Source organism: Bos javanicus, chromosome 4 (genome assembly GCF_032452875.1).
Source record: "Bos javanicus breed banteng chromosome 4, ARS-OSU_banteng_1.0, whole genome shotgun sequence".
Classification (NCBI taxonomy): Eukaryota; Metazoa; Chordata; class Mammalia; order Artiodactyla; family Bovidae; genus Bos; species Bos javanicus.
This window is the reverse complement of record NC_083871.1, coordinates 107,487,023-107,557,553: the sequence shown is the minus strand read 5'-3', so window position 1 is coordinate 107,557,553 and position 70,531 is coordinate 107,487,023. Positions and strand designations below refer to the sequence as shown.

At 49.6% G+C, this 70,531-nt stretch overlaps 2 protein-coding genes across 5 annotated transcripts; one reads left to right on the top strand and one right to left on the bottom strand.

Moving 5' to 3' along the window:
- The first annotated feature begins 21,845 nt into the window (after positions 1-21,845).
- On the top strand, positions 21,846-37,325 carry EPHA1 (EPH receptor A1). Of its 4 annotated transcripts, none has more exons than XM_061414996.1 (19): positions 21,846-22,006; positions 23,014-23,081; positions 27,738-28,019; positions 28,974-29,379; positions 29,617-29,772; positions 30,095-30,439; positions 30,567-30,694; positions 30,941-31,091; positions 31,549-31,645; positions 31,864-31,931; positions 32,118-32,213; positions 32,721-32,846; positions 33,713-33,898; positions 34,066-34,127; positions 34,252-34,458; positions 34,628-34,777; positions 35,033-35,226; positions 36,752-36,907; positions 36,991-37,325. In XM_061414996.1, exons 1-19 carry the CDS (start codon positions 21,916-21,918, stop codon positions 37,067-37,069), a joined length of 3,048 nt encoding a protein of 1,015 aa, XP_061270980.1. In that variant the 5' UTR covers positions 21,846-21,915; the 3' UTR covers positions 37,070-37,325. The 4 variants fall into 4 exon arrangements, with proteins under 4 accessions (XP_061270980.1, XP_061270979.1, XP_061270982.1 ...); XM_061414995.1 differs by having other exon boundaries at positions 30,564-30,694; XM_061414998.1 differs by lacking the exon at positions 32,118-32,213 and having other exon boundaries at positions 21,848-22,006.
- Positions 37,326-37,810: 485 nt separating this feature from the next.
- On the bottom strand, positions 37,811-46,939 carry ZYX (zyxin). Its single transcript, XM_061414999.1, has 10 exons — positions 46,709-46,939; positions 46,347-46,560; positions 45,664-45,863; positions 45,415-45,507; positions 44,803-45,297; positions 40,549-40,669; positions 40,219-40,388; positions 39,898-40,076; positions 38,930-39,050; positions 37,811-38,390 (listed from the first exon to the last, which is right to left on the bottom strand). The coding sequence occupies exons 1-10, from the start codon at positions 46,853-46,855 to the stop codon at positions 38,292-38,294; spliced, it is 1,839 nt and encodes a 612-aa protein (XP_061270983.1). The 5' UTR covers positions 46,856-46,939; the 3' UTR covers positions 37,811-38,291.
- Positions 46,940-70,531: the final 23,592 nt, after the last annotated feature.

Sequence of the window (70,531 nt, the reverse complement as noted above, 5' to 3'; positions counted from 1 at the left end):
TTAGAAATCATCATACACTAAAATTGTGCAAAAATTGATTTGTGTTTATATGTAGTGGAGTTAAGTTTTTGGCTCAGATGTTTTTCACCAACAAGGCTGTGACAGGACACCCAGAATCCTTGATGGATGGGGAAAATCATGTGTCAACTTGAACCTCAGTTGAAGTGACTTGGGGATTTATCTTTCTGGGAAAAACTGTTCTGACATGTGCACAAGACTGAAAATATAAGGATTCTCTTTACTACTTTGTTTATAATAGCAAAAATATAGAGGAAAAAATAAAAGCATAAATGTCTCCATTAAATGACTGGAGATGTTTAGGAAATTTATGCAGGCGTTGACTGTCATGATCTTTGGGGTTACTATTGGTACGGATTGGTTGGGGGCCACAACATATCTCATGCAATGAAGAATTTTCCCCATCCATCACGGATTCTGGGTGTCCTGTCACAGCCTTGTTGGTGAAAAACATCTGAGCCAAAAACTTAACTCCACTACATATAAACACAAATCAATTTTTGCACAATTTTAATAGATGATGATTTCTAAGAATGGAACCACCAAATAAACTGAGACACACTGGAACTTTGTTTAGCTTGAATCTTTACCATGAGTTGTTCATCATCTCAGAAAAATCATGAAGTCATTGGCAATGTCATCCAGGGTATTTAATTTAGCATCAAATCACACCCAAATCTGTCTGCACTCGGGACTGTAGCACTCACTTGAGTCTATAAAGAGGTACAGCATCTGTCTACTTGATGATGTCATCTGCTTCAGTGTGCCAAAGTCATTTGTATATCAAAGTAGATGTTAATTTATTATACATTGTTTTTCTTTGTATCCTTTTATTACAGTTAGAACATTATATTGCTTTTTAATCATATATTATATAACATATTACTTATGAATTTCATTTCAGGACAATATGGAGGTATTCTCCAATATTTTTATAAAAAGGGAGCATTGGTTCAGAGTATCCTTAATATGATATATTATGGAATACTCTGCAACAGTTAAGAGAATTACCACTCTAATGGCAGAGAGTGAAGAGGAGCTAAAGAGTCTTGATGACGGTAAAAGAGAGTGAAAAGGCTGGCTTGAAACTCAACATTCAAAGAACTAAGATCACGGCATCTGGTCCCACCACTTCATGGCAAATAGAAGGGGAAAAAGTGGAAGCAATGACAGATTTGCTTTTCTTGGGTTCCAAAGTCACTGCAGACGGTGATTGCAGCCATGAAATCAAAAGACGACTGCTCCTTGGAAGGAAAGCTATGACAAAATTAGACAATGTGTTATAAAGAAGAGATATCACTTTGTCGACAAAATTCTGTATAGCTGAAGCTATGGTTTTTCCAGTTGTCATGTATGGATGTGTTGTTATTGTTCAGTTGCTCAGTCGTGTCTAATTCTTTGCAACCCCATGGACTGCTGCATGCCAAGCTTCCCTGTCCTTCACCATCTCCTCCTGGACAATAAAGAAGGTTGAGCACCAAATAACTGATGCTTTCAAACTGTGGCGCTGGAGAACACTCTTGAGAGTCCCTTGGACATCAAGAAGATCAAACCAGTCAATCTTAAAGGAAATCAACCCTGAATATTCATTGGAAAGACTGATGCTGAAGCTGAAAATTCAATATTTTGGCCACTTGATGTGAAAAGCCAATTCAATCGAAAAGACCCTGATGCTGGGAAAGATTCAAGGCAAAAGGAGCAGATAGTGGCAGAGGATGAGATGGTTAGTGTCACTGACTCAGTGGACATGAATTTGAGCAAACTCTGGGAGATAGTGAAGGACAGGGAAGGCTGGCATGCTGCAGTCCATGGCTTTGCAAAGAGTTGGACATGACTCAGCGACTAAACATACATATACTGATTGGAAAAACTGCTAAGGTAGTTGAGTAAAGAAAGTGTTTCAAAGAAGTTTATACAGCATGTACAGCTGATACCAATTACACAACCACACTGTGTGGGATGATATATGTATATATAGAGAAAAAATGCAAGGAGGAAACATCTGAAAGTCTATAAAACCAACTGATAATGAGGAGATGGAATCAGGAATGGTAGTCAAGGTGGATTTCCACTTTGTGAAGCTTAAAAGTGTACAGAGAGTGTATGCAGGAGTCCATTACATAATTTAAAACAGCTAAAATTAAAATTTTGTAAAGAATTGCTGGGGAAAAAGCCATGCTTGAGTTCTCAGTGTTTTCAGCCCCATGTGGTTGGCCTGAACTTCGGGAAGGCCAACGGCAGGAGTAGCCTTGGCACAGCTGGGCCATCACCCCAGGAGCCAGCCTCTAGTGTGGAGGAACTTCACCCATGCCAGGAAATATGAAGGCTCTGTGGGTCCCTTGGCAACAGGTGGCCACATCTAGATACCTACATCTTGCACCAAAGACTGGAAGAGAAGACATTTGTCCTGGGTCCCACTCCTAGCCCAGGAGAAGCCCTCCACTGAGCCCAGCACCAGTGGGAAATGGGTGTTTCAAACCAAAGGCTTCCCCTCCAGGGAGCATCACTGCATGATCACCATCGGCCACGAAGGAGGCCCTGGCACAGGCCTCTTGGCTTTGTGGCTTTCCACACCAGAGAGTAAGGCCAACTTCATGCAGTCATCAAGAAAGGACTGAGCCAAACTGGGTTCCCTCCCTCTGTTGCAGACCAAAACTCAATGAAGCATCAGGAGATCCCAGTCGCACAACAGGAAGGGGACAAGAGCATCAGAGAAGGGTTGCAACGAACCCCTGGGCCTTCTGCCATCACCAGAGGGTCAAGGACTCAATGTCCTCTGAGAAAGAAAGTGTGTACCTGATCCCACAGTTAAGTTGCTCAGTCATGTCTGACTCTGTGACCCCATGGACTGCAGCACGCCAGGCCTCCCTGTCCATCACCAACTTCCGGAGTCTACTCAAACTCATGTCCATCGAGTCAGTGATGCCATCCAGCCATCTCATCCTCTGTCATCCCCTTCTCCTCAAACCTCCAATCTTTCCCAACATCAGGGTCTTTTCAAATGAGTCAGTTCTTCGCATCAGGTGGCCAAAGTATTGGAGTCTCAGCCTCAACATCAGTCCCTCCAATGCCACGTGACTGAGTCATAATGCTTGGTGGTTATGGTCAGCACAAAGGGCCCCCTCTCTAAAGTTCACTGGGCTCACTGCCCATCCTAAACACAACGGAAAACTTGGAACTCACATTGGAAAGGCAGCTACAGCAGTAGAAGAGTACACTTAGATAGCCCATTGGGAGGAAGATGTTCTAAACATAACAGATCCATCTGCATGCAGGGTAACAGTCATTTCCCCAAGTCCTAGCCACCTGGAGCATAGATGACACATCGCAATGGCACTAGGCTCTGTGTGCCCTGCCAGCCTGCTCTGCGGATCTCCACGCCCGGCCCCGCAGGCCTCCACGCCCCCAGACAGCTGTGCAGGGTTCTGCCCCCACAGCTGTCAGGCTCCCTGCTGCTGCCGTCCATCCGGCCGCTGCTCTGCCTGCCCATGTCCTCACCTCACCACCACACCCTGCAGTTCCCAGAGGAACGGTCCTGCCTCCAAGGAGCACGCTCTTAATTTCAACCTTCAACCTTAGACATGCTTTAAAAAGACAGCTCAGGACCAGAACACCTGAGAAAGCTTTCCTGATGGCAAGACCAGAGTGCTACGAGAGCTCACACACCTCCACCCTCTCCAAACCCCTCTGCCCTCCAAGCATCCAGTTAGGTGACATTCTTTACGGATTCTTAATTTTTTATGCATGAGTTCCCAGAACCTAGCCATCACTAACAGACTCTTCCCATAAATAAGATTCCTGGTGTCTACACAGAAAGACAAGCATTAAATGTGATTTAGAGTATGAGCGCTGGTGTCAGATCAACTGAGTTTGAAGGTCCTCTTTACCATTACTTAGCTTGAGTTAGTTAATTTCCTGGATTTCAGCTTCCTCATTTCTAAATGTGCACACCACGCAAGTTTCGTCGAAACATTAAATGGCAACATATATGGAGTGGTTAGCACAGTCCTGGTTCATATAAGACTTCTGTCCCAGGGTCACCTGGAAAAAGAGCTATGAAGCCCCCACTGCAACTATCCAACGCAGTGATGCACATTTTAGAGACCTGTATTCTGATGTATGGGCTTCTCTGATGGCTCAGTGGTAAAGAACCCACCCGGCAATGCAGGAGATGAAGGCTGGATCCCTGGGTTGGAAAGATCCCCTGGAAGAGGAAATGACAACCCTCTCCAGTATTCTTGCCTGGGAAATCCCATGGACAGAGATGCATGGTGGGCTACAGTTCGTGGGGTCGCAGAGTCAGACACGACTGAGTGACTAAACAATAATAACATTCGGATATATTATCTGATTTCTTTTAACACTGTTTTCTTATCTCATAAGGCTTCCTTGGAGAGTGGGAATTCTGAAATTCTGCTGGACTTTTACTTTGTTTTGGGGACATTTGAATAAAGAATATTCATAGAATTGTGGATTTTAGTACTCTGAAAGTGTTAGAGTGGTATTTATTCCCATAGCACCTCACAGTCTAAATGGCTCTGAGGGGCCTTCAGAGATCACGTGGTCCTGCTGCTGACATCAGGTGCATGCATGCTAAGTCGCTTCAGTTGTGTCTGACTTTTTATGACCCCATGGACTGTAGCCTGCCAGTCTCCTCTGTCCATGGGATTCTTCAGGCAAAGAGTACTGGAGTGGGTTTCCATGCCCTCTTCCAGGGGATCTTCCTGGCCCAGGGATCAAATATTGGTCTCTTAAGTCTCCTGCATCGGCAGGTGGGTTCTTTACCACTAGCGCCAAATGGGAAGCCCCTGACTTCAGATAAGATCTCATTATCCCTACTTGAAGCCAAGAGAGCTCAAGAGACAGACCTAGAGTCTCAGAGTAAAAGATGGGGGAATTAAAGACCAAAAGAAGTCAGGATCAACCCCCCAAAATTAGGACATTTGTTCACTTCCATTGTATATGAGTGTCCATGGTTCTTGGTATCAAACCCTTAAGGCTCTAAGAAAAAACTGGAAGTCGCTCAGTCATGTCCGCAACCCCGTGGACTGCAGCTCACCAGTCTCCTCTGTCCATGGAATTCTCTAGGCAATAATCTTGGATTGGGTAGCCATTCCCTTCTCCATGGGATCTTCCCAACCCAGGGATCAAATCTGGATCTCCCTCATTGCAGGCAGATTCTTTACCATCTGAGCCACTGGGGAAGCCCAAGAACGAAGGGCATTTCTGTATGAAAACTGTGCCTGTTCATTGCTGTCACCAGAGGCCAGTTAATACAATTAGATGCTTCCTCAAGGGAATGACAATTACAATAATAACAGGTTAATGCCATTTTCCTATTTTCCTATTGGCTTTCTTTCTAATTTTGAGAATCGCAAAATGACAGTGAGGTATGTATTTCAATCTGGAAAGGTGACAAAGGAAGAGGGAACAAAAACAAATCCTCACCAGGAAGCAAAAGACAAGTGAAGGACTGAGTAAACTGTGGTGCCTCTCAGGACAAATCCCTGCTTTAGGCAGAAGGCCAGACCTATAGGGAGACTACGGAGAACCCAGTCCGAGGAAGCAAGCTGGAGGACAAAGGAGCAGGAAGACTAACTTTTGTTTTCGGCCCAGCTGGATGGCTGAGGGACGTAGAGCCACAGCCTCATAGCAGAGCAGAAGCAGGAACAGGATACATTAGCGAAAATACCAAAATGTGGCTGCAATATCCACTCACTTCATTCTCCTACCAGGATCCTGGCAGCAGAGCAAACAAAAGGCAGGTCTGCTCCTGGGCACCTGCCCTTGGCACCCTCTCCTCTGAGAAAACTAAGGTCTGAAACCAAAGCCCCATAAGACAGCTTTACTTCCACAGAGCCTCTCTGGGGAGACAGAGGAGGCGGCTGCAATCCCCACCACAGCTCACTGCACAGCCTCACAAGTGCCCACTTGAAGTATCTGGGCCGTTTTTAACCAGCGTTCTGCCCCAGAAAGGTCACTGGCACAGCCCATTAACAATTCCCAGGGGAAATAAATAGACTCTGGGTAATAAGATAAAACCTAACCTTTTTTTTCCCCCTTTGTGCTTAGTCTGGTTTCACGTGCTCACAGAGGGCCAAGTGCAGAGGCCTGCAGACCAGAGTTCCTCCTGCAGAATGGCTATTGCAACACCTCAGCTAGGTGGTTTCAAAGTCCAAGATGGCAGCTGGGGCCCGTGTACAGTCTGCTCACAGCACTGCAATCCAAGATGGAGGCTGGGGGGCGTGTGCAGAGAAGCAATTCACAGCACTTCAATCCAAGATGGCGGCTGGGGGCCGTGTACAGAGTCTGCTCACGGCCCTGCAATCCAAGGTGGCGGCTGGGGCCCACGTACAGAGTCTGCTCAGGGCACTGCAATCCAAGATGGCAGCTGGGGTCCGTGCACAGAGAGGCTGCTCAGAGTTGGAGCCCTGAGCAGTACCACTACACTGGGCGGAGAACTCTGCCCGCTTCCCTCCCTTCTCTTCCCCAATGAGGAAACCCATACAAAGCAGCTCCACCCACGAGCCTGTAAGGGGAGCATGTGTACTCCAAAGCAGAACTCACATCTTTCCATTTTTGATCGGAAACTAAACTTTCCTTTGGTTCGGAACCAAACTTGGCCTCATTTTGTCAGCTCAAGAGACACCAGAGAAGAGAAACCTTGTTGGGAATGACGCAGGAGGGTAACAGAAGGTGCCTGCCACATCTCTGCTTGCTCTTTTGTTCTCCATCAAGCCACCTTTTCCCAAGACTTCTCTGGTTCCCCTTGCCACCGCCAGTCCCGTTTTTTGGTTTCTCCCGCTAGCATACCCCACTCAGCCAAACAAAATCCCACTCAATGACTCTTGGCCCAGCTATAGTTCTGCACCCAATTCCTATGTGTTTTTTTCCCACACCACCAAATGACCGCTCAACTCTGGCTAAATGTCCTACAATTCAGCTAAATGTGGACACTATCCAGCCAGGGCCAGCATCAGATTCCACAGGGTAAGGGCTCATTCCCTCCAGACCGCACCCCCCAACCCACTTCAAACAGTTGTAGCAAGTCTATAGAGCAGAGGCTTCCACAACCCCCTCCTCAGGGCGGATTAATTTGCTAGAACAGCTCAGAGACTCGGGGAAAGAATTTATTAATTAGTTTCCTGGTTTATTATCAGATCAGATCAGTCGCTCAGTCGTGTCCCACTCTTTGCGACCCCATGAATCTCAGCACGCCAGGCCTCCCTGTCCATCACCAACTCCCGGAATTCACCCAGACTCACTCCATCAAGTCAGTGATGCCATCCAGCCATCTCATCCTCTGTCGTCCCCTTCTCCTCTTGCCCCCAATCCCTCCCAGCATCAGAGTCTTTTCCAATGAGTCAACTCTTCGCATGAGGTGGCCAAAGTACTGGAGTTTCAGCTTTAGCATCATTCCTTCCAAAGAAATCCCAGGGCTGATCTCCTTCAGAATGGACTGGGTGGATCTTCTTGCAGTCCAAGGGACTCTCAAGAGTCTTCTCCAACACCACAGTTCAAAAGCATCAATTCTTCGGTGCTCAGCCTTCTTCACAGTCCAACTCTCACATCCATACATGACCACAGGAAAAACCATAGCCTTGACTAGACGGACCTTTGTTGGCAAAGGAATGTCTCTGCTTTTGAATATGCTATCTAGGTTGGTCATAACTTTCCTTCCAAGGAGTAAGCATCTTTTAATTTCATGGCTGCAGTCACCATCTGCAGTGATTTTGGAGCCCAAAAAAGTAAAGTCTGACACTGTTTCCATTGTTTCCCTATCTATTTCCCATGAAGTGATGGGACCAGATGCCATGATCTTCGTTTTCTGAATGTTGAGCTTTAAGCCAACTTTTTCACTCTCCACTTCCACTTTCATCAAGAGGCTTTTGAGTTCCTCTTCACTTTCTACCATAAGGGTGGTGTCATCTACATATCTGAGGTTATTGAGATTTCTCCCGGCAATCTTGATTCCAGCTTGTGTTTCTTCCAGTCCAGCGTTTCTCATGATGTACTCTGCATATAAGTTAAATAAATAGGGTGACAATATACAGCCTTGACGTACTCCTTTTCCTATTTGGAACCAGTCTGTTGTTCCATGTCCAGTTCTAACTGTTGCTTCCTGACCTGCATACAAATTTCTCAAGAGGCAAATCAGGTGGTCTGGTATTCCCATCTCTTTCAGAATTTTCCACAGTTGATTGTGATCCACACAGTCAAAGGCTTTGGCATAGTCAATAAAGCAGAAATAGATGCTTTTCTGGAACTCTCTTGCTCTTTCCATGATCCAGCGGATGTTGGCAATTTGACCTCTGGTTCCTCTGCCTTTTCTAAAACCATGGTTTTCTAAAACCGTGAACATCAGAAAGTTCACGGTTCACATATTGCTGAAGCCTGGCTTGGAGAATTTTGAGCATTACTTTACTAGCGTGTGAGATGAGTGCAATTGTGTGGTAGTTTGCAAATTTGGAAAACTCAGCAGTGGCCACAGGACTGGTTTATTATAAAAGGATACAATTCAAGAAAAGAAATCAGCATTTCCATTACCTCTCCAGGCACATTACATAGGCTCGATAAAGGAGAGATATGGTATGGACCTAAGAGAAGCAGAAGATATTAAGAAGTGGCAAGAATACACAAAAGAACTGTACAAAAAAGATCTTCATGCCCCAGATAATCACAATGGGGTGATCACTCACCTAGAGCCAGACATCCTGGAATTTGAAGTCAAGTAGGCCTTAGGAAGCATCACTATGAACAAAGCTAGTGGAAGTGATGGAATTCCAGTTGAGCTATTTTAAATCTTCAAAAATGATGTTGTCATTCAGTGCTGCACTAAATATGCCAGCAAATTTGGAAAACTCAGCAGTGGCCACAGGATTGGAAAAGGTCAGTTTTCATTCCAATCCCAAAGAAAGGCAATGCCAAAGAATGCTCAAACTGCTGCACAACTGCACTCATCTCACACACTAGTAAAGTAATGCTCAAAATTCTCCAAGCCAGGCTTTAAGAGTACATGAACCGTGAACTTCCAGGTGTTCAAGATGAACTTAGAAAAGGCAAAGGAACCAGAGATAAAATTGCCAACATCCACTGGATCATCAAAAAAGCAAGAGAGTTCCAGAAAAACATCTATTTCTGCTTTATTGACTATAACAAAGCCTTTGACTGTGTGGATTACAACAAACTGTGGACAATTCTTCAAGAGATGGGAATACCAGACCACCTGACCTGCCTCTTGAGAAACCTATATGCAGGTCAGGAAGCAACAGTTAGAACTGTACCTGGAACAACAGACCGGTTCCAAACAGGAAAAGGAGTATGTCAAGGCTGTATATTGTCACCCTGCTTATTTAAATTTACATGCAGTGTACATCATGAGAAACTCTGGACTGGATGAAGCACAAGCTGGAATCAAGATTGCTGGGAGAAATACCAATAACAGATATGCAGATGACACCATCCGTATGGCAGAGAGAAAAGAACTAAAGAGCCTCTTGAAGAAAGTGAAAAGAGGAGATAAAAAAGTTGGCTTAAAACTCAGAAACAGAAAACTAAGATTATGGCATCTGATCTCATCACTTCATGGGAAATAAATGGGGAAACAGTGGAAACAGTGACAGACTTTATTTTGGGGGGGCTCCAAAATCACCGATGGTGACTGCAGCCATGAAATTAAAAGATGCTTATTCCTTGGAAGGAAAGTTATGACCAACCTAGACAGCATATTAAAAAGCAGAGACGTAACTTTGCCAACAAAGGTCCATTTAGTTAAAGCTATGGTTTTTCTAGTAGTCATGTATGGATGTGAGAGTTGGGTTATAAAGAAAGCTGAGCGCCAAAGAACTGATTCTTTTGAACTGTGGTGTTGAATAAGACTCTTGAGAGTCCCTTGGACTGCAAGGAGATCCAACCAGTCCATCCTAAAGGAAATCAGTCCTGAACATTCATTGGAAGGACTAATGTTGAAGCTGAAGCTCCAATACTTTGGCCCCCTGATGTGAAGAACTGATTGATTTGAAAAGACCCTGATGCTGGGAAAGACTGAAGGCAGGAGGAGAAGGGGACGACAGAGGATGAGACGGTTGGTTGGCATCACTGACTCAATGGACATGAGTTTGTATAAACTGTGGGAGTTGGTGATGGATAGGGAGGCTTGGCATGCTGTGGTTCATAGGGTCGAAAAGAGTCGGACAGGACTGAGTGACTAAACTGACTAACTACTGATTGATTTAATTGTGGGCTATCAATGACTGATCCATTGACCAGCCCCTCCCTTCACCCCACAGACTGGGGTGGGACTGTAAATTCCAACCTTCTGATCACTAGATGGGTTCTCCTGGCAACCACCCCCTCCCCCACCATGAGACTACCCTAGGGGCTTTTCACCAATTGCCTCATCAACATAACAAAAGACATTTAAATCACCCTCTGCGTAAGAAATTCCAAGAGTTTAGAAGCTTGCCAGAAGCAGGGACAAAGACCAAATGTATATTTCTTATTAAATTACAATATCACCCTGATTTATCCCCATTATCTCTAAAGCATTTAACCTGGATGGGGGGCAGAAGGAGGAGAAGAGCAGGCATTCATTCTAGCACACCTACTTCCACACTGAGATATGTTTTTTTAATCAAAAATATGCCCCTATCAATGATTATACAGTTGACCCTTAAATAATCTGAGTTTGAACTGCCCAGATGCACTTACATGTTGATTTCTTTTTTACACTGAATATGTACTACAGTTGCAAACAGTCGGACACGACTGAGCAACTTTCACTTTCACAGTACTACACCATCTGAGGTTGGTTGAATTCTCAGGTGCAGAATCACAGGTATGCAGATCCAATCTGAAGTTATATTTGGACTTTTTGAGTGCACGGTGGGTTGGTGCCACCTAACCCCCTTGTTGTCCAAGGGTCAACTGTAAATCAGTTGGTTAACTTCCCTCACTTTGCTGTTGTTCCACTGGTGAAACATCACTCAGTCTGAACCTGATTCTTTCTAGGACCATTGTCTCTAATTCTCTGCTCCCTCTGTAGTCTTATCTCCATTAGCCACCAGAGCTCAAAACCCTGTCTGATGACGTGGCTCTTATGTACAGAACTTTGCTGCCTCCATTTTATACAGAGAAGAAAGTTCAAACTCTATAAGCTGTTCACCAAGCCAACACCATCCTGCCTTCCTGAGCTTGTCTCCCGTTTCTCCCTCCTCATCCCAGCCCAGTCCATCACAACGCATCGCGGGCCATTTCCTGGACAGAATATCATTTTCCCATACTGTACACTTACCCAGCTGCTGCCTGCCTGGACCTGAAACACCCTTGCTACACACCTGACTCTCCCCAGCACCCGAACCACCCATCAACACCCTGTCTCAAGCCCTCCCATCTCTTCCGAGAACTAAGACCAAGCCTCCTAACTTGACCCTGATTCTGCCTTTGGCCCTCCTCCTGAACCACACCCTTATCTATTCTCTGCACACGGCCCAGAGTGACTCCTTGAAGAGGTGAGCCACAGTGTTTATCTCCCTTAAAGGGAACCCTCCCATACTGATGGTGAGAATGCAAACTGCTACAACAATTATGGAGAACAGTGTGAAGGTTTCTTTAAAAACTAAAAACAGAGCTACCATATGATCCGGGCTTCCCAGGTGGCGCTAGTGATAAAGAACTCGCCTGCCAATGCAGGAGACTTAAGAGATGCAGGTTTGATCCCTGGTTCATGCCCTGGAGAAGGGCACGGCAACCCACTCCAGTATTCTTGCCTAGAGAATTCTATGGACAGAGGAGCCTGGTGGGCTACAGTCCATAGGGTCGCAAAGAGTCGGACACAATGGAAGTGACTTAGCACAGCACTGTATGATCCAGCAATCCCACTCCTAGGCATCAGATCAGATCAGTTGCTCAGTCGTGTCCCACTCTTTGCGACCCCATGAATCGCAGCACGCCAGGCCTCCCTGGCCATCACCAACTCCCAGAGTTCACTGAGACTCATGTCCATCGAGTCAGTGATGCCATCCAGCCATCTCATCCTCTGTCGTCCCCTTCTCCTCCTGCCCCCAATCCCTCCCAGCATCACAGTCTTTTCCAATGAGTCAACTCTTTGAATGAGGTGGCCAAAGTACTGGAGTTTCAGCTTTAGCATCATTCCTTCCAAAGAAATCCCAGGGCTGATCTCCTTCAGAATGGACTGGGTGGATCTTCTTGCAGTCCAAGGGACTCTCAAGAGTCCTCTCCAACACCACAGTTCAAAAGCATCAATTCTTCGGTGCTCAGCTTTCTTCACAGTCCAACTCTCACATCCATACATGACCACAGGAAAAACCATAGCCTTGACTAGACGGACCTTTGTTGGCCAAGTAATGTCTCTGCTTTTGAATATGCTATCTAGGTTAGTCATAACTTTCCTTCCAAGGAGTAAGCATCTTTTAATTTCATGGCTGCAGTCACCTAGTCACTCCTAGGCATATATTCAGAAAAAACTATAATCCAAAAATATATATGCGGGACTTCCCTGGTGGTCCAGTGGCTAAGACTCTGCTCCCAGCGCAGGGGGACCGGGCTTGATTCCTGGTCACGGAACTAGATCCCACTTACCACAACTAAAGTCATTGCCACATGCCGCAACTAAGACCTGACACAGCCAAATAAATAAAAAAGAAATCTTGCCTACCTTAAAAAAACACAAAAAACAAAGATACATGCAGCCCTGTGTTCATAGTGGGCTTCCCAGATGGCGCTAGTGGTAAAGCACCCACCTGCCAATAAAGGAGACGTAAGAGATGTGAGTTAAATCCCTGGGTTGGGAAGATCCCCTGGAAGAGGGGATGGCAAACCATTCCAGTATTCTTGCCTCGAGAATTCTATGCACAGAGAAGCCTGGAGGGCTACAGTCCATAGGGTCACAAAGAGTCGGACATGACGGAAGTGACTTAGCACACACACATGTCCATAGCAGCACGATTCACAACAGCCAAGACACAGATACAACCTAAATGTCCATCAACAGAGGAATGGATTAAGAAACCGTGGCACGTAGACATGGTGGAGTATTATTCAGCCGTGAAAAAGCTAAATGATGCCGTTTGCAGCAACACTATTTTGTGTGTGTTGCCTTTCCTTCCCATCTGGATCTGTCTGGTACATTCCCTCCCTTTCTTCAGTTCTCTGTCCCAAACTCACTTATGAATATGAAATCAAGACTTTCTGGTATAACACCTATCCCCTTACCCTGTTTTAATTTTTCTCCCAGAGTTTCTTACTATCTAAAAAACGTCTATAGTTCCTTATATGTGCGCAACATGGCTTCTCCCCCGAGAGTGTGAGCTCAGTGAGGGCAGGGCAGAGTTGGTTGTTTCTGTTTCCTTGTTTACAGGCGTATCCTCAGCACCTAAAACGATGTCTTGCTCATTATAGGAACTCCATAAATTGTTACTGACTGAATGAACACAGTGGCCTATTGAAGTCACACTGCCAGGCCCAATGCAAAGGCCACCCTTTCCCCATAGTATTCCTGTCAATATCAACATCCTGTATTCTATGGCTGTTTGCTTCTGTCTCCAACTTAGGGCTTAAGGGAGCTGCCTTCCACTTGGGGGCACCACCCGAAAAACTAAAAAAAACACACAGAGAAGTTCTCCTAGAAGGTAAAGGAGCCATATGCGTGTAAGGAAACTGAGTCTTAGAGAGGCTAAGGAAAATGCACACACACCCCTCCTTGCCTTACACCTGGGAGGCAGAATGCCAAAATTCTACTCTAGGCCAATCTGGACCTCAGTTCAGTTCAGTTGCTCAGTCGTGTCCGACTCCTTGCAACCCCAGGGACTGCAGCACGCCAGGCCTCCCTGTCCATTACCAACTCCCACAGTTCACTCAAACTCATGTGCATCGAGTCAGTGATGCCATCCAACCATCTCATCCTCTGTTGTCTCCTTCTCCTCCCACCTTCAATCTTTCCCAGTATCAAGGTTTTTTCAAATAAGTCAGCTCTCCGCATTAGGTGGCCAAAGTATTGGAGTTTCAGCTTCAACATCAGTCCCTCCAATGAACACTCAGGACTAATTTCCTTTAGGATTGAGTGGTTGGATCTCCTTGCAGTCCAAGGGACTCTCAAGAGTCTCCTCCAACACCACAGTTCAAAAGCATCAATTCTTTGGCGCTCAGCTCTCCTTATAGTCCAACTCTCACATCCATACATGACCACTGGAAAAACCATAGCTTTGAGTAGACGGACCTTTGTTGGCAAAGTAACGTCTCTGCTTTTTAACACGCTGTCTACGTTGGTCATAACTTTTCTTCCAAGGAGCAAGCGTCTTTTATTTCTGGACCTAAAGTCTACTAACTAAACATCCCATAGTCTGAATCTAAACACCCCTTCCAGTAACCCTCAGTGCCTGTCAAAAACATACAGGAATTTTTTAATTTAAGCACCCAGGATAATGAGCATAGCTCTTAACTTTGGTCTCACAAATAGCACTTTCCGAGAATTATTTGAAAATAAAGAAAGAAGGGACGGAGGGAGGAGTGGCAGAAAGAAAGAAAAGGAAAAGAAACCATGCTGCCACTTTGGCTTAGTAGGTCCTCAGTCTTGCTTCAGAAACTCGGTCCAGAGACGTCAGCTTCGCAGTAAGAAGGTGAAAGCATGGGGAAGCCTCTCTCCCCTGCTTTTATCAAAAGACACTTGCAAATAATGGTCTTTCCTTCTGCCCAGCCAGCACCGCCTAGACAATTTGGTTTCTGCTCTTTTGTGTGTCTTGAACTGAAGCCTGAAAGTAAGACAAGCCCCTCATCACACCACTGCGAGCCCCTCCCTTTCTTTCTTTCCCGGCTGGGTCTTACCTTCCCTCCTCTCGGAGGCCATCATTACCGGGCTGATTCGGACAAGCTAAGAAAGCTACTTTCTAGCCTAAAGCCTACCCATTATCGTTATCATAATAATTAGAACTTTTAAAAATATCACTGTCACTTTCATGTCATGTTGATGAATATTCCCAGGACGTTCTAAGATTTTATAAACAGTAATTATCTGTTGATCGCATACTTGAAGATACAGAGGCAGTTACCCCCTTTCCTCACCAGGTGGCGCTCATATTTTATGGCCTGGGGTCTGGGTACCGTCCAAACTCAGCGATGTATTTGGAGAAGTGTGCATTAACTTTTTATAACAGAGGAGGTTGGTAACTGTACCGTTCAAACATGTGTGCTTCTGTGTGCATACATTTCTAACAGTAACTTCATAACTAGAACTTGTTAGAAGATGTTATAGATCGTCCTATTAGAATCCCTCTATTAAGAACTTCATCAAAGCAAAATTTAAAAGGAATCAAATTTGCGTTCAATTAACAGGCCCCATACTTATCAAATACTTCTTTTATAAGACAACAATAAGTATTGCCTCAAGGCCACAGGATCAATAAATGAAAAGCTTTTGACTATCTCCAGCCCTCTCTGGAGGTTAGTTCCTCAGAACTCCCAGCCTAGGCTAAAAGTAAAATTGGAAGCTTTGCAAAGCAACTCTGTTAACCAAATCTGATGATTTCTTTCGACCTTCTCCTTCCTACTAGCTACACAGTTTACCTCTTTCTCTTCCCTTCCTGAGGTCTAACCTGCAGACATTTTTTGACAAGGACCAACCCTATCTCTCTTCTCTCAGGGGATTCTGGTTTAACACTTGTCTCGACTTGTTCTTACTAAATTTCTGACATGCCCCAGTTCACTGAGACTCATTTGTTCTCTTCCTTCGCTCCCTCCCTCCTACCTGCCCAAGCATTCACGCAGAGTATTAACTTCTGAGGTCAGCAACACCAGTTTCTCAGGCAGCCAAGCCAACAAGGTAAGGTAGAAACAGCGCCATTTCTCATGAGACACACGTACTTATGAGTATACAAGAAATTCTGAGTCAGGGCCCCTTTGTATGACTGACCCCTCCACAAGTTCCTGTCAGTGCTCCAGAAGCCAAAGGAAATAATAGGATGATTGCGAATTGCTTTTATTTTTACTTTGGAGTGAGATCAGCTAAGCATGGGAATGAGGAAGGCGTGGTCAAGCTTGTACCTAAGTATGCACTTGGATGGAATGTATAACCCCATGAGAATTCCCATTTCACCCTCTTTGTCTCTCCCATCAGCACCAGAAACAATCCGACTTCCTTCTTGGTGGCTGCTACTATCCGTTCTTCAAGTTTGCGCTCCTCTGTGGCCCTTGCTGCAATGCGATGGAGGCTCACAGCTTCTCCACCACCTTCTTTCCTCCAAAACAAACAGAATGCTTTGAAGTTTGTTAACATTGCAAAGAGAGATAGGATTTTTTTTTTTTTTCCTAAGCGCAGGGAGAATTGCGACATAGCCTGAAACTGTTAGAGTGGTATTTATTCCCATAGCACCTCACAGTCTAAAGGGCTCAAGAGCAATTTCTCCCAGGTCTTTATTCTTCTCTTGCCTTTTCTTGAGATCTGAACTTCAGCCAACCATCCTTATTAATCCAGGAATTGACACTACTCAGACTCTTCCATCTTCCAGCAGACTTATCCTTTGATTCTCCCAAGTCTGTCTTGCAAATAACCCTGTATTTTTTGTTGTTGTTTTAGTCACTAAGTCATGTCCGACTCTTTTGCGACCCCATGGACTGTAGCCCGCCAGGCTTCTCTACCCATGGAGTTTCCTAGGCAAGAATACTAGAGTGGGTTGCCATTTCTGAACCAGAGGATCTTCCCAACCCAGGGATCAAACCTGTATCTCCTGCATTGGCAGGTGGATTCTTTACCAATGAGCCACCAAGAACCCTGTATAGGAGGACACAAAAATGGAAAGGAAGTGTCCTTAAGTTACATGGTGCCAGGAATAACCTTTTGTGTCCTATATCATATTTATACTCTCATTTACCGTGGGGTAGCTGTTTAGAACCAACATCATGATCACAATTTCTTCCATTTTGTAGATGAGGAAGTTGAGGCTCAGGAAAGCTAGATGATTTGCCCAAGATCACACAATTATAAGGGTTTCCCTGGTGGCTCAGTGGTAAAGAATCAGCCTGCCAATGCAGGAGACACAAGAGACTGGGGTTTGATCCCTGGAAGATCCCCTGGAGGACGGCATGGCAACCCACTCCAGTATTCTTGTCTGGAGAATCACATGGACAGAGGAGCCTGGCGGGCTACAGACCACAAGGTCAGAATGAGTTGGACATGACTGAAGGGCCTGAGCAGCACAGCACAGGACTAGGACGAGACAATGTTAGAACTTCCTAGTAGACGGCTGTGCTCCTGGCATCTCAGAGGAAACTTCAAACTGCCTTTATCGCGAAACAGTCCTACTTCTGGTACAAAGAGCTGCAGCTCCTTAAACAACATCAGGTGTTTTCCTCTTGGCAACGTGACAAGGAAGAAGGGAGGGGGTGGGGGTGGGTAGGAGGCAGAGGGGGTGACTGGGTCAGTGGTATTGCTCACAGACCACTTCTGCATGTATTTCATCAATTAAGGAGCCATGAGGCTAGTAAAACTTCTCCTTCGTAAGCGGAAGTACCTTCTGGGCAGATTAAGCCTCTCTCGGAGACACCCAGACAAGCCGGATAAACATTGGGAGTCGCCCAGTATTCAAGTGTAGTACTTTAACCACAAGTCAAGAGGTCTTCAAAAATAAGATGTTCTTGATACATGAATACCACACAGCAAGAGGGATGAACCAGCACACAACCGCATAAAGAAATCTCACAAACAGCAGAGGAAATGAAAGAACTCAGACACCAAAGAATACATATCAGATGGTTCCACCGTATGAAGCTGGCAGCAAGCAGACCTAATCCGTGGTGTTCTCAGGGGTGGAGTGGGGGATGGAGGAAAGTAAAACAATTTAGGGGTCCCCTACTTTCTCTGCTTCTGGAAACCCTGAGTAGAGGCCACGGGCCCCAGAGTCAGGCAGACCTAGGTTCAAACCCTAGCTCTGCAACTGAGTGATTTTAAACAAGGAACTTAAATCTCAGCGCCTCAGGTTTTTGCATCTATAAAATGGAACTAATAATACCTTCCTCAAAGGGTTGGTGTGAGAAGTAAATGAAATAATGTATGTGAAATGCCCTGGCAGCATGCGTAGGTGCTGTAATAAATGGTAATGATGATTATCCTGCCCCTGTTGCCTGATGGTAGAGCAGGATCAGAGAACAGATGGGGAAGAGCCCAGACACAAGCAAAGGGAAGGGCCGAACTAGCCTGGTGATCAAAGATGCGCAGAATCTGCCCGAATGCCACACAGAGAGGGCTGTTTGTTCCCTTTGCTACTGCCCACACAGTCTGTGGATCCGGCTGCAGACAAGCACAGGCCAGCCCCATGCAGCCAAAACAAAAGCTGCTTTGGTCCCATCCATGCTGGCCCTTGCTAGGGACCTGATCCTAATCTGATAAACCAATTTGTACTGATGCTGTCACAGTGGTCGCTGGCAGCTTACTGGGTTCCCCTCGTGGTTAAACTGCATGTTTTCCAGAGCATTATGGATGTCCAAAGCCTTGACCCAGGCTGGGTGGATCTCACCTAATGCCGATGTCCCCAAGGAGCCAAATGAGCTGGTATGCAGGGAACAACTTCAGCAGGATGGTGTTAAGGTTGGGCTGTAAGACAGAAGCCAGGGCACACAAGTCCAAGGCTGTAGGGACGTGCAGACTTCCCTTCCTGATTGCAGGATGAGAACAGAGCCAGACAACTTGGGTTCCCTTCACCTGAGAGAAGGGACAGGAATCCCTCTGGGAAGGCCTAATCACTAAAAGGCCTACAGCTCCCAGGAGAACAGAGGAGGGGAACGCTGTTCGGTCTGCACATTGCAATGTTAGCTGACATCATAGGGTACCCATACAGGGAAGCATACTGCTGATGCACATAACATGCATGTCACACCGAAGGGAGAAAACCAGACTCTGGAGACTACTAGGCAAAAGAGAAAGCCTGGAGCCAAAGGTGGGACTGACTGCAAAGGGCACGGATGTTTTCAGGGGAAGAAAGTGCTCCGTAACTTGACTGAGCCACTGCTTACCAGGGTATATGCATTTGTCAGAACCCATTGACCTGTACTCTCGGGTTGGGCGTAATTTATGCAAAGCATCCGCAATAAGGTTGCTTTTAAAAGAAAAGAAAAATTGATGTCTTAGTCATTGTGGTTGTTCCACTCTGGGAGTAACCTGGGAGGCAGGTAAGAGAAGGTCAGGAAAGTCCTGGCCTCCGTCATTCTCCGAGCCCAGTACTGTTTGCTCAGTACCCTCCAGTTAGCAAAGTACTTTCTCCCCTTGGGATCATCACACCCACTCTAGGAGGTGGGCATGGTTAATCGCATTTTGTAGCTAAGGAAACAGAGACACACAAGACTGAACGAGCTGGCCTTCATCTTCTGACTCTATATCCCATCATCTTTCCTGGAAATGGTCTCAGAGATCATCTGGGTCTAAGAAAACTAAGGTCCAGAGAGTGGAAATAACTCCAAAAAGCTGCACTGTTAGTTAAGGACAGAGGCCAAAACCGAAGGCGTGCCTCCTCCCACAACAAAGGGAATGAGGAACTGTGAAGTTGGGGTTCATCCCGAATGCAGCTGGACGTGGGCTTTCCTTCCCCCTCTTCAATACTTCCAGACTCAGGACAGAGAGACAGACCAACCACAAAAGCCAGGTTCCTCTGGACTCCACCTCTCCCTGCATGGGCAGCCCCCACCCCACCCCCCTTGAATCCCAAGGGTCTTGTAACTTTAATGAACCACACCACGGAGCACATGCATGACCTCACCGCAGTCTGGCTTATTTCCTAGCACGATTGTCCAAAGTTTGCTCCATTTCCCCCCTCTGTTGGCTGTGCACCCTTCGCCCATTCCTCCCCGCTGAAATCACAAAGCTCTGAGCTTTTGGAGCCTGCAGGAGCCTCCCCCTCCTTCCCAAAGTCCTTTACTTTAGAAAGAGGCCCCTGGTGCAGAGCCTATGTATCCTATGGCTCCCTCTGTATATTTATTCTAAAAGCATGTGTATGTGCTGGGTTGAGGGATAGGGTGGCCGTGGGGACAGAAGGAGACTAGAGAGAGGTATATGATGGTGTGTCCACAGGGGAAAGACATGAATTTGAGCAAACTCCAGGAGACAATGGAGGACAGAGGAGCCTGGCACGCCACAGTCGCAAAGAGTAGGATACAGATTCAACTTAGTGACTGAAGGACAACAACAAAACCATAGAGAAAACATCTTAGGCAAACAAGAAACAATGGATGGCGGGTAACTCTGGGGTCAGGAACTGGAGGGTGGGAAGAGAGAGGATCCTACTTTCCGTTTTGTTTCTTTTCTGTTCCATGTGAATTTTCCAACCAATGTACTTGGATTCCATTTATTTATTTATGCCAATGAGGCTAGCCTGGGCCAGGAAATTATGAGCCATTTTCCTCCTGTCCTTATCTGTATGTAAAAAAAGAAATATGAGAAGGATTAGTTTTTTGAAACAAAATAAGCACCTAAAATGCACCACCTCCCTTCCCCCCATGGTGACCAAAACATGCAACAATTCAAATGATAGAAAAACTATGAATGAGTCAGCCAGATGAGATGGAGCCAGAGAGGGCTGCAGGAAGGAGAGGCCCCAGGCATGGACTGACCACCGGTCCTCAGTGGGTGATCACTCCCTTTGGAGCCACTGTCACCCCTAATGTGTGCCTCCTGTCTGTCACTTTAGCCATCTCTGCTCTTGCTTTATGCCCCAGCCCCTGCAAACACTCCTCAGACAATAGTTTGTTTAGAGCAAGGATTCTTTTTTGAAGCTTTCAGAGCTTGCTCGCAAGCAGAGTGGAAACTGAAGAAACATGTATTGAATATACTGGGAGGCACTCTCCAACAGGGGCTTCCCAGGTGGCTCAGTGGTAAAGAATTCGCCTGCCAATGCAGGAGATGAGGGTTTGATCCCTGGGTAGGGAAGATCCCCTGGAGAAGGAAATGACAACCCGCTCAAGTATTCTTGCCTGAGAAATCCCAGGGACAGAGGAGCCTGGCAAACTACAGTCCGTGGGGTCGCAAAGAGTGGGACACGACTGAGCAACTAAAACAACAAAGTCTCCGACAGGGGAGAGGGCCGTGGGTCTACACCAGTAGCTCCTGTTACCACTTGCGTTCAGAAGCCCTCACCAGTTTCTCCCATCGCTCTGTAAAGTGCACGACAACGTGCAAACTCCACGCGTTTACCAAGACCTTCCCTGCCTGGGCCCACACCTGCCTTTCCCGCCTGGTTCCCAGGACGAGAGTCCTGAACCCAGCAGTCAGACTGGTCCCTTACCACTCCCAGAGGCACCTTGAGGCTCCCTGCCCTCGGGCCATCGCTCATGCCTTGCCCAATCTCTGCCACCCAGAAAACCCAGCTCACCCAAGTCTCCTCCCTCAAGACTCACCTACCGAGCCCCCGCCCGGACTTGCTTCCAACCAACCTCGCCTTGCAAGATGGTCACCTAAGCCTCCCCGACGGGAACATCAAGACGCGTCTCTTTACCCTGCTTTCCCCCTGCCGGTGTCTATTACAGCGCTGGGCCCTGAAGAAAGAGAGAAGGGAGGGGACACCAGGCTGTAGTTAGGCCAAAGGCCGGTTGGAGACAGGGATGGGTTTAGGGTCCAAAGGAGCACGGAGCCAAGTCGATTCCCAATCCCACCCACTAGGCGGCGCCCGCAGTCTCGTTCCGGTCAAGGCGCCTCCGGTTTTTTTGAAGTTTATGGCCTGTTTTACAAGTTTCCTTCCTGCCCTCCTGTCCCTTTAAGAAGGTGATCCAGGTGAGGCCGGGACTCCGCCCCGGGCGCTGGCCCCCCCCCCCCCCCCCCCCCGCCCGGCCGGCCCGGCTAGCCCAGTTCTCGCGACCTGGCCCCGCCATCCGGGCCGCGGTCCCAGGTCCCGGCCCAGCGCCATGGAGCGGCGCTGGCCCCTGGGGCTCGGGCTGCTGCTGCTGCTGCTGCTGCTCTGCGCCCCGCTGCCCCCGGGGGCGCGCGCCGAGGAAGGTACAGACCCCCGCCCCGCCCCGCCCCGCCCCACCCCCTCCTCCCCTGGGAGCCGGCATTCCAGAGAGGCCCTCTCCTCGCAGCCCCTCTCCAGCGCTCTCGTTTTGCCCGGCTGCCAGGCGATCGACTGGCCAGGCCAGTCTTTGGCCTTTAACCCCAAACAGCTGCTTTCCCGGGTCACTCACCCCTTTCCCTGCTGGCCAGCAGTTTGCTCCTGGGTGGGGTTGGGGTGGAGAGTGAGTTTCTGCTGGAAGCAGCCTCCCATCCCAGCAATCTTGGGGACTCTCCATTCCCAAGCAGTCCCAGCCTCAGGCTCCCAACCCAGAGATCTGAACCTTTGGAAGTCGGAGGTGGAAGTGCCCTTATGCCATCTTAAGCCCGGGGACAGAGGGACCTGCAGCTGGGGGTGGGTTAGGTGCAGGGGCTCCTGGCTGCAGAGGTCAAGCCTTTCCTGTGGACACTTGCATGCTCTGTGATCCTGCTATCCCCGCTTCCCAGACTCTTGGCTGTGCCTGTACCCCCACTCCACCACCTCAATGACGGGCAGGCCAGGCCCTTTGCCAGGGGAAGGCAGCCTCCCCACCCAGGATGCCCCTCCAGAGTCCCCTGTCCACATCCTACCCACTCAACGACCCCCAGCAGCCAAGCTCCTCTCTTGTCCACCCGCCCCTCCATTTCTACACCTGATGGTCCCTACCGAGTGAGAGGCTGCTCAGTGTCTCTGGGACTGCTCTTCCTGCCGTTGACTTTGGCCAAAGGTTCAGCCCTCCAACCCTTGCCCCACTCTGCCTTTCTCCCTTCACACTCGGGAGGAAGACAGACTAAGCCCTGGAGCTCTTCTTCAATCCTCCTTCCGGGGAGGTTTTCATCCCCTAAACCTCAGGAACTCACAGCTGTGAGGGTACAGGATGCTGAAGCCTCAGGGCTACGGGCCCAGGAGGAGGAATGTGAGTTGCACGTGTGGGGCCTCCCCCAGAGATGACAGCCCCCTTTCTCTCCACCTTCAGTCACTCTAATGGATACTAGCATGGCACAGGAAGAGCTGGGCTGGCTCCTGGATCCCCCAGAGGATGGGGTGAGTGTCAGGGGGCATCTGGGGTGGCTCAAGGCTGAATGGTGAGGTGGGTGGAGGAGCAGAGAAAAGAGCTGGAAAAACTGGAAGTGTCTCCTCCGGGAGGGTGAGGGGAGGGGAGGTGAGTCAGAGCCTCCTGAATGGGACTGGGGGGGTCAGGCTTCACCCCATGGGGAAAGCTTCAATGCCTGGCTCCTCCTCCCCCTGCCCCAGCGAGGAAGGGCTCAATACTTGCGAGGACTTGGAGGAAGATGAGAGTGACAGCCCCTAGGAAGAGAATGGACCATCCCTGGGATGGTTGGGGGCTGAGACCCAAACACAGAAGAGTGTCTTCAATCTGGGGTCCATCCATCCCAGTGGAGTTGCGCAGATAGGTTTCAGGGGGTCAGGGGCCCCCATCAAAGAGTATGCAGAGTTAGGTAGCTGTATGTGGACTTTTTTTTTTTTTTCTGGAAAAGGAGAGCCAGAGTTTTCATCACCTTCTTCAAAGCATCTTTGACTCTCCCAAAGTTAAAAGCTGCCCCATTAGAGAGCCCTTGGCCCTTCCGTTCTCCCCAGCCCAGGCACACCATGCATTCTAAGCCCCTTCCTTGTTGGAAGACAAGTGAACAGGGGGAGGATCCTGTGAGTTCCAGAGCCGAGCTGCCACTCAGCGGAGCTGGGCCTGGGACCACAGGAGTCTCCGCAAGCGCCACAGCCTCCAGGACTCTGGCCTCAGGCCTCTTCCTCTGAACCTGGACTCTGTTCTCTGGGTGTCCCCTCTTCTTTCCTACGGCAGTAGGAATCCAGCCTCCATTTCTGGCGCTGGGGTTACTTGGTTTCTTTCCCTCTGGGTCGCAGGGTCCTGGCTGTACTCTGGGCTGTCCCGTGGAGTGGCCTGTAATTAGAATTAATAGACTAAATCATAAGGTATCCTACAGGAGGGGCTGCTCAGAAAATCCTGGAGTAGGCCAGTTCTAATAGGTGCCGCATCTCATAAACCAGCTCATCGCTCCGCAGTGAGGGCTGCAGGTCCATCCGCAGGCTCCCACGGGCTACCCCTGCTACTCCCCACCCAAATGTCTCCCCTAACTGGGCTGGAGTGGAAGCAAGGCCCCTTTTGCAGCTCAGGCTAAACAGCTTTGTACTAGGAAGGCAAGAAGACAGCAGCAGGCACATTTCCACTGTCTGCTGCGTCCCTTCCATCCTTCCCCGTCTTTTCAAAACACACACACACATTCAGATTCAGCCTCCCCAGAACAGACCTATGTAGCAGCCAGCAACCAGAGTGATAAGTGAAAGGATCCTTGCTGTGGATCCCAGGCAGCTGCTTCTCCCACATCTGTCACTGCTGGAACCAGGGGAAGCGAGTTACAGCTGGGAACATCTGCTTCTGGCTCCAGCTGCAGCCCTGGCGGTCTGGCTAATGAGCTGTGCGTTAACCACCCCACCACCTTTCCACCTGACCTCCACCCTAAGCCTTCCACTACGGCTTCCCCATCACAGCTCCCTAAGAACAGGCCCTCGCTGCCTTCCGTCGCTGTAGCTGGGACACCGCTTGTTCTATCTTTGAACCCCCTACCCTGATACAAAAATGCGTGCCTCACAGTGACGTATACTTCTGTGCCTGCCCCACACCACCCCGAATTTTTAAGTTCATGGTGCTTTTCCTCGCCTTTTCTAACACTGCAAGCAGTGATTAAAACCCTCGGGAAAGTGAGCTTGCCATGGGCCTCAGTCTCTTCTTTATACAATAAGGGGGTTGCAGGCAAAATATCACTGAAATATTTTATAGAATTTGAGTGCTTCTTAAAAATTCATCTAGCAGAGAATATGCTTAAGAACGGCTGAGAATTCTTTTGAAAAAGAAGAATAATGAAATAGGAAACTTGTTCTACCAGATATCAGAACATACTATACATCAGTTATAATTAAAACATTTGGTATTGCACAAGAATATTCAGGTCAACGCAACAGAATAGAAAGTCCCCAAACAAACCTGCATACTTGAGATTTTAGTCTGTGATAACATTGGAATTGCAAATCAATGTGCAAGGTATAGCCTAGTTGATAAATTGACAATTCAGTGTCCATAATTTCTTTTTTAAAGGAAGAAAGTAAAGTTACATCTTCACACTATGTGCTCAGTCACTCAGTGCCCGACTCTTTGCTGCCCCATGGACTGTAGCCTGCCAGGCTCCTATGTCCATAGAATTTTCCAGGCAAGAATACTGGAGTGGGTTGCCATTCCCTTCTCCAGAGGATCTTCCCAACCCAGGGATCGAACCCACGTCTCCTGCATCTCCTGCATTGGCAGGTGGGTTCTTTACCACTAGCCCTACCTGGGAAGCCCACTGTACACAAAAAAATTAATTCTAAGAAGCTTAAATCTAAACCTAAAAACCAAACCTATAAGAATGTTAGAAATATAGATCTTTATAATTTGGGATGGGAGAGCTTCCCAAGCAAAATATTTACATAACACAAAAAAAGGAAAGAAGAAAAAATGTTATTATGTAAACATTTTAAAAGATATCATTAGCAAAATTAAATGGTAAGATGGAGAAAATATATGAAATATACATTTCAAACAAATGAATAATATCTGTAATGCAAAAAAAAAAAAAACTTATCCAAATGAATACTGAAAGGATTCAAAAGATGACAGTAGAATATTGGGCAAAGTTATAAAAACATAACTGCATAAAAATACCCATAGACAGTGAACAAAAGAAAAATGCCACAACCTCCTCCCCCAAAAAAGGTAAATTAAAATGGCCAGAAGCTGTTTTGTCCATAGGATTGGCCAAAAGTAAAAAGCTCATTAATGTCCAATGTTAATGAAGTTTTGAGAAAATGTACCTCCTGCACTGTGGACATTGATAAAGCCCCTGTGAAGGACAATTGGCAATATATTCTTACAGGATTTATAATGTACTTGCCCTGTAATATAGCAGTTCTACAGAATCATACACATCTAAACATGTTTACTTACAATTTTTTTTAAAAAGCTAGAAGTTACCTAAATATCCAACAATAGGTAAATAATTATATAAATTATGGTGCATCCATACAATGAGATACTATTTTATGAATTGCTGAAAAGAATTAGGTAGATCTATAAACTGTTGTCGGAGAAGGCAATGGCACCCCACTCCAGTACTCTTGCCTGGAAAATCCCATGGGTGGAGGAGCCTGATGGGCTGCAGTCCATGGGGTTGCTAAGAGTCAGCACGACTGAGCAACTTCACTTTCACTTTTCACTTTCCTGCATTGGAGAAGGAAATGGCAACCCACTCCAGTGTTCTTGCCTGGAGAATCCCAGGGACGGGGGAGCCTGGTGGGCTGCCGTCTATGGGGTCGCACAGAGTCGGACACGACTGAAGCGACTTAGCAGCAGCAGCAACAGCATACACTGTTGTGGACATCTTTCAAAGACTATTTGTTAAAAGCAAAAAGTATGTTATAAAATGAGATGTATGTGTTCAATAAAACTTACATGAAAACCATGCACGTGAGAAAACATTCAAGTATTTCTCTAGAAGCTCTGAAAATTATCTGGGAAGCTTTATTCCAAGTTGTTAAGAATGGGTGGATGCACGAGAAGAATTTCACTTTTTATTTTATGTAGGTTTTTACTCTTTGGCTTTTTGTAATAAGCACATAGAAACATGATGATTAAGAGCATAAACTCTGGAGCCTAGAATCCCTGGGTGCACCTCCCAGCTCCTCCTCTTAATAGCTGATGCCTTGAGCAAGTAAGTCCTTTCACCTAACTATTACTCAGCTTCTTCATCCAAAATGCATAGAATAGTGACTGGCCCATGATAAGCACTCTATTAGTGCTGGCCATCATTATTATCACTAAGATTAAACATTTTTTTTAATGTTGAAAGAGTGAAGGAAGGTGAACCGGATGATGTCTAGGAGTCCAACCAGCTCTTTGCATTGTTGATTTTGATAGTGGCCTTAACTGGAAGGAACATTGGAGAGGGTGAGATTCCCTCATATAGAAGAGTTCTATGCTTGCTCTTGCCCTCCGAAAGTCAGGAGCCTTCACGTCATACGTAGTCTCCCCTCCTCTGAACAAATAGGCAGAAAGATTCTGTGAATGAGCTTTTGCTACCAAAATCTGCCTTTGGGGTATCTGACAGCTTTGCTGAAGAAATAGGTGAAAATGGTGCTCATACTCTTAGAGTTGGAGTGGGCTCACTGAAGGGGCCAGGACTGGCTGGCCAGGATTGTTAAGCAGGTGTTGTCTTGCACACGTGCTAAGCCCCTTCAGTCATGTCTGACTCTTTTCAACCCTTTGGACCATAGTCCGCCAGGCTCTTCTGTCCATGGGATTTTCCAAGCAAGAATACTGGAGTGGTTGTCAGGAGATCTTCCTGACCCAGGAATCGAACCTGCATCTCTTGCATCTCCTGCATTGGCAGGCGAGTTCTTTACCACTGGCACCACCTGGGAAGCCTGTTGTCTCGCTTATGCTATATCCAAATAAGTCCCCAGTCTTAAGCAGTTACCTTACTATCCGGGTGCTTGGGGGTTGAGAGAAAGCAGGACAAGAAGTGTGAACCTGTGGAGCTCTGACACCAGCTTCCTCGCCTCCACTCTAGAAAGTGAGTATCTGGGGAGTTGGTGATGATGACTTGGAGGCTGACTCTGATTTTCCTCTCACAGTGGAGTGAGGTGCAGCAGATACTGAACGGGACACCCCTGTACATGTACCAGGACTGCCCTGTGCAAGAAGGCAGAGACACTGACCACTGGCTTCGCACCAATTGGATCTACCGGGGAGAGGAGGCTTCTCGCGTCCACTTGGAGTTGCAGTTTACCGTGCGGGACTGCAAGAGTTTCCCTGGGGAAGGAGGGCCTTTGGGCTGCAAGGAGACCTTCAACCTCCTGTACATGGAGAGTGACCAGGACGTGGGCATTCAGCTCCGGCGGCCCCTGTTCCAGAAGGTGCTCCTGCCCCTCGTGGCCGTTTCAGCCCTGATGCTCATCCTTGCCCCGCTCCGTTCCATGACCCTGCTCTGCTCAGAGAGAGAGAAGGTGGCAAAAACAGGAAGAGGGTGTAGGTGTGGAATAACAAAAAAGAATATGGGACTAGAAATCAGAAGGGCTGGATTCGAGTACCTTTTCAGCTGTGTCCCGACACAGGGAGTGTCACTTAACCTCTCTGAGCTTTTCCTTGTCTTGAAGTGGTGATAAAAATATTTTATTATTATTAATGAGTGCCAGCCTCATCTATTTTAGAGGCCTTTATGAGCATCCATTGAGATAAGAGCATGGCATGGTGGGGGCAGGAGAGAGGTATTTGGACTTTTTACATCGGTGCTCACCACAGCTGTGTGTGACACACTCACGAGTATACCTAGAGTTGTGTAAGAAGACCACACTCTCTAATCTTTTCCCTTTCTTTCCTACCCAAGAAAACATACTGGAATGCGAAAGAAAAGGGAGCATATTATTACAGGATGTACTCTCATTTTTTTCCCAAGGAGCAGCTGTTGTAAAGTTGGTTATTAGTAATAAATGAACGATGACACACTTTATAACTGATCACCTCATTGCCACTGAGGTTGGGAACACCTGTGAATAGTGGGAAGTAGCAGAGCTGTAGCGTCCTAAAGCCTGTGTTCCCATCCCAGCCCTACCAGGTGGTAGCTGGGTGATTTTATCCAGCTTTCTTCTACTTCTCTTGGCTTTAATTTCTTCGTCTGTCACATGGGGAGGTGATCCATTCCACCTTGCAGGATTAATGCATATAAAAATGCTTGGTTCAGTAGCTGCCACATAATCAGCCCTCCGCTGACGGCTGTATAAATTGTGAAGTGTCAAGCAAGCAGTCGCTTCTGTGATGTGGGAATGAAGCACGACTTTGCCTTGTTCCCTCATGCCCTACCTCCTTCCCAGGTAACCACGGTGGCCGCCGACCAGAGCTTCACCATCCGAGACCTTGCATCCAGAGCCGTGAAGATGAACGTGGAACGCTGCTCCTTGGGCCGCCTGACCCGCCGAGGCCTCTACCTCGCTTTCCACAACCCGGGTGCCTGCGTGGCCCTGGTGTCCGTCCGGGTCTTCTACCAGCGCTGCCCTGAGACTGTGCATGGCTTGGCCCGATTCCCCAATACTCTGCCTGGACCTGGGGGGTTGGCCGAAGTGGCAGGGACCTGCCTGCCCCATGCGCACATCAGCCCTGGCCCCTCGGGCGCACCTCGCATGCACTGCAGCCCCGATGGCGAGTGGTTGGTACCGGTGGGGCGGTGCCACTGTGAGCCTGGGTATGAGGAGGGCAGCAGCGATGTTGAGGAATGCCTTGGTAAGAAGACTTGAGGACGTGAGGAGAACCTGCAGGGGCCCCTTGTGGGAGGGACTCCTGGGTGCCAAGGGCTGGAGGGAAGCCGACGCTCCATCTCAGTTGACTTTTACACTGAGTGTCCAAAGGCCCTAGGGAGACACGTGCCGGGGTGTTTCTAGCACAAAGGATTGGAGGGAGGGATATGATTCTGCCTGTAAAATGCTGGACAATCTTGCCTCTGTGGTGTTTTCTCTCCAGCCTGCCCGAGCGGCTCCTATCGGAGTGATGTGGACGCACCCCAGTGTCTCAGGTGCCCCCAACATAGCACAGCCGAGGCTGAAGGGGCCACAGAGTGTGCCTGCGAGAGTGAGCACTACCGAGCTCCTGGGGAGGGCCCCCATGCTGCGTGCACACGTGAGTCGGGGCCAGGGCCTGGCGGTCTGTGAGGGGGTGCAGGACTGTGGCTGAGCCTGTGTTGGAGTCAGAACTTTCCAGAGCCTATAAGATACTGGGGACCATCCAGGGTGCCAGCCACTTAATGCCCTCAGCCCGCACCCCTGCTCTCCTAGAAGAGCACAGAGATGCAGTTAAGCTACCTTTTCCTCACTAGGAATCAAATCTCTTGGCAGGACCTTCGGAGGACTTCGAGAATCAGGGTGTTGGGAGGAAGCTGGGAGCCAGCAACTTGGGGAGAGAGCAACGCTGGCCCCTACTGATAGCCTGTCTTTTCCCACAGGTCCCCCCTCAATCCCCCGAAATCTGAGCTTCTCCGTTTCAGGGACTCAGCTCTCCCTGCGCTGGGAGCCCCCAGCAGACCTGGGGGAACGTGAAGATGTCACATACAATGTGGAGTGTTCTCAGTGTCAGGGAGCAGCCCTGGACGGGGGGCCCTGCCAGCCCTGCGGGGCAGGTGTGCGCTTCTCTGCAGGCCCTAGCGGGCTGACCGCATGCTCCGTGCGTGTGGACGGCCTCGATCCCCACGCCAACTACACCTTCAACGTGGAAGCCCAGAATGGAGTGTCGGGGTTGGGTGCCTCCAGGCCCGCCAGCGCCTCACTCAGCATCAACATGGGGTCTGCAGGTGAGGGGCTTGGGGGCCAGCAAGGCCTGGAGAAGATGGGGGGTGGGGGAGCATAGGACCACGGGGACAAGTTGATGGGTGAGAAGCCAGCAGAAGCTACTTAAGTGATTTCCTCCCTCTGAAGCAGAGTCCCTGTCAGGCTTGTCCCTGAGACTGGTGAAGAAGGCACCACGGCAGCTGGAGCTGACCTGGGCGGGGTCCCGGCCCCGCAGCCCCGGGGGGAACCTCAGCTACGAGCTGCACGTGCTGAACCAGGTGAGAAGGCGACTAAACATCTCCAGTGTCCGTGCCTGGACGCACCCGACATTTCCTAGCCTGGGGTGCAGGATGGGAGAGGACGGCCCACAGTGACCTGTGTGGCTGTCTCAGGACAGAACCCCATCAAGAGCCCTGCCCTGACCATTCCCCAGCCTCCCCTCCCACATGTTCCCAGGACTGCCCATCTCCTCCACCAGGTCTGGTATGGCACAGCCCAGATAACATGAGCCCCCCCATCCGCAGGACGAAGAGCGGTACCAGATGGTTCTAGAGCCCAGGGTCCTGCTGACGGAACTGCAGCCCGACACCACGTACATCGTCAGAGTCCGCATGGTGACCCCTCTGGGACCCGGCCCCTTCTCCGCTGACCACGAGTTTCGGACCAGCCCACCAGGTCAGTGGGTTACTCTGTGTTCTGTCCCAGGCACACACGCACCTGTCATCCCCCTGAGGCTTCTCAGACCCTGTTCTGGTTAGTGACCTCCTTCCTGTATACACATACACACACACACGCACACACACACACACACGCGCGCGCACACACAGAAGCTTCCTGGGTGGACAGCTCCATACAGACTCACACCGCACCTCCTTCTCAGACATACATCCTAATGCCATATACTGCCAGCCGGCATCCGGTCCAGTCTCCTAACCTCTCAGGTCAGGGTCCACTGGCTGGCAGCCCAAGCTGATGGTCCCTGGATGGGGCCCTTCCCACAGGCTTTCTCATCCACACCTGCACCCATCTCCCTGGTTGGGGGACACATACCCCCCTGCATGTGCCCCTTTAGCCTCCATCATCCCTGGGGGCCCTAAGCACCCCCAGACTTCTTCACCCCATGTGCCTGCAGTTTCCAGGGTCCTGACTGGAGGCGAGATCGTGGCCATCATCTTCGGGCTGCTGCTGGGTGTAGCTCTGCTGCTCGGGATGCTGCTCTTCCGTTCCAGGTGTTTCTCCTGTGCCCTCAACCCCGCTCCCCACCCTGGGTCCCCCGTGCCCGAGCAGAAGCTCCTGAATGCAGTCCCAACAGCCTTCCCACCCACTAGTCCCAGAACTCCTGAGTCCCCCCAACCCCCTGTTGTTTCTGAGGAGAGCTCAGCTGAAGAGCATTTGGGCCCCTGAGGTGGTCCTAGGTCCCTGAAGACCCTGGTCCCCACCCCGACAGGAGAGCTCAGCGGCGGCGGCACCAGAGGCAGCAGAGGCAGCGAGATCGCGTCGCTGATGGAGACCGAGGTGAGCCGGGAGCACCTGTGTGCACACGTTTGTGTGCGCATGCGTGTTGGGAGGTGCCCCTAGGACGGGACCCAGGGACCCAGATTTGCTAGCGCAGCTCTGGGGGCACGAGTGGGCTCTCCTGTCTCCGGGGCTGTGGTGTTTCGCTCCTTAATTAACTTTGGTTAATTAATTCTGTACTAATAGTCCCCCAGAGGCTCTGTGCAATTACCTGTGAGCTGTCGGAGCTACCGTACGGAAATGTCCAGGCTCTGGGCTGCCTTCCTTGCCCTGCCTGGCCAGGTCTGTGGGCTGAGGCTGGGAGGGAGGAAAAGGCTCCTTCCAGGCATGTGGTCTTCCTGCTGGTCACCTCATTAGGTGCCCCACCAAAAGGGGAGTCTGGGGCCCATCCAGGTCACGGGGCAGAAGCCAGGCTTGTCTGGGAATGTGAATGAGCTGTGAGTGACTGGAGCAGGGTGGTGAGTTGCAGGGAGGAGGGAGGCAAGGACTTAGGGTCAAGGAGCCTCAGGAAGATTGGGTCACTCGAGGCCGTGAACACATTTCGGGTCTGGCTTCCTGCCTGCTGCTCTGGGCCCTGGGAGGTGAGGACACACGAGCTTTGCATACAGACACAGGAGGAGTGACTGGGCTATGGAGGCTTCATTGCTGAGGGAGGAGACTATCTTTCACTTCAGCCAGGACAGGGCTCCTCGGGTCAGAAGAGCCAGGACTCTGGGGTCTGCTGGCCCTCCTGAACCAGTACTCCTGAGCCCCTGGAGTTGGGCTGAGTCCACCCTGTTCTGCCTGCAGAGGACAAGCTGTGGCTGAAGCCTTACGTCGACCTCCAGGCGTATGAAGACCCTGCCCAGGGAGCCCTGGACTTCACCCAGGAGCTCGACCCGGCCTGGCTGGTCGTGGACACCGTCATAGGGGAAGGTGAGCCCTGTGGTCCCCTCTATGTGGCAGTGCAGAGCTGCCAGCAGGCCCCTTCCTTCCGGCCCTTCCCTACGGAGCCCAGCTGGCCTCTCCTCTGGCCCAGGAGCTCCCAGATGAGTTTCCTCCCCATTGTACCCTGTGTCCTGAAACCACTGTGTTCACGTTGTAACCCCCTTATCAGGTGTCCTGGAGCAGCCCCCACCTCCTGCACCATCTGTCTCTGTGATTGTGGAATTTCTGATAAAGAGCATTTGACACATCATCTCTGTCAAGAGAGAGGGTCACTGTGCCCCGGCTCAGGCTCTTCTCAGAGGGTTCCCAAATGTGGGAGGTATTCGGGGCCTCCCGCATTCCACCCCACTGGGGGCCCAGTGTCCTTGGGCTGCCCTGATCCCTTGGGTCACCAGGGGAAATGGATCTGAACAGAGAACAAAGCTCAGCAGTGTCTTGGCTGATTGTGTGGCCAAGCTGGCCGAGTTGTGACCGGAGGAGCTTGCGGAAGAGAGACGGCAGTGGTCAGCCTCCCCGGTCACCTGTGTACTGACCCTGACCAGCCTGCCCTTCATGAACACAGTCCAGCCCCACCGCACGGTCCCCCCTTGCCCAGTGTCTCCTGAGCACTGGAACTGTGCTAGGTGGGGAGGCAGTGCTCAGTAGTTTACAGAGCTGCCCTCCTGTTCCAGGCTGCCGGCCCCCCGGCCCTGGGAAGTACAGCCAAGCCCTGACTCGGGGAGGAGGGTACACCATGTTTCTGATCCTCTGGGCCAGAGAAGAAAAGGGAACTGGAGGACTGGGGAGGTCGCTGCCTGTTCCCCTCGGGAGCCTGACAGTGTATCTGGCCGTGACCCTGTTTTCTTGCCACCCAGGAGAGTTTGGGGAAGTGTATCGGGGGTCCCTGAGACTTCCCAGCCAGGATGGCAAGATTGTGGCTATTAAGACCTTGAAAGATACATCTCCGGAAGGCCAGTGGTGGAACTTCCTTCGCGAGGCGACTATCATGGGCCAGTTCAACCACCCGCACATTCTGCACCTGGAGGGCGTGGTCACAAAGAGTATGAGGGGTGGGGTCCAAGAGGGCTGCAGGGGCCCGGGCGGGGGTAGGAGAGGAGGGCTGAGGCCACTGGAAGTGGAGGGAGGCTGCGCTGTCAGAGGCAGGAAGCCTGGTTCTGGGTGCAGAAGGGGTGGAGGCTGCTGGGGTGATGTGTGCTTTGTGTCTCAGGAAAACCCATCATGATCATCACGGAGTTTATGGAGAATGGAGCCTTGGATGCCTTCCTAAGGGTGAGGAGGGTACAGGACCAGCTGGGAAAGGGGACTGGCCACAGAGCCCCGCCTGGGCATGGACCCCGGTTCTGGGAAGAGGAGACCAGGCTCAGCCCCTGACTTTGCCCACTCCCTGCTGCAGGAGCGGGAGGACCAGCTAGTGCCTGGGCAGCTGGTGGCCATGCTGCAGGGCATAGCATCCGGCATGAACTACCTCAGTGACCACAATTATGTCCACCGGGACCTGGCTGCCAGGAACATCTTGGTGAGTCAGAACCTGTGCTGCAAGGTGTCTGACTTTGGCCTGACCCGCCTCCTGGACAACTTTGATGGCACCTATGAAACCCAGGTTAGAGCTTTATATGCCTATCACATACACATTCACACCCACAACTACACGCTATACATATAGCAGTCAGTACATACAGAACACAAGAGGCATGTCATGGGGACACAGTAGCCTCCCGTGCCCTTCAGTACTGAGACTCCTCAGCTTTCTGCCCCACGTGCCCCGTTAGGGAGGGAAGATCCCCATCCGTTGGACAGCCCCAGAAGCCATCGCCCACCGGATCTTCACCACGGCCAGCGACGTGTGGAGCTTTGGGATCGTGATGTGGGAGGTGCTCAGCTTCGGGGACAAGCCCTATGGAGACATGAGCAATCAGGAGGTGAGCCTGGTGTTTCTCACACCTCCCATCCCCTCCCCAAATCCTCCATGGCCCTTTCCTGCAAATACCCTGATTTCTTCTTTCTGACCCTTTATCTGCATTCCTGTCCTCTCTGGTCCCCTTCACCTCATGCCCTGTTGTCTTGACCATGCCTACCCTGGTCAGAGGGTTCAGAGGCTCTGTGGCAATGATCTTGTGTGCACAGAGGTATTCCTCCTGGGCTGTCAGGCTAGCTTCCTACCCTCCTCGCTGCAGGTAATGAAGAGCATTGAGGATGGGTACCGGCTGCCCCCGCCCGTGGACTGCCCTGCCCCCCTCTATGAACTCATGAAGAACTGCTGGGCCTACGACCGTGTCCGCCGGCCCACCTTCCATCGCCTGAAGGCACAGCTGGAGCATCTGCATGCCAACCCCCACTCCCTGCGAACCATTGCCAACTTTGATCCCAGGTAACCAAGCTGGGTGGGGAGGGCAGGTCTGGGAGAATGGAAACAGCCACGTGCACCAAGCGCTGGGCCCGTGGAGCTCCCAAGAGTCAGGCATAGAGGCAGGATTCCAGTCTGCACTTTTGAGAAGAGTCTGCTCTGATGGAGGAGGTGCAGTGTCTCAGCCATGATAGCTCTGGTTTGATGGAGGCTTCCCTGGTGGCTCAGGTGGCAAAGAATCTGCCTGCCAATGCAGGAGACCTGGGTTCGATCCCTGGGTTGGGGGTATCCCATGGAGGAGGGCATGGCAACCCACTCCAGTATTCTTGCCTGGAGAATCCCCATGGACAGAGGAGCCTGGTGGGCTACAGTCCACAGGGTTGCAGAGTCCGACATGACTGAGTGACTAAGGACAGCACAGGAAGCAAGCACACTGAGATAGAGAGTATATGCTAGGGGCTGCCAACCTGCTACCTGCTCCAGGGGCCTTGGTCCCTGAGAATGGGGAAAGGAAGACAGAGAAACCGACAAGAGCCAGCGGGGGGATGCGTGTCCTGACTGAGAGAGGCAACCTTGTGGGGTCTGGGAAGGCTCCCAGGTCATGCAGACAGCAAGGGTTGGGGAGCTGACGGTGTGCCAGTTGCAAATAATGCAGGGTGCAGAGAAGTTTGGACTTGATCCTGACCAATTTTTTTTTTAAAACTGTCCATGGGAGGGACATGGTCAGAAATGCATTTCACCGAAAACAGTGCCAGAATACAGAGAATCGACTGGTTGAGGGGGTGAGTTGGGAGAGACGGGCATGGCTTCAAATGCTTTATCGGGTAAAGCAACTCTGGTGTGCTGGCCTCTGTATCAGACCGCCATATATAACCTTGTTTCTGGGAGAAAACGTGCTCCCAGTTCCAACTTTTGAAACTATCTTTTTGGAGCACAACTCCCTCGTGCACTGGAGACCGCATGTGCTAATCTTTCTGGAATGTTGGATATTTTTCCCCCAGCAGATTTACTTTGCTAATGGTTTTTGGCCCCGGCTGGCTTCAGAACAGGAACACTCATTGTATTGTGGGGTCAGAATGCAAGAATAACAGCCACGGTTGGAGGTGGCAAGCTGGGGGCTGCTCCCAGAACTCCCAGGGGCCACCCTGAGAAAAGGCGAGGCCACATCCATCTTCCGGGGCCTCTGTTCTCCTCCTCCTGCTTCCTCTCAACCAGGATACTTGATCCTCGCATCTTAACAGGCCCCCATCAGTTGCCCAGAGCTGGCCACTGCATTGCCTGCGGGCCGGTGGTCCCTTGTCTGGACCTCCAAAACTGCCTCTTGTCCCCAGGTCTGTCAGTGCCGCACGACTGTCAGCCTGCCCTGTGGCTGTTGCCAGGCAACAGGCCAGGAAATGGGTTCAGAGACAATGGCCGGGCTAACCCACAAAGTCCTGTGTCAGACGCCTGGCTTGCACCGGCAGCACAGGCACGGAGGCTGAGCCCCAGTTTCAGAAAAGCCCTGCATCTCCCATTGTGTGAGACTAAGGGGTCCCCCCGACGCCCACAGGGTGACCCTTCGCCTGCCCAGCTTGAGCGGCTCCGACGGGATCCCCTACCGAAGTGTGGCCGAGTGGCTGGAGTCCATCCGAATGAAGCGCTACATCCTGCACTTCCGCTCCGCCGGGCTGGACACCATGGAGTGCGTGCTGGACCTGACAGCCGAGTGAGGACCCTCGGGGCCTGGGCAGGGCAGGGCTGCTGGGGATCAAGCCCTGGCACTCACCCAGCCCCTCTCCTTGCCCACAGGGACCTGGTGCAGATGGGGATCACGCTCCCGGGCCACCAGAAGCGCATTCTTTACAGTATTCAGGGCTTCAAGGACTGAGCCTTCCCCTCCCCGACCCTGTCCTCAGGGAGCAACGATGGGCCCCAAGTCCCTCGACCTGCCAGACACAGGACGTTGGTGCTGCTCCTGCTTGCTTCCCGAGGAACTGCCTCTGAAGCTCTCTGAAGTCTCTTTGTTTTAAAAAGGGAGGTTGGGTAGAAGTACAAAAGTGAATTGTGGGAGTTGGGGGAGGGCTTAATATATATTATATACATATACATATATATTTTTGTTAATAAACAGAAACTTCACCCCAGGTTTTTGTGTGTGTTTTTTTTTAATCCCTCTGTCTCCTCCATCTGGGGCTTCCCAGGTGGCTCAGTGGTAAAGAATCCACCTGTCAACGCAGGGGACGTGGGTTCAACCCCTGGATCTGGGAGATTCCCCCTGGAGGAGGGCATGGCAACCCGCTCCAGTGTTCTTGCCTGGAGAATCCCATGGACAGAGGAGCCTGGTGGGCTGCAGTCCATGGGCTCACAAAGAGTCAGACACACTTAGCAACTCAGATGGTAAAGAGTCTGCCTGCAATGAGGGAGACCTGGGTTCGATCCCTGGAGAAGGAAATGGCTACCCACTCCAGTCTTCTTGCCTGGGAAATTCCGTGGACAGATCCATGGACAGAGGAGCCTGGCGGGCTACAGTCCATGGGGTCACAGAGTCAGTCGACACGACTGAGCAATTAAACATCTCCTCCATCTCATCCTCAAGGGCTGTAGGTACAAAAGAGTCAACTACTAAGCCTTCTGGAAAACACTGTCTTTTATTTGTAGCTCTAGCCACAACCTGGCAGCACAGGGGCTGGGGCTGGGGGGTGTGGGGAACGTCCAGGCTGGCGAGCCCAGCCCAGCCTTCCAGAAGGTCGGATGTGGGCATCTCCTGGCCCTTAGCAAGCAGAGGACGGGGCTGCTCAGGGCAGGCTGAGGGCGTCGGTGCAGCAGTGCAAGCAGCAGTGCTCAGCCCGGTGCCCCTCAGGCGGGGTTACCTGGACGATGGTGGGTGGTCCCTGCAGGATTGGGGAGACTGGACCCCAGGGCTGGGACTCTGCAGCCCCGAGGCCACATAAGGGCACGAGGGAGACTGGGGTGGGGTTTGGTATGGAGGGAGGGGCTGGACGTCAAAAAATAACTGTGGGGAGGGTGAAGGGGATGTGGTCTCAACGTGAGCGGTCCGCTGATGGGGGAATGGGCTTGCGGTCAGAGAAGGGGGCCAGTCCTCACTCAGTCTAGGCTCTGGCGGTGTGGCATTTCCGGCAGAGCACGTGGCCATCCAAAGGGAAGCAGCCGTTGTCATCCGCCTCAATGGAGAGGGGCTTCCCACAGTCCTGGGAGGAGCAGAGAGAGTGCTAGCTCGAGGCTCCCCACCCACATGCCCCACCTCCATCTTTACATCGGGAGGCCAGAAGCTTCACGGCTCAGCCCTGTTCTCTCTGCATTGGCCCATCCACAGCCCCCCCAACTCCTATCCCCACCTCTCTCACCCACAGTTTTGTGCCCGAGGACTCTCCCCCAGGATGGACAGTGGTTGCTTCCAGTGGGGCGTCTCCCACCTGCCTCACCTCTCTTCCAACTCCTTTAACGTTGCAGAGACCCCCAACCGCCCATGACAAAGCCGCACCCTTCCCTCCCCGTGGGTCGGCCCCCTTTCCTTGCTGTATCACTCAGTGACCTCACAAAGAACCCCACACCGCCATCCTGAAGCCAAGGACGCATCTTGGCGGGGCGGGTGTGGGCGCCTCCACTGCCCACCCTCAAAATTGCAGCACCCGGGTCCTGCAAGCCAGCACCGTCCACCGCCTGACCCGTGAGCAGCGTCCCACCAGCCTCCCATCCCTGAGGGGCTCGGGGCGGGGGTGCAGCCGACCTCGCACTTGTAGCACTTCATGTGGAAGTTCTTGTCCAGAGCAACCACGCGCACGGTCTCCTCGCGCCCAGGCTCCGGCATGATGGGCTCCGCGCACACAGAGCATCTGGGGGCGTATTGCCTGCGGGGCGGAAAGCCGGTGTGCGTCAGGACGGGGCGCCGGGCGCTGACCCCCGCCCACACGCAGGGAGATGAGATGGCAGGCTGCTTTGTACATCTCGCCCCCAAAAGCCTCGGTGGAGGAGGCTCAAAAGAAAGGCCGAAGGCTGGCTGCTTATCGGAAGGTCCCACCTCTCCCCAGGAACCGCTGCCAAGTCCTTCCCCACCCCCACCACGCACACTGCAGCCCCTGCCCAAAGCACTCCCAGAGGACCCGATATCCGGGACCCCAATCCAGACCCCCGGCCCTCACTAACCCCTGTCACATGCGTGCCTTGGCCTGGTTCCTGGTTGGGGGGAGAGGGGGGTTGCACAGAAGGATACGAAGCCCTGGAAACCTACACCCCACTCACACTCGGAGGTGGGGGTCCGAGCTTGCAGCTTTCCCGCCCTTTGGTTCCATCATGGGAACCTTGCCGCTGGCCTCAGAAAGCAGCTACCATGTAAACACTGTTTCTAAGGGGAAACCCCGAGCTCCAAACAGCTGATCTCCAAAGGCAGAATGCAGCCTACGTGTGAAAAGAAATCACTCGGGGGCCAGCGCTGAACGCAAGACCACACCCAAAAGAAAGCTCTGAGAGCTAGCCCCGGGCTGGGGAAGGGGATGAACCGGAGGGGAAGGCCAGAGGCCACTGGACAGCCAAGTCCAGATGAACCAGTCCCTGCTATCCACAGACAGGAGGTGGGGACAGCAAGCAAGCCCCAGAGATTGAAGAGCGGTCTTGGGGTTGGGGGCAGCCTGGCTCCCAGACAAACCAACCGTCACTGGCACCCAGAGAAAGGCCCGGAGGTGGGCGGGGGGTCCTCACTTGTGGTAGTCGGGGACACAGTGGGGCCGGTTGGCCTGGTCCACAATGAAGGAGGTGCCCTCCAGGGGGCAGGCGCAGACCACACAGGTGAAGCACTGCGGGTGGTAGGCCTTGCCTGTGGCCCTCAGCATGCGGTCAGTGATCGGCTGCCCACAGGTGCTGCACTTCTCCAGGGTGTCCTGCGGAGGGGGCGGGCAGCAGCTGGAGGCAGGCAGGGAACCGGCACCCCAGGGCCAGACATCTGCCCTGTGCCCGCCCCAACCCTGGCTGAGCCCCAGGTGCCGACTCCCCCTCCCCCGTACCCCCGACCCCGGGACTCACGGTGTAGCAGCCCTCACAGTACGGAGCCCCCTCCAGGCTGTAGAACTGCTGGCCTTGGAGCTGCTGCTCACACTGGCGGCAGGTGAAGCAGGTGATGTGGAAGAGCTGCCCCAGAGCGCGAACCGCGGGCTGCGAACGTGCCAGGGGCTGATGACACCGGCCACAGGACTCTGGGAAGGCCAGAGAGGATGGAGATGAAACAGGAGAAATGGCAAAAAAAGAGCTTGCAAGGGGTCAGATGGCATCAGACAGACAGGGCCGGGAGCTGCAGGCCTGGAAACGGCCCGGAAACGGAGGGGCCGTCCCTCCAGGCGGGCGGTGGGCTCTCACCGTTGACGGGCACACTCTGCTTCTGAGGATGCTCCATGTCCTGCATCAGCTTCTGCGTCAGCTGCTCCAGCTCCTCCACCTCTTTCAGTGTCAGAGGCCCCGGGGCCCCAGCGGGGCGCACCTGAAATCCCAACACTTTCTTCATGCCCTCTCTCTCTCTCAAGGGTCACCACCCTCCAAGAACCCACCCCAGCTGCCTTCTCTGCTTTCTCCCCGAAAAGGACGAATCCCGCCCCCCGCCCTCTCTCCTGTTTTCCAGACACTCAGGACCCCCAAAAGCTCAACTCCCCTCCCCGACCCCCCAGCACCACACAAATCAGGGGATGAAGACCCTGCCACCCGCTTTGCCCGAAGACACAGACAGGCCGGAACGACTGAGCGGACGGAGGCCACGCACACAGCAGCTCAGGTCACGGAAGCACCAAGCACGCCAGGCCACGCATCAACCCCACAGAGCATGCTGGGACACGGCCCCCACGGAGAGACCGGCGCACGGTGGCGGGTGCAGCCCACGCACACACACCTACCCGTCCCGCCGGCTGCCCGGCAGCCCCTGTCAGCGTGAGGGTACAACACAGCGGGAGTCAGGTTAAACCCCAGTGCCCAGCTCCCACACAGATGTCCCAGGGTCCCTCCCTCGAGGGGCATTCCTGGACCACCTGGCTGACCCCAGGCCCTCCCCAGAAGGCTTCAGAGAAGGGCCACTCTCCAGTGGCCCCTCTCCGGCCAGCCCGCCCCTCCTGTTCAGGGGGTCCTGAGACAGCTGCAGATTGGGGGTGGGGGTGAAGTTGGGGGGTCGGCAGTGCCAGTAACCCTGAGACATCCGGGGAGGAGGCCCCACGGGGGCTGTCCGACCTGTAACAGCATCTCCATGACATGGTCCCCCAGGAATGCTGCGTGGGTCTCCACTGCTAAATCCACCCAGGACTGCGGCCCCACCACTGAACGCTCTACCTGACAATGCCTTCAGTCCCTAACACGGAGAACCTCAAAGCCACCCAGTTCCCTCTTCCAGCGGTCACCTTGCCCCCAGCCCTGGCTCCACCACCCTCACACCTGTCTGCATCAAGAGCTGCATCCGCTGTAGACGTTCCAGCTCTCAGCCATTTTCCCCCGCCTCCTCCTGTCTTCAACTGACTGTGGGAGTCTCCTGCAAGCCCCTTCTTCTACGTGAGCTTCACCTTTTCCGCTCCTAATCTTCCCCTCCCAACATCTTGGGGACAGAGGAAGAGGACACAGCCAGCCCTTGCTCTCTGGTGCCACTTAGATGCCTCTTCCATTCTTTGGAAGTATCAGCTCCCCTTGGGTATCCATGCTCCTCCATGACACAATCCAGCCGCTATTTCCCCCTCTCTGCCTGCCATCACCGACGTCCCAGGTTCATCATGCATGGCACTCACGCCTCTTCAACTCCAGCAGCTCCAAACGTCCCTCCGGCTCAGTCACCTTCCACGGTGGGACCCCTCGGACCTGAGATTTACTGGTTGCCACCTCCAAGACCCTGGGCTCGACCTCCCGACCATCACATCCTCCCCGTTTCCCATTCTCACCTCCTGAAGGAACCTGCTCGGGAAAAGCCTTTGCGCCTCTGATTCCCAACCCTCTCCCACATGCCTTCTGCATCCGCTCCTTCCGTCTGGCCTCCCCGCAGGCCCGGTTCCCTTGACCATTGATTTCCACAAGGCGCTCACAGCCACCCTTGCCACCATTCGGCTACCGTTGCTTATCTAGTCCGATCTCAATCAACCGTGGGCCCAGGCCACCGCCTGCTTCCTGTTTCTGCCTCCCAGCTGCAGAAAGTAGGTGGGGAGACGACTGCAGAGGGAGTTCACCAAACACCGCAGGGCCCTCCGCACCCTCCATCCAGGCGCAGCTGGGTGGTATTTGGCTGCTGCGGGTTCCCAGTCTTGCTTGCCCCAGAGCAGCTGTTCCAAACCTTTCCATCGCCTCCAGCCCCCCGCGGCCTTGCCCCCTCGCTCTCAGATGACCTCACCTCCTACGTGACCCAGGAGCTGGAAGCCGGCCAGCCTGAGCTCCCTCATCACAAAAGCCTGCTTGAGGCCACTCCGTCCAAAGTGTCTAGGCTGGAAATGCCCCGAGGGTGGAGCTGGCACCAACAGTGCACCCAGCTCTCAGGGACCCCAACCTGTCTCTTCCACAGGCTTCTTCCTCCTGGTTCACACACACACACCTGAGCCTTCCTCCCCTAATGTCAACCCTACACACACACACGCACGCACGCACACACGTCTTCCCTCGGTGTTTCTCTGCCAACCTCTAAGAACAGGCTACTTGGGCAACTCCCAAGTTTCTCACCACCCCCTCAAAAGGACACAGCTTCTGAATCCTGAATCGTCCAATCCCTGGCCTTACTTTAGCCCTCACCCCCCTTGGAGCCCCACCGATGGGGCTCCTCGGCCACCATTCTCTTTCAGAGATGCCACCCTGATTCGTGACTCTCCTCCTCCTGTCATTCTTCTCGCTCTTCCCAGGTGCACAGGAGCATCACCCAGGTTCCTTCCCAGCCCTTCCGGTGTGAGCCGCCCCTGGGCTGCAGTTGTCACCACCCACGACCAACCACGACCGCCGTGCGTTCACACACCTCGCCCTGGCCCTCTCCTGCCACCCGTCCCCCCATTTCTGACTGAATGACAGTTCCAGCTGAAAGGAGACCCTCCTGGAACCCGTTGCTCAACATGCTAACAGCCGGACCCTCCCCTTCCCGTCCACACCATTTCCCCTTCTGGACTTCTCTATTTTGTCAGCAACGCTGTCATTCCCCAACACATCCGGGCTTTTTTTTTTTGTTTAACTCCTCTCCCATCCTCTTCCAACTCCTTATCAGCCAGTAAGCCTGGAGGCGCTTCCTTTATAAGAGCTCTCTGATCTGGGCCATATTTCTCATTTCTGCCAATGTTACCATCACCCAGGAGCGCACCCCCATGCGTCATTGACCTTTGCATCTAGTCCACACCTCTGCTGGAAAAACTTGCCCCAAAACCTCCAGACGCAGCCACACCTCTGCTCAGACAACACTCCTGCCTCTCCAGGACCCCCAGGCTTCCTGGGTGCACTATTTCGTCCTTGCTGCCCCCCCCCCAAATCCCCACCCACCTCTAAGTACAGCTCTAAAATTTCCCCCCAGGGGCCTTCCACGTTCTGTCCTCCAGACACCCCTGGTATATCTGTGCCCTTGAGTTTTGCTCATGCTGTTCCCACTGGAATGCCCTTCCCTCTCCTCTCTGGATTCTAAAATCCTGCCATCATTAAAGGCATACCAGCACCCGATGCCTTTTCCTAATGTGCCAGCCTCCACACTGGCTCCCTGTTTGGAGTTCCTGTAACAACCAAATTCTGCAAAACTCATTGGCACTTGGCATCTCTTCCTACACTGTGCCTTGCACACACACACACACACACACACACACACAGAAATCCATGCTGTCAGTTAACTTCATGGATGTTTGGACCAGGTATCTGGCAAGACACCTTAAACCCAGAAGATCAGTCTCCTGAACTGCAAGGCAGGAATGGTCAGACAGGAGTGATAACTTTTCTACCTTGAGCATTCATGTGCTTGATGCAGACCCCCAGCATCAGCTCTGGCTCAGGTAATCCTCATCACCTTTGTGAAGGCAGATAGCGAACAGAGGCTCAAAGTTCACCTAACTTGCCTGGGGTCTTGTGAGCGAGGAATGGTTACAGGTCCACTGACTCCCTTAGGCTCAAGCTCTCTGAGGTCTCTTTCCTCCCGAGTACAGAGCACAGTGCCTGGCACTGAGCAGTAGCTGGCTGCCTCAGCCAGTGTTTACCAGCGTTTATTGCCAGTGGCTCTTATCACCAGATGGGCCCTCGGGCAGGGAAAGCGCGTAGCAGAGCAGAGATTAACTCAAGAATCCAAGAAAGGGGAATATCTGAAGTTGGACCGCTGATGATCTCATCCCTCTCTAACTTTCTGGGGCAGGGCACAGGGGAAGGTGCACAAAATCCTCCCCCTAACTCAGAGTCTGTGCTGCTCACCTCACTCCCAGTCAGGCCCCACCCAGCCTCAGACCCTGCCAGGCTCTTCCCCCAAAAGCACTTTCTCCACCATCCAACCCTAGAGGCTGAAAACGATCTCACCACCCCTCACCCGACTCAGGCTCAGGATCCTGGACTTAGCCCAGCCTCCAGCCCCCAGGGCTCAGACCGGTCTTCCTGACTCCCTGGCCTCCAGCCCCTGGGGAATCAGCCCATTCTCCCTGCATCCCTCACCTGGTTTTGGTTTTGAGTCGGTGGGGGCACTGGGTGCTGCTTCTCCTGCACTTGGGGCTTCTCCTTCTGCTGAGCATAGGTAAAGCTTGGGGGCTGAGGGGAGCCGGTGCCAGTGGAAGAGGGAGCTTCAGGGGGCCCCAGCTTCTGATGGGGCTGGGACCCGGGTCCACCTGGGGCTCCAGGGCTGAACTTGGAAGCCACAGGGGTAAACTTGGGAGTCACCGGGGAAAACTTAGGGGCTGGAGATGGAGCTAGGGGCCCTCGAGGCTGGGTGGTGGCCAAAGGCACAGGCTGGGGAGGGGCCTGGGGTTTGGCCTGGGGCTGGGACTGGACATGGAACTGTGTCTGGCTCTGAGGTTGAGCCTGGGACACAGGCTGGGAGCTAGAAGGGGACTTCCAGGGAGGCAGGGGTGCAGTGCCCCCAGTTGAAGGCTTAGTATTGGACTTGGAAATGAATGGAGTGGTGACCGGCGGGGGTACATATCCAGATGACACCTGCGAAGGGAGGCAGAGGGAAGAGAAGTGCCTTAGAGGAGGCTGTGGCCCTCGGCGGGAGTTCCAGCCCCACGCCCTTCCTCCCTGGCCTGCCTTCCCTGCTCTCCAGCCCCTTACCCGGGCTTTGAAGGGATCGTTCTTGGTCATGTCATCCAGCAGCGAAGACAAGGAGTCGATCTCCAGATCAATACTGCTCACCTTCTCCCTGGGCTAGAGGGGCAGGGGTCAGAGCGCCCCATCCCAGTTCCCCACCGCCACCCCGCCATCCCGGAGGGCAGAGATGCCGCCAAAGTCGACGGAAAAGGACCCTCCTTCTTCTTCCCTGGGGATGTGACCGCTGAGGCTGCCCCTCCCGGGCCTCCGTACCTGCGATGGGAACTGGGTGGGAGCCTCGGGACCTCCCTCCTCCACTAGCGGGGGCGGTGGGGAAGGGAAGATCTCCTCCTCCAAAGGCGCGGGGGGAAACGGTTCGTCGATCGGGGGCGGCGGAGGTGGGAAGGCACCTCCCAGGGCGCCCTCGGCGTCGTCTGCCTCCCCGACCACCGGAGGAGGCGGTAAGGGAAAGTCTGGGATTGGAAGGAGACGGAGGGCGGTCAGCAGGGGCCCCCCGACCCTTCATCAAGTTCCCCTCCTTGAAGAAGCGGTTCTAACCCCTAACCTCTAACCCAAGAAGTCTCTCGAAGGTCCCGAAGCATACGGGAAAGAAAGTAAAGGGGGTGGGGGGCAGTGCTCGCAGGGCGCCCTGAGAGCCCCGGGTCGGGAAAGGAGGGGTGCTTCTCCCATTTCACTTCGGAAAACGGACCCAGAGGGGAACATTCGTGCCCCACATTCCCGCCTCCCACCCCCAGGCGAGGGGACTTGGAACTGTCCCAGGAGCCCTGGCTCCCAGCCACGAGCTCGGCGATGAGCTAAGAACATCTGCTCGGGACTGGGTGTCTGCGCCCAGCCCCCTCCGCCGCAACCTTTCCAGACATCCCCCGAATTCCCGAAACCCCTCCCCCCTTAGGCCGGCGCCCGCCGAGGTCCAGTCCCCAAGCTCGGCCACCTACCTTCTGGGGGCGGCGGAGGGATCTCGCCCACCCGGCCCATCTGTGCGCGCTGGGCCCCAGCGGCCGGAGGCGGCTCGCTGTCGCCGGGCCGGAAAGGATTCACTTTGGGCTTCGGGGCCACCACCGGGGCGAACTTCTTCTGCGGGGCGTAAAACACCGGAGCCGAGACGGAGATCGCGCGAGGCGGGCGGGGGGCCGCCATGGCCAGGCCGGGCTGCGGGGGGCGGGGGGTGCCGGGGTTACGCAGCGCCGAGCCGGGCTGAGGACCGAACCCCCCGCCCGCGGCGCCGCGGCCCGGCTCCCCTAGGCGCCCCGGCTCCCCGACCCCGTGGGCGGCCGCCGGGCGGCTCCCCGCGCCTCACCGCGGGCCGGAGCGTGCGCGCCGCGTCTGCCAGGGGCCGCCTCGCAGCCGAGTCCGCGGACTCTGCGTCCCGGTCCAGCCGGGCGGGGAGGGACGCAGGGAAGACGGAGGGAGGGAGAGGGCGGGGAGAGCGCGGCGCGCAGACCATACAAGGAGCGGCCCGGAGAGGGGGCGGGGAGAGACGGGGAGGCGGCCGCGGCGGGAAACTCCCCCAGGAAGGGGCCCTGCTCCGGCCCCCGAGCCGCGGGCTTCGCCTAGGTCCTCCCGCCCCCGCTCCCACCCCCCGCCCCGGCCACCTCCCCTCCAGGCGGGCACCACCGCCCCCGTCGCCCCGGCCGGGCACAGACCACCCCCTCCCCAAACACAGGCCTCTGATGTCATTTCCTGACTTGCCCTCCTTCCCCGCCCGACCCGCGGGTGCCGGAGATCTGACTCACCGTCCCTACTCCGGGCTAAGCCGGCGGAGGTCGGGCGGCTGCCCCAGAGGTGCCCAAGCGGCCCGGAGGTGCCTCCGCCCCGGCCCGGCCCCCTCCTCGCCCGGCCTGCCGTTACCTGCCACCTCCAGCTGTTCCTCCGCCTTCCCACCCAGCCGCCAGCCCTGCGCTCCAAATCCCCTCCGGCTCAGCCCAGACTGGCAGGACTGGGATGGGACTGGCCTTCTAGGTGGACGGGGAGAGGCGTTTTCCCTGCCTTCGTCCACCCCCCACCCCAGACCCCAGGCCCTCTGTGACCTGGGGAGGGGGGGGAAGGGGGCGGGTGAGTGCGCACCTCAGCGATCCTTTGGGGGATCCTAACTTCACATCCCGGGCAGCTACTTCAGGCTTCTAGGAATTCGCATCACCCGCGCCCCCGCCAGCGGATCGGAGTCCAGGGGGGCGAGGCAGGGCCGTGGAGGTAGGGGGAGCGGGGCGGATGCCCGGGCGGCCCCCGCACACTTGGTGCTGGGAGGACGGACGTGGACGCGGGCAACTCCTCTTCGCCGGTTCTTCAGCGCCCACCAGGACTGACCCTCTAGGAAGCTGCGCGAGGTTGGGGCGGCCCTCAGGGGATTCGCAGAATACGCTCGGTGGAGCCCCCCATTGGTCCGACGGGATTTCTCAGCCTTCTTGTGCCCCAGGTCCTAGGAAAGGGACAGACCTGGGTTCCTTCTTTTTTTTTTCAACTGAACGTGGAAACTTAACCAAATCGCCAACTGAATTCTACCACACTCACTACCTGCAAACGCGATTCGCGAGGCGCTTTGGCTTGCGAGTCCAGTGCCTCACCCTGGACTCTGTGTTCCCAGCCTTTACTGCCATCTAAGGCAGTCCCCGTTTGCACACGCTCCTCAGTATTTACAGTCCCTGGCCCTCCGAATTGGCTACACCCTACTGTCAGCCAGCCTCTGGGCTACACTCTAGAGATTGTCCAGACCCACCCCTTACATTTACTGGAGAAAACAGGCTGGGAACTTAAGACTTCGGCCCAGGGTCATGCCCAGTAGACAGCAAGAGATAGACTAGAACTGGGTCTCTTTGAGGGCTCTGATGTCTGATCTTATTTCTTACCCACTATATCCACGTGGGGTAACCCTGGATACAGGAGAGCAGAATGAGGCCATGGGGCCCGAGACCCAGCTGGAGGGCCCCAACTAAGGGACAAGTCTTTTCCTTCTCTTCACATAATTTTCTCCACGGGAAAAAAAAAAGTGATGATACTTAATCCCACCACTCATTGCATTACACCACTGAAGCAACTTAGCACAGCACAGCATGCATTATTATACGGAAGTGAAAGTGAAGGTGTCAGTTGCTCTGTCATGTCCAACTGAGACCTATGGATTGTGGGCCGCCAGTCTCCTCTGTCCATGGAATTCTCCAGGCAAGGATACTGGAGTGGGTTGCCATTCCCTTCTCCAGGGGATCTACCTGACCCAGGGATCAAACCGGGGTCTCCTGCATTGCAGGCAGATTCTTGATTGTCTGAGCCACTGGGGAAGCCCATTATATGGAAAAATAAATATCATATCTGAAAGTGCTGTATCATACCCAGTATTGTTATTCAAGTCCTGGTTCTGACAGGTTACCTTAATGCCATTTCCCCCATGGGTCCCCTCCCAGTTTGCCAGGTACATCTCTTATGGGCCTTGGTATGTGCATGCCTTCACCTTCCTTCAATCTTATCAAATATTTGATTCTACCTAAGGACTACATCTCTGTCTCCTCAGATCCCACTGAGCTTTCTTTTCTCTCGTGTCTTACTGCCTTTGTCACTGGTATTCCTCACAGCCACAAGCATGTGTTGCTGCTGCTGCTGCTAAGTCGCTTCAGTCGTGTCCGACTCTGTGCGACCCCATAGACGGCAGCCCACCAGGCTCCCCCGTCCCTGGGATTCTCCAGGCAAGAACACTGGAGTGGGTTGCCATTTCCTTCTCCAATGCATGAAAGTGTGAAGTCACTCAGTCATGTCCGACTCTTAGCGACCCCATGGACTGCAGCCTACCAGGCTCCTCCATCTATGGGATTTTCCAGGCAAGAGTACTGGAGTGGGGTGCCATTGCCTTCTCCAATAACCATGTTTAGTCATGACCTCTGTGCTGCAGAGAAGTAGTGCAGACCTTCTCTGATCAGCATAAGCTGGTCCTGGCCTGTCCCTGTGAAGATTTGCTAGAAATTGGATACTAGACTTCCTGTGAGAGCAAAAGTCTCCTTGCCAATCCTTCAAAACATACACACTTAGGAAAGTTAGGAGGATGGTTTCCAGATAGCATCATAAAAGCCATCTGCCCTCTATCTCCTTAAGGAATGTGCATGTTGCAAAATATAGTCTATTTAATTGTTAGGCAGCTGAACCTATTTATAAATCAAGAATAGAAGAGTGCGTAGGCAGGCTCAGTTTTACTGACAACTAAGAGCATTCGGGATGCAGAATATTAAAGCTAAGAGTTTTAAGCCAGGCATTCTAAATACAAGGAGTAAACAGAGTATCTCAGAAGGACAGAGTCACCAGGTCAGGATGTCTCAAATGGAGCCGCAAGGTCAATGCTTTTAAAATGTACACAACCTAAATAAATAAAATGTACACAATGAGTAGGAGCAGCACTAATGAGTTTCAGGTATTTTTCTTAAGTAAGCAATTCTAATTGATCTCCTCTGGTAGCATGTGTAACAGTGTAGTGAGTAAGTAGATGTTGTTGTTGTCCAGTCATAAGTTGTGTCCAACTCTTTGCAACCCCATGGACTGCAAGGTGCCAGGCTCCCCTGTCCTTCACTGTCTCCCAGAGTTTGCTCCAATTCATGCCATTGAGTCAGTGATGCTATCCAACCATATCTTCCTCTGACACCCCCTCCTCCTCCTGCTTTCAATCTTTCCCAGCATCAGAGTCTTTTCCAGAGTCAGGTCTTCACATCAAATGGCCAAAGTATTGGAGCTTCAGCTTCAACAACAGTCCTTCCTTTGGCAAGTAAGTAGATATTCCCACCTAATCATTTCCAACAGCTTGGAGCCAGGCAAGAGAGAGGAAGTAAGAAAATGGGCAGGCACCTTTACTATTTAAATATCTCCACACACCTCCAAGGATGTATATCCATCAGGTGCCAGAAAGTTTTCTTCAAGGTCTCACAACATAAAGTAAGAACAACCCACTCCAGTGTTCTTGCCTGGAGAATCCCATGGACAGAGGAACCTGGTGGGCCACAGTCCATGGGGTCGAAAAGAGTCAGACACGACTGAGGGACTTCACTTCACTTTCTATAAGCAGTAAAGAAAAAAAAAAAAAAGGAATAAGGACAATGGAAAAAGAAAAAGAAATTCCTACATGAAAAGAGGGATGCAATCACAAGGTTCTTACTACAGATGGACAGAGAATCAAGCATGTGCCGAGCATTGTGCTAGGCCTGCAAGAACAGCAACCACCGTAACAACAGCAACAGCACATACTGAGATAAAGTTTAGGAGGGGTGCTGGGCACAATACCTGTAACCCCACGTAATCTTCACAATAAACCTGTGAGGAATGTACCTTACTGTCCCATTTTTCAGGTAAGGAGACTGAGGCCAGCTGGATGTTAGATTTCCCATCTCCTAAACTGCAAAAAATGTTTTGCAATGCCAGTATATAATTATTTGAATACACCCTGCACCCTGCTTACACCCTTGCGGTACATCACTTGCTCCCTGGGGAGCCCCAGCCTGGTACATGGACAACCTCTTCAGGTCATCCTCCAACTCCATCCTCCACTTCAGTTCCCTGAGCCACCATTTTCTTCTCCCATGAAATTGTATCTGTCTGTCAATCCGTCATCTGCATGTGTTTATACACACATGTTATGTATATGTGAGATATGTATATATTTGTATGATATATATTATCAGTTCAGTTCAGTTCAGTCTCTCGGTCGTGTCCGACTCTTTTCGACCCCATGAATGGCAGCACACCATGCCTCCCTGTCCATCACCAACTCCTGAAGTTCACTCAAACTCACGTCCATCAAGTCAGTGATGCTATCCAGCCATCTCATCCTCTGTCGTCCCCTTCTCCTCCTGCCTCCAATCCCTCCCAGCATCACAGTCTTTTCCAATGAGTCAACTCTTCACATAAGGTGGCCAAAGTACTGGAGTTTCAGCTTTAGCATCATTCCTTCTAAAGAAATCCCAGGGCTGATCTCCTTCAGAATGGACTGGCTGGATCTCCTTGCAGTCCAAGGGACTCTCAAGGGTCTTCTCCAACACCACAGTTCAAAAGCATCAATTCTTCAGCACTCAGCCTTCTTCACAGTCCAACTCTCACATCCATACATGACCAGTGGAAAAACCATAGCCTTGACTAGACGGACCTTTGTTGGCAAAGTAATGTCTCTGCTTTTGAATGTGCTATCTAGGTTGGTCATAACTTTCCTTCCAAGGAGTAAGCGTCTTTTAATTTCATGGCTGCAGTCACCATCTGCAGTGATTTTGGAGCCCCCAAAAATAAAGTCTGACACTGTTTCCCCATCTATTTCCCAGGAAGTGATGGGACCAGATGTCATGATCTTAGTTTTCTGAATGTTGAACTTTAAGCCAACTTTTTCACTCTCCTCTTTCACTTTCATCAAGAGGCTTTTGAGTTCCTCTTCACTTTCTGCCATAAGGGTGGTATCATCTGCATATCTGAGGTTATTGATATTTCTCCCAGCAATCTTGATTCCAGCTTGTGCTTCTTCCAGCCATATATACATATATATTTGTATGATATATTTATATAATAGTATATTATACAATATATAATTATATATCATACAAATATATATTTGTATAATAGAACATTTCTAGCTCCTTCTCAAAGAGTTGTTAACATTAGTTGGTGTTAGGATATAGAAGTGGAAGAAGGCAGAAGGTTTTGGGCTTCCCAGGTGAAAGTGAAAGTATTAGTTATTCAGCCATGTCCAACTCTTTGCAACCCCACGGACTGTAGCACGCAAGGCTCTTCCATCCATGGGATTCTCCAGGCAAAATACTGGAATGGGTTGCCATTCCCTTTTCCAGGGGATCTTCCCAACCCAGGGATCAAACCCAGGTCTCCCGCATTGCAGGCAGATTCTTTACCATATGAGCCATCAGGGAAGCCCCTGCCAAGCAGGAGACTTGGGTTTGATCCCTGGGTTGGGAAGATCCCCTGGAAAAGGGAATGGCAACCCACTCCAGCATTCTTGCCTGGAGAATCCCATAGACAGAGGAGCTGGTGGGCTACAGTCCACGGGGTCAAAAAAGTTGGACACAACTGAGTGACTAAACAACAACAGAAGGTTTTGATGACTGTCCTTTTCTCCATGAACAAGTATTACTTTCCATTTTAAAAAAGGAAAAGAAAGAAGAGAAATGACAGAGCCATCATCCCTTTTTGCTTATGTCACAGTGTTTCCTCCCACTGAATACTGGGCACTGTGGTCAGCAGCTTTCCCACTTCCTCCCAAACTTACTCCTCTTTTGGTCCCACTTGCATTTGCTTGTCAGGACAAAAGAATCCGTCATCCGTGGGGCTTCAGGCATGATGGAGGGCAGTAGGGTGGGAGGATGGGGGAGGGTGAAGCCCCCAGAAACACCCAGGATCTTTGTGGCAAAGCCAAGGAAGAGCAGCTTCCTGCTGTGCCCAGGGGCACCCTCACCCCACATCCCCTACCCTACCCCCACCTTCCGCCACGGAAGGGATGAACTTAAAACCACAAATACCCTGCTTTTCCTCCTTTCTTCCGGACATCAGAACATCAGCCTCTGTGCACTTTTCTCTTCTATTCCCCAACTTCAGTTCAACCAACATTTACCAATAACATCTTTATTACAGGACACAGGATATAAAGATAAATAAGCCCAGTCCCTACCTTCAAGGCATTCTTCATTTAGAGTAGAAACACTTAAGTAGATATTTTAGCATAATCAAGTGTTAAGATTAGATTACAAAGTTTTCATCCACCCATTTGGGCCAGCTTCACATGGCTACACCAATTGTAATAGCTGAGTGGCCACCTCACTGTTTAAACCTCATTGTTATTATTATCCCACCTGTTATTATTATCTGAGCAGCAGGGAGGATTCCAGGACCAGGGGAGCCAAGCCTGCATAGGGTGTTTAGGAAACAGAGGTCAGAGGAGGCATGGAAGTCTCCATACATCCCCAGGTCTGAGCCAGATGGGCACCCAGAGACTCTGCAAGCATCAGCCAGCCAGAAATATGTGGTGGTTGTGGGGGGCAGAGCAAAGCAGATGGTCAGATGGCGAAGAGTCAGCAGCTGAGGGAGCTGGGAAGGGCAGACAGGAAAAGAGACCCAGGGCACCCACAGCAGCACAGGCAGGTTGCTGGCACCGAGAACCCAGGGAGAGCCAACATTCAGAGAGAGCCAGGGTGAGAAGCTCGATTGTTTATCACTGAAAATAGCCGACGAAGTCACTACAGGAAATAAACATGTCAGCAAGTGGGAAGGTTAAATATAGACAGACAACCTTGCTGCTTGAGATGAGAAGTCCTTAGCTTTCTCCAGTGGCTCTGCCACCTGGCCGCACTCCCTTTAATACGGTGGTCCTAATGTAAAGAAACCCACCAGGCCGGCCTGACGCGGGAAGTGAGTGCCCTTGAGCCAACCCTTAGAGCTTGCAAGAGCTTCCTCGGGCACCTTGCCACCCTTTTAATTATTACTGCCCTTGTCATCCAGACATGTGGTGAGTGTGCCAAATGGACCCTCAGTTTCAGAAAAAAAAAGGGAAGGAGATCCACCTAGAGCAGCAGATGGCTTCCTACCAAAGCTTCCCAACATGCTTGAGAAAGCTGGAGACAGGCCTTTGCCGCCCAAGTGTGAGATGCTTCCAGAAGACATTCATGCCACGGAGAAACCTACTCAGTCCAGGCAGTTTAGGAGGTCTGGCAGATTGCCTACCACCAAGCCTGGACCTCATATACATTTTCTGACTGAAACAGATTTCCAGAACCATTGAAATCTCATATTAGATCAAGGGAGACCCTGCATTTGGTAAAGTTTAAAGGCTTTTTTGGAAAAGGAAATGGCACCCCACTCCAGTACCGTTGCCTGGAAAATCCCATGGACAGAGGAGCCTCGTAGACTACAGTCCATGGTGTCACAAAGAGTCAGACACAACTGAGCGACTTCACTTTCTTTAAAGGCTTTTTAGAACATCTTGGATCATTCACTTGTTCACTCAACAAGTATTTATTGAGGATCTACTATGTGTGGGACACTTTGTTAGGTGCTGGAGATAGAATACTGAGCAAAACCAGAATACAATTGTAATCTCTCATGAAGGGTCCATGCCTTTGGGGAGCTGACCAGGAGAGATGTTAACCAAATAATCACAGCAAAATGTAAAACTGCCAAGGCCCTCAGGGGAAAGATAGATGATGTAAGTGATAGAGCACATAACTGGGAGATGTGTCATGGTTGGGGAGCTCAAGGAAGGGATGTCCAAGCTGAGATCTGCAAGACAAGGAAGAGCTGACCAGACAGAGGGGGAGGGGGCAGCACTTGAGAACCCTGTGATGGCTGTGAGCACAACCTGCCCCGTGCTTACATGGAGGGAGGCAAGTGTGACCTGGGTGTCTGAGAATGAGGTACAAGCATGCGCTGCCAGAGAGCCGGAGGGGTGGCTGGCTGTGCAGAGAAACGGGTCATGCTGAAGGATTTTGTCTTTGTTCTGAGAAGAGTGAGGCGCTGCTGCAGAGTTTCAGGTTGAAAAGAAATGGCATGAAAAGGTTTGAGAGCTTTGAAAACCTCCCAAGGCTGGATATCTTGGGACAATGTGGAAAATAACAGGAAGGTCCAGTGCAGATGTGGACAGGCCAGTTCGGAGGCTACGGTAGAGCTCCAGGTGCAATGGGCAGGTTTGTGGAGATGGACAAGGTGGATAGATAGAGGGCTATTTAGGACATGAAATCATCACTGAAATCTGGTGATACCTCAACAAACGATGACCAGTAGAAATATGGTGTGAGCCCCATGTGAAGTGACAGGCACTCAGTTGTGTCCGACTCTTTGCCACCCCATGGACTGTAGCCCGCCAGGCTCCTCTATCCATGGAATTCTCCAGGCCAGAATACTGGAGTGGGTTGCCATGCCCTCTCCAGGGGATCTTCTCGACCCAGGGATTGAAACTGGGTCTCCTGCATTGTAGGTAGATTCTTTACCAGGGAGCCCCATATGTAATTTTGAAAGAAACTGAAAAAGAAACTATGAATTTTAATAGAATAGTTTAAGTCATGTATAGATGTGAGAGTTGGACTGTAAAAAAAGTTGGACTATAAAAAAAGCTGAGTGCGAAGAACTGATGCTTTTGAACTGTGGTGTTGGAGAAGACTCTTGAGAGTCCCTTGGATTGCAAGGAGATCCAACCAGTCCATTCTAAAGGAAATCAGTCCTGAATATTCACTGGAAGGACTGATGCTGAAGCTGAAACTCTAATACTCTGGTCATCTGATGCGAAGAGCCGACTCTTTGGTAAAGACCCTGATGCTGGGAAAGGTTGAAGGCAGGAGGAGAAGGGGATGACAGAGGATGAGATGGTTGGATGGCATCACTGACTCAATGGATATGAGTTTGAGCAAGCTCTGGGAGTTGGTGATGGACAGGGAGGCTTGGCATGCTGCAGTCCATGGGGTGGCAAAGAGTTGGACACAACTGAGTGACTGAACTGAACTGAACTCAATATATCCAAAATATTATCATTTTAATATATAATCAGTATCTTTAAATTATCGATAAAATACGTCACTGTCTTTGGCACTAAGTCTCGGGAATTCAGTATGAACTTTACCATAATTGCATCCCAGTTTGGATGAGTCACATGTTGCTAGTGGCTACTGCACTGGTCCCAGTTCTAGACAGATCTCGCACCACTCCTTCACAATCTTAACTTTAAGTAACCTTCTCCCCAACCAACTCCTTCTGTCTTTCCAGTTCACTCCCTTCCTTTACCTTAACCCTAATAACCTTTAGATCCAGTGAGACCTACACTTCATATCACCTTCTCTCTCTCTCCCTGCCCCATCATGTTCTCCTTACCCAGTTTAAATTCCTTAGGCAGTCAGGAGACTCATCCCCCTACCCCCGCCTCCCTTGAATCTGTTCTAAGCTCCTTTGTGCCTCTCTCTCACTCTTTGGTATTTACTGGACCAAAGTCAAACCTGGGTTCAACTCCAGTCTACCAACCCCACACCTGCACCCAGGCAGCTCAACGGGCTGGAGGAAAACACACAGACCTCCTGACCAGGCTCATTTGAAATTCATGATGAGTTTCAGGTGCCACCCAGAAAGTCTACTTCCGGTAAACATACCAATTTCTCCTGTCCACTCATTTCCCACTCTTTCGAAAGACTTCTCTCTTTTCAACTTCTCCTTCCTCACACACAGCTGACGATCTTGCCTCCTGTCACATTGGAAAAATTGAAGGAATTGAGAAGACTGCCTGGGCTCCCCTGACATTACCCCCTCCCACCTGCCCTTTGTCTTTCTTCCTGTTAGTGCAGAATAAGGAACTGCCTATATTCCTATTTAAAGCCTTCCCTGCCACCCTTGTATTAGATTCTGTTCCTTCTCACCTGTTTTAGGAGGTTGCTCCAGCAATTAATGCACTGCTTTGAATTTCAGTCTTCCCTCTTTACTGGATCCTTCTCATCAGTATACTGATAAGCTATCTTTTTGTTGTTGTTCAGTCGCTAAGTTGTGTTTAACTCTTTGTAACCCAATGAACTGAAGCACACCAGGCCTCCCTGTCCTTCCCTATCTCCCGAAATTGTCTCAGACCCATGTCCATTGAGTCGGTGATACCATCCAACAATCTCATCTTCTGTCGTCTCCATCTCCTGCCTTCAGTCTTTCCCAGCATGAGGGTCTTTTCCAAAGAGTTGGCTCTTCGTATCAGGTGGCCAAAGTATTGGAGCTTCAGCTTCAGCTTCAGTGTCAGTCTTTCCAATGAATATTCAGGGTTGATTTCCTTTAGGATGGACAGGTTGGATCTCCTTACTGTCCACGGGACTCTCAAGAGTCTTCTCCAGCAACACACTTTGAAAACATCAATTCTTCAGCACTCAGCCTTCTTTATGGTCCAGCTCTCACATGCGCACATGAGTAGTGGAAAAACCATAGTTTTGACTGTACAGACCTTTGTTGGCAAAGTGATGCCTCTGCTTTTTAATACACTGTCTAGGTTTGTCATAGCTTTCCTTCCAAGGAGCAAGCATCTTTTAATTTTGTCTTTTAATATTCGTTTATTTTAAATGTGTCATTTAATTTAATACTATTGTTTGCCCCACCATAAAAAAAAATTTCCTCTCCAGCTACCACTCCATTTCTCTGCTCATTTTTGCAGCAAAACTTGAGTATTCTATACTTGCTACTTCTAATTTATCTTCTATTTTCTCTTAATTTGTTGTGGTCATCTTTTACCCCTACTACTTCACCAGAATTACTCTTCTCAAGGTCAGCAATGACCTCCATATTGCTAAACTCAATGGAAAACTCTCAGTTCTCATTTTTCTTGACATATCAGCTGTATTTGATTCAATTGGCTGCTCTCTCCTTTGTGAAACATTTGTTGCCTGACTTTCTGCATGTCTTATACTCATACTTTTTTTCTCGGTCTCCTTGGTCCATATTTCTCAGTCTCTTTGCTTGACTCCAGCTTATCTGCTCAGCCTGATGTCGTTGGGCCCATCAGGACAGAACCCTGGCCTGGCTTTTCTCATCAGGGTGTTTGGATAGTACCCTGAATCTCAAGTGATTCTGTTTCAGACTTTCCCGCAGTCCTGTTTCTCCAAGAAAGGACAGGGCAAATGCATTCCCTTGATAATCTAAAGAAGAGACCAGGAGAGTCACCAGGGAAGCATTTGTTCAAGCATTCTTTTCCGCTGAATGGGAACCACAGGATCCTTCCTGTGTAACAAGGATGCAGTCATGCTGATCTGCCCGTGGAAGCTCTGGCTCATGCACAGAGGTATGCGTCTGGGGACAGCACCAAGGTGGGCAGGAGTGAGTGGGGAGTTTGCCATCATTGCCCATGCTACTAAGCTTCTTTATCATCCTCCATGCCAGAATGAGCTCACCTTAAAATCCCTAATACTTTGCAAAGGTTTGAAACCTCACCTAGAAGTCAAACTCACAATGACCTGTGCTGATGTTAAAGGTTTTATCCTTCTCGATGTCCAACAAAGCTGAGATTGGTCAAATAAGGCCTTTGGGCTCATTTGAAAATAGAGCATTTCTGCTATGGACTATGTTATTATATATAACTAGCTGCCCTGAGAAGTCCTTCCTTCCTCAGCAAACTTACTCTGTCCAGGAAAACCCTGCCCCAGCACAACAGCCAGGAACCTCATCTACTGATGATACTGGCGATCCAGGGATGGGGGCATGAGGAAGAGAGTACCACTGACCACCAGCACAGATTCTGTGGCCACTTCCTACTCTGTGGAAACACAGCTGACACACTACCAACACTCCTTCCTGTTCACTGGGTCTTGAGGAAATTAATCCCTTTTAAATGAATCCAGACTTCCATGGATGTGAGAGCTGGACTATAAAGAAAGCTGGGTGCTGAGGAATTGATGCTTCTGAACTGTGGTATTGCAGAAGACTCTTGAGAGTCCCTTGGATTGCAAGGAGATCCAACCAGTCCATCCTAAAGGAAATCAGTCCTGAATATTCATTGGAAGGACTGATGTTGAAGCTGAAACTCCAATACTTTGGCCACCTGATGTGAAGACTGACTCATTGGAAAAGACCCTGATGCTGGTAAAGATTGAGGGCAGGAAGAGAAGGGGTTGACAGAGGATGAGATGGTTGAATGGCATCACCAACTCAACGGACATGAGTTTGAGCAAGCTCCAGGAGTTGGTGATGGACAGGGAGGCCTGGCGTACTGCAGTCCATGGGGTGGCAAAGAGTCGGACATGACTGAGCAACTGAACTGACTGAGACTTCCATCGCCTGCCTCAGAGTCTTTAGATTTCCACCCAGACCCCTTGCTATTCCAGGTAAGCTCTGCCAAACAATCCACCCCAGCCCTTTAACCAAGTTTTCCCAGAACCAGCATGCCTACATCTGGTGTCTTAAGCAAATAGGGCCTCCTGTGAGCCACTAAGGGCTGCCCTCAAATTGAGTAAATTTGATGGTAGTTTGAATCACCTCCTTGTTGCCTCCAGATACAGACTCAGATGTGATACACAGGGGTAATAAGAACCGAGTTGCTCCTGTCACCACTACTTTGTGACAGTACCAAGACCTGTAGCAGGGGCTGCAAGGCACCCTGAGGAACACTCATTGCATTTTGCACCTTAGGAATGTAGATAAATGTATCCCTCTCTTTAGCTAATGGCCCCACCTTAAAAAAGAAAGATGAGTGAAAAAAAGTATATCAAATAAAAGTTCCAGAATCAAGTCACACTACCTATTTTTAAAAAAATGAGTAAACACATAGACAAACCTTTTTCCTATGGCCTCCAGGATGAATTTTCCATCCAAGATCAGATCAGATCAGATCAGTCACTCAGTCGTGTCCAACTCTTTGTGAACCCATGAATCGAAGCACACCAGGCCTCCCTGTCCATCACCAACTCCTGAAGTTCACTCAGACTCATGTCCATCGAGTAAGTGATGCCATCCAGCCATCTCATCCTCAGTCGTCCCCTTCTCCTCTTGCCCCCAATCCCTCCCAGCATCACAGTCTTTTCCAATGAGTCAACTCTTTGCATGAAGTAGCCAAAGTACTGGAGTTTCAGCTTTAGCATCATTCCTTCCAAAGAAATCCCAGGGCTGATCTCCTTCAGAATGGACTGGTTGGATCTCCTTGCAGTCCAAGAGACTCTCAAGAGTCTTCTCCAACACCACAGTTCAAAAGCATCAATTCTTTGGCGCTCAGCCTTCTTCACAGTCCAACTCTCACATCCATACATGACCACAGGAAAAACCATAGCCTTGACTAGATGGACCTTTGTTGGCAAAGTAACGTCTCTGCTTTTGAATATGCTATCTAGGTTGGTCATAACTTTCCTTCCAAGGAGTAAGCGTCTTTTAATTTCATGGCTGCAGTCACCATCTGCAGTGATTTTGGAGCCCAGAAAAATAAAGTCTGACACGGTTTCCACTGTTTCCCCATCTATTTCCCATGAAGTGATGGGACTGGATGCCATGATCTTTGTTTTCTGAATGTTGAGCTTTAAGCCAACTTTTTCACTCTCCACTTTCACCTTCATCAAGAGGCTTTTTAGTTCCTCCTCACTTTCTGCCATAAGGGTGGTGTCATCTACATATCTGAGGTTATTGAGATTTCTCCCGGCAATCTTGATTCCAGCTTGTGCTTTTTCCAGCCCAGCGTTTCTCATGATGTACTCTGCATATAAGTTAAATAAACAGGGTGACAATATACAGGCTTGACGTACTCCTTTTCCTATTTGGAACCAGTCTGTTGTTCCATGTCCAGTTCTAACTGTTGCTTCCTGACCTGCATACAAATTTCTCAAGAGGCAGATCAGGTGGTCTGGTATTCCCATCTCTTTCAGAATTTTCCACAGTTTACTGTGATCCACACAGTCAGAGGCTTTGGCATAGTCAATAAAGCAGAAATAGATGTTTTTCTGGAACTCTCTTGCTTTTTCCATGATCCAGCAGATGTTGGCAATTTGATCTCTGGTTCCTCTGCCTTTTCTAAAACCAGTTTGAACATCAGAAAGTTCACGGTTCACATATTGCTGAAGCCTGGCTTGGAAGGGGCTGAGTTTAAGCTCTAGATCCTTCTCTTTGCAGCTGGGTAATCCTGGGGGAAAGAAAGTGAATTGGCCTCTAACCCCAGTTTTCTGAACTGCAAGGCAAAGATAGTGGTTTCCTTATTGGACTGTTGTCATAAGAGACTGAAAACTCTTTGTCAAGTGTAAAGTAATATTCGTATATTATTGATTATTATTTTATTCTGTATCTCCTCCATCCCTAGATCCTACTTTCTATTTCTCAGAGTAAACAGACACCATCAGAGAGAGACCCCTCATTTCCCAACATCAAACACACAACCTACCAGCATCTGCTTCAACCTTCTTTCCAGAAAAGAGCAGGACACCTCCATCTAAGCCTAATCTTTCTCCCTGAACTTTGCTTATATCCCTGTGGCTGCCTTAGGAATTCTTGCTCAGTATCAATTAATCTTCCTCTCTGATATGTTGACCCTCTCCTCTTGCTCAGACCTCTTCATAATCCGTCAATTAGGATCTAATGTCTCCCATGAAAACGAAAGCAGCACTTTATTAAGCTGTCAAGTTTTAGAGCTGCCTCTCTGCATTTGTTGGGAGCAAGCATGTCTTTGATGTGTCTCAGTCCTGCAGATAAAAGGGACATATCTTTGTCTTGAAGACGTGGTCTTCAAAATGGGATCTCTAAGTATCTTGCTTGGTCCTTTAAGTTTTTTACTATTAACAGGACTGTTTAGCTCTGCAGGATTAGAGACCCCCACCGCCACTATCGGGCTTCCCTGGTGGCTCAGATGGTGAAGAGTCCACCTGCAATGCAGGAGACCCAGGTTTGATCCCCGGCTTGGGAAGATCCCGGAGAAGAGAATGGCTACCCACTCCAGTATTCTTGCCTGGAGAATTCCATGGACGGAGGAGCCTGGTGGGCTATAGCCCGTGAGGTCACAAAGAGCAGGACACGACTGAGTGACTAACACTTTCACTTTCACCACCACTATCACCACCACTTGTCTGAGGCTCAGGCTCTAAAAAATCTGCTTGTGGGTTTCCCTGGTGGCTCAGTGGTCAAGAAGCCACCTGCCAATGCAGGAGACTCTGGTTTGATTCCTTGTCTGAGACGATCCCACATGCCTTGGAGCAACTAAGCCTTTGTGCAACAATTACTGAGTCTGTCCTCTAGAGCCCAGGAACCACAACTACTGAGCCCAGTTGCCACAACTACTGAAGCCCGAGTGCCCTGGAGCATGTGCTCCATTACCAGAGTAGCTGCCACAATGAGAAGCCCACACACCACAACTGGAGACCAGCCTCAGCTCGCCAAAACTAGAGAAAAGCCCGCACAGCAACAAAGACACAGCACAGCCAAAACTAAATAAATAAATAAAATTATAAAAGAATCTTCTTGCAATGCAGGAGACCTGAGTTGGATCCCTGGGTTGGGAAGAGCCCCTGGAAAAGGGAATGGCCTCCCACTCCAGTATTCTTGCCTGGAGAATTCCATGGACAGAGGAGCCTGGTAGGCTACAGTCCATTAGGTCGCAAAGAGTTGGACACGACTAAGTGACTTTCACTTTCATCACCACCAAACATGTATTTAGAGGCTCAGGAGTTCTTAAACATTTTTGTGCCCTGGATCCCTTGGCAATCTGGAAAAGACATGGTTTCAGTCTCAGAATAATATTAAATGTGTAAAACAAAATATAGATTACTAAGGGAACCACTTATATAAAACACAGTTATGATAAAATTGTGATATAATGTAGTGAAAGTGAAGTCGCTCAGTCGTGTCTGACTCTTGGCAACCCCATGGACTGTAGCCTATCAGGCTCCTCCGTCCATGGGATTTTCCAGGCAAGAGTGCTGGAGTACTTTGCCATTTCCTTCTCCAGGGGATCTTCCCCATCCAGGAATCGAACCCAGGTCTCCCGCATTGCAGGCAGACACTTTTACCATCTGAGCCAAGTATTAAATAAGGAAACATAGAGGCAGGTTCAATACTACTATAATTTCAAAGTAGTGATGAATGTAAAGGATATTGTAAAAAAAAAAATCTGCAACAAGCATTGTATTATAGTGTCAACTGAAAAAGACACACAATGTGAGAGTTTCAAGTTACTTGGGGCAAAATGAGGACTGCAGCCCAGGACAGCACCTCAGATTGCTCTGAGAAACTGTTTTAGAAGGTAGTTGTACCCAGTGGGTATAACTGTTTCAAAATATATTTCAAAATCAATATATTTGATTTGGGGGAAGGGGGAGTTCACACAATAAGTATATATCTTACAGAAGGTTTTCTGCTAATCACGAAGAGCTGATGTCACCATGAAGGGATTTAGTGCTTTTCTAGATACAAGGAGATGCAAGGATTGGGATCATGAAATCAGTTCTTAAAATATCTAACTATCTAAGGACCTGTTCCACCAGTTTCCCTGGAGCACAGAGTGCCTCATTCTCCACCCGGAACTCCCTTCAGGGCGGGTCGAAGGTCAACAGCTGCAGCAGCACAGGGTTCAGTCTCCGTAGAGGCAGATGGCAAGTGCCCCTGCATGATTGCCTACTCAGTTGCGTCAGGCGTTGTCTGACTCTGTGTGACCCCAGGGACTGTAGCCCGCCAGGCTCCACTGTCCATGGGATATTTCTGGCAAGAATACTGGATTGGGTTGCCATGCCTTCCTCCAGGGGATCTTCCCCACCCAGAATTAAACCAGTCTCCTGCACTGCAGGTGGATTGTTTACCCCTGAGCCACCTGGGAAGCCCCAGATGCCATTGGCAAGTGCCAATTTGTAGTTGACAGGGCCCCCTCATGGTTATAAATTTGACCATACGCTGGAAAGCTTTTCATGACCATTCTGTCCCACACTGCTAGGAAGGCTCCTTCCTAGTTCTGGAGAAGATTTTGCCCATAGGTCATTCAATGTGCTATTACTGGACTACGTTTTAATAACCAGAGATCTCTGGACATCTATCTTCTAGTTATGGGTCAGAAAAACATTCTCTATTATTGCATCTTCCCATATCTGCTGCTGCTGCTGCTAAGTCGCTAGAGTTACACTATTACAGTCATTGATTGTATACAGAACAATATATTTCATCAACTGCTCCAAGTCACCTAGTCATTATGTTCACTGGAGTCTCCATTACATATTTGGTAATTGAAATAAACAACAATCTTGTAAAACTGGCAAAAAAGTAACATAACTGACAGTATTATTAAAGTCATAAGTGAGAATTTAGCCAAGAACTTCCATTACGTGTAGCCCAGTATATCCTTAGATCATTTTACTTAGTGTGTTCTGTACCAATCTTTATTGTTTTTAGGAAAAGTATATATTGGCACTGTTCATAAGACACTCAGTTTAATTTCCTAGTGTTATTAGGCTGATTATCCTTAGCATAATTTAACTGTTCCCAAGATAAAGAGGGAGTCTTAAAATTTAAACAACCACAGCCTGGTGTAAACCATACAGATCCATCCCATTATTATGGGAGTTTTCCTTTAAATAGATGAAAGGTTACAGTCTTTGACTGAGACTTAGTTTGATTGAGTTTGAGTGACCTTAAAAGAAAATATAAATCTATGGCCAGGGTCAGAGCAGGTATTATTAATTGGCCAGGTGGGAGGATCCCATTTAATAATATCATGAGTAGACAAAACAGGATGGAACAGTCTTTCTTCTAAAATAAATTTCCTAAGGGCTATCCAATAAGAGGCTGAGAGGAAAGAAATCCATCAAGGCAACCCAGAAGTACTAGACATAGGTAATTGGCCACAAACCCAACAATTGGGTTGATTTTTTAAAACTAACATAGGATCCTGTCCATGATAGAAAACATTTTATTTATGTGCAAAGGTCAAAAAAGTCAAGAAAACATTATAAATGATCATAAAAATCAGGTCCAGCATCTTGGCTAAGCTGTCTACTTCTGATGTCATCTTCTTCTCTTCCTAGTATGGTGCAGTTTCTTCTGTTTGAGTGTCATTTTAAGGTGAGTTTGAGGTCAGCAGTCCTCTCTATAGACCAGTCCGGTGCAGGGACCTTTAGAAGTAAGAATTAATCCAACAGTCAAATTCCCTTCAATTTCACTGTGCATGAGCTAGTTAAGAGTAGATATAAAGGTCTTTCCATTCTGGTTGGAGTCTTGGTTGCAGGTCGTGAGGCACCTGATCTTCATCCAAAGATTACTGAGATAAGCTTCAGAAACAAACTTAGAGTGTCCTTTAATAATTTAATAAAAAATTTACATTAATATACAATAACAGGGCTTCCCCAGTGGCTCAGCAGTTTAAAAATATGCCTACAATGCGGGAGACCCAGGTTCTATCCCTGACCTGAGAAGATCCCCTGGAGAAGGAAATGGCAACCCATTCCAGTATTCTTGCCTGGAGAATCCCAGGGACGGGGGAGCCTGTTGGGCTGCCGTCTATAGGGTCGCACAGAGTCGGACATGACTGACGGGACTTAGCAGCAGCAGCACAATGCAGGAGACCCAGGTTGATCCCTGGGTTGGGAAGATCCTCTGGAGGAGGGCATGGCAACCCACTTCAGTATTCTTGTTTGAAGAATCCCATGGACAGAGGAGTCTGGCTGGCTACAGTTCCTAGGGTCACAGAGTCAGACATGACTAATGTGACTGAGCACACACATACCATAGGAGCAAAGAACTACCCAGGAAATGAGTCCTAGTAGATATACACCTCCATTAACAAACTGGGATTTAACATGCTTTAAAACATCTTTTCTTCCTAAAATTACCCTTGTTTTTACCAAATATCACCAAATTAAGACTAGTTTGTGTGCTAAATGTCTGGTTTCAATAAACTCAACCTGATGATTTACATAACTATATTTGATCATAGACCTTTTTTTTTCTTTGCTTTGCTGAAACTTTTATAAAGAAGTTCAGACTAAACTTAAAAAAAAAAAAAAACTCTCAGAGCTAGGAAAATAATGCCAAGGGCTTTTGTCTAACAGATCTAGGTGAACTCCTCCCTTCTCAAGGTCTCCAAAATTCCTTGAGATCTCTGTGGCTGTTAGTGAAATGGCCTTCCTAACTTATAGATATCCTAACTTAAAGCTACTGGAAACCTAACAGTTTTCAATCTCTGGACAGATAAGGTAGAGAGAAAAGATAAATGTTTCAATTTTGCTTACAAAAGTATAAGTTACCAAATTTCTATAAGTTATAATTAAATTGAGAAGACTTTATTACACTTGAAAAACACAGATTCAAACCAGTAATTTTTCAGATAGAAACTATGAAAGTTATAAGCATATTCACCAGTTCATTCAGTCCTTTTGTTAATCTTTGTGAAGCCATCAGGTTTTCCATTAATTTTTTATTTCTTACCTAGTTCAGCATTATGGTCTGAAAGTCAGAAACCTGTATTTATCCAAAGGTCCTTTCCATAAATCTTCTAAAAGAGGAAGCATTTTTGCAAAAACATCAGAACAAAACCATAATTGTCAATAATGACAAAAGACTTAAGAAGGCATGTTTAAAAAATCTGATTACAATGCAATTGACAAAGGAACTTGATTATGACTGTGACAACAGTTTAAGATAGTAACTAGAATTATGACTGATAATATTCTACCAGGATATATTAGAATTCTAGGAATTCCATATGATTTCTAGGGTATCTATATTAGTAACATTTATCATACTATATAACCTGAGGAGATTTATTACTCATTTCACAATACTTCCCATGCAATTCAACATACCAAATTAACCTAATTAGTTTAATATCTCTCTTTGGAATGTTTCAGAGGCCCTTTGAAGCATACCAATCTTAGCTAGAGGTCAAAAGTACTTCATTAGAATTTGATTAAGGAAGTTTTGTCAATAAATATCAAAAGGGTTTAGGACACTCAGATAAGAGTATGGGTCATTATGAGAAATAGTTATTCATTTAACCAAAGTAACAATAAATGATTTCAAAGGCAAACACAGAACCGATCATTTAAGAGGTAAAGAAACTTAAAAATCTGTTATCAATGGCAATTTAAAATCTTGTCTCTTTTTAACAGAGAGAAAAGCCAAATTGAAGTTTTGTACCAGCTTACTTTTAAAGTTCATTTACTCAATTAAACTTATTTTAAACTTATCACTTAATTAGCCCAATTTTAACTTTCAATTTGTTGAATATCTGGAGAGATCCTAAAATGTAATTATTTCTAAAAGTTCACCTAAAGCTCTTATTTGTATTTTCTTTCCTTAAAGCTTCCTTATCTTAAAATTTTTTTTTATTTCATTTACATTTCTTTATCTAAAAGTTTCTTTCCATTGAATTGTGCCACCACCTATTTGTGGGTCACTTAGTCTGCTGATGTGTTACAAAGAGCGTATACTGAGGCTCCAGGTCTAGTGGAAGTCGACTAGGCCACCTATTTTGCTTCTAATCAGCCTATGTAATGTCCTTGGGTTATGTCATACTTACAAAGGTTGCCCCGTTTCCTCCTTAAAGGCAAAGAAACTCATATAATCTGTTATCAAAAATGGCATTCCAAGAAAACTTTTCTCTGAACAGAAAGAAAAAACTAAATCTAAGTCTCAGCTTACTCTCAACAAGATTCATTTACCCCTATGGAGAACAGAATGGAGGTTCCTTAAAAAACTAAAAATACAGCTACTATATGACCCTACAATCCCACTCCTGGACATGTATCTGAAGAAAAACATGATCTGAAACGACATGTGCACCCCAGTGTTCATTGCAGCACTGTTTCCAATACCCAAGACATGGAAGCAGCCTAAATGTCTATCAACAGAGGAATGGATAAAGACGGGGCACATATATGCATGTGTGTGTGCTCAGTCCCTCCAGTCATGTCTGACTCTTTGCAACCCTGTGGACTGTAGCCCACCAGGCTCCTCCGTCTATGGGATTCTCCAGGCAAGAATACTGGAGTGGGTTGCCACACCCTCCTCTAGGGGATCTTCCTGACCCAGGGATTGAACTTGCACCTCCTGTGGCTCCTGCATTGCAGGCAGATTCTTTACCACTGAGCCACTGGGAAATCCCTATGGTACATATATGGAATGGAATATTGGTTGGCCATGAAAAAGAATGAAATAATGCCATTTGCAGCAACATGGACAGACCTAGAAGATGTCATCAGAGAAAAGAAATATCACATGATATCCTTTATATGTGGAATCTAAAAGAAATGATATGAATGAATACAAATTACTTATAAAACGATAGAGACTCATAGTCTTAGTGAGAACCACAAACTTACAGTTGCCAGGAAGAAGGGATAGGTAAAATGGATAGCCAACAGGATATATTGTATAGCACATGGAACTCTGTGGAATGTTATGTGGCAACCTGGATAGGACAGGGGCGTTGAGAGAGAAAGGATACATGTATATGCATGGCTGAGTCCACTTGCTGTTCACCTGAAAGTTCCACAACATTGTGAATCAGTCATACCCCAATATAAAATCAAAAGCTTAAGGTTTTTAAAAAAATTAAAAAAATCATATCGGGGGAAAAAAGTTCATTTATCCAACTAAATTCAATCCAGTCTCAGGAAATCCTGATATGCATAACTCTTTTCAGTATATATATGTATATTCTTTACCCAGTGTCTCACTGGGTATATATATTCTTCATATTTTCTTTTACTGAAAACACATATCTTAGGTTCCTTAAAGCTTTTTCCACATTGAATTACTTTTTTGTTGACAAATTTGTAACAGAATGAGGTCTTATTTGACCTCTTGTAAACTTACGTACAACAGAAATATTATACTTAGTATGGATAACTCTAGACATGTCTATATTATCAAACCAACACCCTTAAGCCACCTTCAATAGCAGATATCAATTCAGTACTGAATATTTCCCATATGATAGGTCCTAAAATTTATCTTGGCCAATTTTCTATATATTTAGATTTAATTTGTAAGCATGTACTTTCAAGTCCATTAAATCTCAACCAATTTTCCACCACAGGCAGAGCCTGAGGCAATAAGGAAGCATTCTCTGGTGTCACATGTGAGCTCTGTCCTGTTAGTTACCAAAGACATCTCCACTGTCAGTGTGAGTACCAACACATATACATCAACAAACATTAATACCAAGTGTCAATTTGATACTGAATATTTCCCAGTTCACATGAACCTGAAATCCAAATTTAGCTTAATTTCTCTTGCACTTAGAATTATTTGCTTTTAAGCGTCGACTTTTCTTTAAGCCAGTTAAATATAACTCATTTACGAATTAACCTCAGTAACAATATCCAAAATACAGACACATACTGAGACATGTTGTTCAGTCACCAAGTCACATCCAACTCTTCAAGACCCCATGGACTGTAGCACACTGGCTTCTCTGACCCTCACCATTTCCCAGAGTTTGCCCAAGTTCATGTCCAGTGAATTGGTGATGCCATCCAACTATCTCATCCTCTGTTGCCCTCTTCTCCTTCTGCCTTCAAATTTTCCCAGCATCAGGATCTTTTCCAACAAGTCAGCTATTCACATCAGGTGGCCAAAGTATTGAATCTTCAGCTTCAATATCAGTTTTTTCAGTAAATATTCAGAGTTGATTTCCTTTAAGATTGGTTTGATCTCCTTGCTTTCCAAGGGACTCTCAAGAGACTTCTCCAGCATCTCAGTTCAAAAGCATCAGTTCTTTGGCATTCTGCCTTCTTTACTGTCCAGCTCTCTTACATGACTACTGGAAAGACCAGAGTCTCAACTATACAGACGTTTGTCGGCAAAGTGACGTCTTTGCTTTTTATTACACTGTCTAGGTTTGTCATTGGCTTCTAATTTCATGGCTGCAGTCACCATCCACAGTGATTTTAGAGCCCAAGGAGAGGAAATGTATCACTGATTCCACCTTAATTCCTTCTATTTGTCATGAAGTGATAGGACCAGATACCATGATCTTAGTTTTTTTAATATTGAGTTTTAAGCTAGCTTTTTCACTCTCCTCCTTCACCCTCATCAAGAGGTTTTTTAGTTCCTCTGCGTTTTCTGCCATTAGAGTGGTATCAAAAGCATATCTGAGGTTGTTGATATTTCTCCCACCATACATATATCCAAACAGAAACAAAAGAGATCTCATAGCTTTGTTTTCTAAACTTAGCCATGAATTAGATATCACAATACAAAGCTCACTAGTTTACAACAGTTGGAATAAGACAAATTTTTAAAGACTTCTTTTCCTTCTTTTTTCCCCTTCAGATTCAGGAATTAGAGATGGTCTAGATAAGTGTCCCTGAAAGTCAAGGTCTCAAGGCACAGGGAGAGAAAACCATCTTCTCCTAGTAGGACAACATCAAAAAAGTTTTAATCAACTTTCTCTGGAGCCTAAAGAATATTGTGACCACACTGTAAAAATTATCTTTATTTTTCTGTGGTCATAGTTTCATAGCCAAAATTTTAGACCAGATAGTGCTCAATAGGCCCTGATAACAAAGGCAGAGTGGTTCCAGCAGGGATTGTCCCTCTGGGGAGGTGGGAGTGTTAGTTTGATTAGCCCCAGACTTTTGATTACAGGAGAAGAGTCCTGGACATAAGGGAACTTCAGTCTATTTTCCCATACTGTGGCAATAGAGATCTAATATTTTCAAGCTATTTTTCTTTATCATTGGATCATAGCTATAGGTTGACCAGT

What these genes read in the sequence shown, in the direction of transcription:
- EPHA1 (XM_061414995.1), top strand. Translation starts at nt 21,916, where the DNA reads ATGGAGCGGCGCTGGCCCCTGGGGCTCGGGCTGCTGCTGCTGCTGCTG. An exon ending in ATGCTGCTCTTCCGTTCCAG is followed by an intron (nt 31,646 to 31,863) that starts GTGTTTCTCCTG and finishes CCACCCCGACAG; the next exon opens with GAGAGCTCAGCGGCGGCGGC. An exon ending in GAGACATGAGCAATCAGGAG is followed by an intron (nt 34,778 to 35,032) that starts GTGAGCCTGGTG and finishes TCCTCGCTGCAG; the next exon opens with GTAATGAAGAGCATTGAGGA.
- ZYX (XM_061414999.1), bottom strand. Translation starts at nt 46,855, where the DNA reads ATGGTCTGCGCGCCGCGCTCTCCCCGCCCTCTCCCTCCCTCCGTCTTC. An exon ending in CGACTCAAAACCAAAACCAG is followed by an intron (nt 40,670 to 44,802) that starts GTGAGGGATGCA and finishes TTGGGATTTCAG; the next exon opens with GTGCGCCCCGCTGGGGCCCC. An exon ending in TGAAGTGCTACAAGTGCGAG is followed by an intron (nt 38,391 to 38,929) that starts GTCGGCTGCACC and finishes TGCTCCTCCCAG; the next exon opens with GACTGTGGGAAGCCCCTCTC.